This window comes from Salvelinus alpinus, chromosome 35 (genome assembly GCF_045679555.1).
Source record: "Salvelinus alpinus chromosome 35, SLU_Salpinus.1, whole genome shotgun sequence".
Lineage (NCBI taxonomy): Eukaryota > Metazoa > Chordata > Actinopteri > Salmoniformes > Salmonidae > Salvelinus > Salvelinus alpinus.
The window spans coordinates 18958443-19030531 of record NC_092120.1 but is presented as its reverse complement, the minus strand read 5'-3'; the positions used below and the strand labels follow the sequence as shown (position 1 = coordinate 19030531).

General features: G+C 45.5%; 1 protein-coding gene and 1 pseudogene across 1 annotated transcript; both read right to left on the bottom strand.

Moving 5' to 3' along the window:
• Nucleotides 1-1465: 1465 nt before the first annotated feature.
• Nucleotides 1466-8681, bottom strand: LOC139564132 (uncharacterized; annotated as a pseudogene).
• A 26869-nt stretch (nucleotides 8682-35550) lies between these two features.
• LOC139564370 (forkhead box protein O6-like) lies at nucleotides 35551-70701 on the bottom strand. The gene is made up of 2 exons (XM_071383847.1): nucleotides 69031-70701; nucleotides 35551-38426 (listed from the first exon to the last, which is right to left on the bottom strand). The coding sequence occupies exons 1-2, from the start codon at nucleotides 69523-69525 to the stop codon at nucleotides 36699-36701; spliced, it is 2223 nt and encodes a 740-aa protein (XP_071239948.1). The 5' UTR covers nucleotides 69526-70701; the 3' UTR covers nucleotides 35551-36698.
• Between the last annotated feature and the right edge of the window lie 1388 nt (nucleotides 70702-72089).

The following is a 72089-nucleotide window of genomic DNA, read 5'->3' as shown; positions in this document are numbered from 1 at the left end:
CTGTATTTGTTGTCAAGGTTTTGGCATCAAACTTGTGGCAGTTGTGAATAAAGTCAATAGTTGTACGAGTTGCAGATAAATAATACCATTGTTGATTAGATGCTGTTTTTTATTATTAATTAAGCTATTTTCTCTTGAACCATACGTGTGTGTGCACAAACGTACGCACGCATACATTTACATACACATACCTTTCTGATTACATCCATAGGGAGAGAAGCTACAGTATACTCTACAACCGAAACGCAGAACTAGAGAAGACTGGGAAGCCAAGTATCAAATCAAATCAAAATCAAATGTATCTATATAGCCCTTCTTACATCAGCTGATATCTCAAAGTGCTGTACAGAAACCCAGCCTAAAACCCCAAACAGCAAGCAATGCAGGTGTAGAAGCACGGTGGCTAGGAAAAACTAGGAAGAAAAACTCCCTAGAAAGGCCAAAACCTAGGAAGAAAACTAGAGAGGAACCAGGCTATGAGGGGTGGCCAGTCCTCTTCTGGCTGTGCCGGGTGGAGACTATAACAGAACATGGCCAAGATGTTCAAATGTTCAAAAATGACCAGCATGGTCAAATAATAATAATCACAGTAGTTGTCGAGGGTGCAGCAAGTCAGCACCTCAGGAGTAAATGTCAGTTGGCTTTTCATAGCCGATCATTAAGAGTATCTCTACCGCTCCTGCTGTCTCTAGAGAGTTGAAAACAGCAGGTCTGGGACAGGTAGCACGTCCGGTGAACAGGTCAGGGTTCCATAGCCGCAGAAAGAACAGTTGAAACTGGAGCAGCAGCACGGCCAGGTGGACTGGGGACAGCAAGGAGTCATCAGGCCAGGTAGTCCTGTGGCATGGTCCTTGGGCTCAGGTCCTCCGAGAGAGAGAAAGAGAGAGAGAAAGAGAGAATTAGAGAGAGCATACTTAAATTCACTCAGGACACCGGATAAGACAGGAGAAGTACTCCAGATATAACAAACTGACCCTAGCCCCCCGACACATAAACTACTGCAGCATAAATACTGGAGGCTGAGACAGGAGGGGTCAGGAGACACTGTGGCCCCATCCGATGATACCCCCGGACAGGGCCAAACAGGAAGGATATAACCCCACCCACTTTGCCAAAGCACAGCCCCCACACCACTAGAGTGATATCTTCAACCACCAACTTACCATCCAATGACAAGGCCGAGTATAGCCCACAAAGATCTCCGCCACGGCACAACCCAAGGGGGGGCGCCAACCCAGACAGGAAGATCACGTCAGTGACTCAACCCACTCAAGTGACGCACCCCTCCTAGGAACGGCATGAAAGAGCACCAGTAAGCCAGTGACTCCTGTAATAGGGTTAGAGGTAGAGAATCCCAGTGGAGAGAGGGGTACCGGCCAGGCAGAGACAGCAAGGGCGGTTCGTTGCCCCAGAGCCTTTCCGTTCACCTTCACACTCCTGGGCCAGACTACACTCAATCATAGGACCGACTGAAGAGATGAGTCTACAGTAAAGACTTAAAGGTTGAGACAGAGTCTGCGTCTCTCACATGGGTAGGCAGACCATTCCATAAAAATTGAGATCTATAGGAGAAAGCCCTGCCTCCAGCTGTTTGCTTAGAAATTCTAGGGACAATTAGGAGGCCTGCGTCTTGTGACCGTAGCGTACGTGTAGGTATGTACGGCAGGACCAGATCGGAAAGATAGGTAGGAGCAAGCCCATGTAATGCTTTGTAGGTTAGCAGTAAAACCTTGAAATCAGCCCTTGCCTTAACAGGAAGCCAGTGTAGGGAGGCTAGCACTGGAGTAATATGATAAAAAATGTTGGTTCTAGTCAGGATTCTAGCAGCTGTATTTGCACTAACTGAAGTTTATTTAGTGCTTTATCCGGGTAGCCGGAAAGTAGAGCTTTGCAGTAGTCTAACCTAGAAGTAACAAAAGCATGGATTAATTTTTCTGCATCATTTTTGGACAGAAAGTTTCTGATTTTTGCAATGTTACGTAGATGGAAAAAAGCTGTCCTTGAAACAGTCTTGATATGTTCGTCAAAAGAGAGATCAGGGTCCAGAGTAACGCCGAGGTCCTTCACAGTTTTATTTGAGACGACTTTACAACCATCAAGATTAATTGTCAGATTCAACAGAAGATCTCTTTGTTTAGAACAAGCATCTCTGTTTTGTCCGAGTTTAAAAGTAGAAAGTTTGCAGCCATCCACTTCCTTATGTCTGAAACACAGGCTTCTAGCGAGGGCAATTTTGGGGCTTCACCATGTTTCATTGAAATGTGCAGCTGTGTGTCATCCGCATAGCAGTGAAAGTTAACATTATGTTTTCGAATGACATCCCCAAGAGGTAGAAATATATAGTGAAAACAATAGTGGTCCTAAAACGGAACCTTGAGGAACACCGAAATGTACAGTTGATTTGTCAGAGGACAAACCATTCACAGAGACAAACTGATATCTTTCCGACAGATAAGATCTAAACCAGGCCAGAACTTGTCCGTGTAGACCAATTTGGGTTTCCAATCTCTCCAAAAGAATGTGGTGATCGATGGTATCAAAGGCAGCACTAAGGTCTAGGAGCACGAGGACAGATACAGAGCCTCGGTCTGACGCCATTAAAAGGTAATTTACCACTTTCACAAGTGCAGTCTCAGTGCTATAATGGGGTCTAAAACCAGACTGAAGCATTTCGTATACATTGTTTGTCTTCAGGAAGGCAGTGAGTTGCTGCACAACAGCTTTTTCCCAAAATATTTGAGAGGAATGGAAGATTCGATATAGGCCGATAGTTATTTATATTTTCTGGGTCAAGGTTTGGCTTTTTCAAGAGAGGCTTTATTACTGCCACTTTTAGTGAGTTTGGTACACATTCGGGGGATAGAGAGCCGTTTATTATGTTCAACATAGGAGGGCCAAGCACAGGAAGCAGCTCTTTCAGTAGTTTAGTTGGAATAGGGTCCAGTATGCAGTTTGAAGGTTTAGAGGCCATGATTATTTTCATCATTGTGTCAAGAGATATAGTACTAAACCACTTGAGTGTCTGTCTTGATCCTAGGTCCTGGCAGAGTTGTGCAGACTCAGGACAGCTGAGCTTTGGAGGAATACGCAGATTTCAAGAGGAGTCCGTAATTTGCTTTCTAATGATCATGATCTTTTCCTCAAAGAAGTTCATGAATTTATTACTGCTGAAGTGAAAGCCATCCTCACTTGGGGAATGCTGCTTTTTAGTTACCTTTGCGACGGTATCAAAAATCAATTTCGGATTGTTCTTATTTTCCACAATTAAGTTGGAAAAATAGGATGATTGAGCAGCAGTGAGGGCTCTTCGATACTGCACGGTACTGTCTTTCCAAGCTAGTCTGAAGACTTCCAGTTTGGTGTGGCGCCATTTCCGTTCCAGTTTTCTGGAAGCTTGCTTCAGAGCTCGGGTATTTTCTGTATACCAGGGAGCTAGTTTCTTATGACAAATGTTTTTTGTTTTTAGGGGTGCAACTGCATCTAGGGTATTGCACAAGGTTAAATTGAGTTCCTCAGTTAGGTGGTTAACTGATTTTTGTCCTCTGACGTCCTTGGGTAGGCAGAGGGAGTCTGGAAGGGCATCAAGGAATCTTTGTGTTGTCTGAGAATTTATTGCACGACTTTTGATGCTCCTTGGTTGGGGTCTGAGCAGATTATTTGTTGCGATTGCAAGCCGTGTGGCTCAGTTGGTAGAGCATGGCGCTTGCAACGCCAGGGTTGTGGGTTCAATTCCCACGGGGGGACCAGGATGAATATGTATGAACTTTCCAATGTGTAAGTCGCTCTGGATAAGAGCGTCTGCTAAATGACTTAAATGTAAATGTAAATGTAATAAAATGGTGGTCCGATAGTCCAGGATTATGAGGAAAAACATTAAGATCCACAACATTTATTCCATGGGACAAAACTAGGTCCAGAGTATGACTGTGACAGTGAGTAGGTCCAGAGACATGTTGGACAAAACCCACTGAGTCGATGATGGCTCCGAAAAGCCTTTTGGAGTGGGTCTGTGGACTTTTCCATGTGAATATTAAAATCACAAAAAAATTGAATATTATCTGCTATGACTACAAGGTCCGATAGGATTTCATGGAACTCAGTGAGGAGCGCTGTATATGGCCCAGGAGGCCTGTAAACAGTAGCTATAAAAAGTGATTGAGTAGGCTGCATAGATTTCATGACTAGAAGCTCAAAAGACGAAAACGTCATTTTTTTTTTTTGTAAATTGAAATTTGCTATCGTAAATGTTAGCAACACCTTCGCCTTTGCAGGATGCACGGGGGATATGGTCACTAGTGTAACCAGGAGGTGAGGCCTCATTTAACACAGTAAATTCATCAGGCTTAAGCCATGTTTCAGTCAGGACAATCACATCAAGATTATGATCAGTGATTAGTTCATTGACTATAACTGCCTTTGAAGTGAGGGATCTAACATTCAGTAGCCCTATTTTGAGATGTGCGGTATCACAATCTCTTTCAATAATGGCAGGAATGGAGGAGGTCTTTATCCTAGTGAGATTGCTAAGGCGAACACCGCCATGTTTAGTTTTGCCCAACCTAGGTCGAGGCACAGACACGGTCTCAATGGGGATAGCTGAGCTGACTACACTGACTGTGCTAGTGGCAGACTCCACTAAGCTGGCAGGCTGGCTAACAGCCTGCTGCCTGGCCTACACCCTATTTCATTGTGGAGCTAGAGGAGTTAGAGCCCTGTCTATGTTGGTAGATAAGATGAGAGCATCCCTCCAGCTAGGATGGAGTCCGTCACTCCTCAGCAGGCCAGGCTTGGTCCTGTTTGTGGGTGAGTCCCAGAAAAAGGGCCAATTATCTACAAATTCTATCTTTTGGGAGGGGCAGAAAACAGTTTTCAACCAGCGATTGAGTTGTGAGACTGCTGTAGAGCTCATCACTCCCCCTAACTGGGAGGGGGCCAGCTGATGTATGAGTTTCTTTATGGGTTCGTGTGAGACTTTGACCACGTGACACAAATTTCCATCTCAAGACATGTCTAGAGATATTTTTACCAACGACCTGCCACTGGCATTAAGCAAACCCTGTGTGTCCATGCATGCTGATGATACAACCCTGTATGTGTCAGGAACCACAGCTAATTAAGTCACTGAAACCCTTAACAAAGAGTTTTGGAATGGGTGACCAGTAATAAACTGGTCCTGAACATCTCTAAAACTAAGAGCATTGTATTTGGTACAAATCATTCCCTAAGTTTTAGCTGAATCACGTAAATGAATGGTGTGGCTGATGAACAAAATGAGGAGACTTAATTACTTGGTGTTACCTAAGACAGCAAACTGTCATGGACAAAACATATAGGTTCAATGGTTGTAAAGATGGGGAGAGGTATGTCTGTGACAAAGTGATGCTCTGCTTTTTTGACACCACACTTCAGAAAGCAAGTCCTGCAGTCCGTAGTTGTATCTTATCGCGATTATTGTCCCGTCATGTGGTCAAGTGTTGCAAAGAAAGACCTAGTTAAGCTACAGCTGGCCCAGAAGATAGTGGCACGTCTTGCTCTTCATTGTAATCAGAGGGCTAATATCAACACCGTGCATGTAAGTCTCTCTTGGCTAAGAGTTGAGGAGAGACTGACTGCATCACTTCTTGTTTTTATAGGAAACATTCATGTGTTAGAAATGCCAAATTGTTTGCATAGTCAACTCACGCACAGCTCTGACACACACACACTTACCCCACCAGACATGCCACCAGGGGTCTTTTCACATTCCCTAGGTCCAGAACAAATTCAAGGAAACGTACAGTATACAGAGCCATGATTGCATGGAACTCCCATCACATATGCTGTAGCTCAACTGAACAGCAAACCTGGTTTAAAAAAACAAATAAAGCAACACCTCACGGCAAAACACCTCTCCCCCATGTGACCTACTTGTTGTGTATATGTACTGACATGTACGTGTAACTGATAGACGCACACACACGCACACTACCTGTTCATGTTTTTAAATGTATTTCAATTGTACATTGTCTTTTGTCTATAATGTATTTTTCATTATGTGTCGGACCCCAGTAAGACTAGCTATCGCAATTGGCTAATGGGGATCCTAATAGCATTTTATATATATATATATATATATATATATATATATATATATATATATATATATATATATAAATGTATAGATAGAGATGCTACTCATGCATCCTATATCTTTCAGTGATTTGAGATTCTGCCTAGTGTTCTCTCCCCATCACACTCCCTCACTCCATCTCCCTCCCTTCCTCTGCTTTCCTCTCTCCACCTCCCTCCCATCCTTTTACTTCTCTCTTTCTATCTCCCTTTTTCTCCCTCCCATCCCCTTGTGTTTCCCAATTAAATGTACTCAGTTCATTGCAGTTGCGCTCCTCTGCAGATGGAGGGACTCTTTCAAACCCTAAAATGTGGGCCTCCGCCATAGGGACAGAGAATCTTTCATAAAGCCTGTAGGGGACCCTTTTTACACAAACACCACACACACACTTAGAACAGTAGATGAAGTCTCTGTCATACAGGGTGTGAAAAAAAAGGGAGGAATGGGGAGGACCTATTTAATGTAACACCACCATACACTTAGAACAGTTCAGTCTCTGTAATACACTACATGACCAAAAATATGTAGACACCTGCTCGTCGAACATCGCATTAATATAGAGTTGCTCCCCCCTTTGCTTCTATAACAGCCTCCACTCCTCTGGGAAGGTTTTCCACTTGATGTTGGAACATTGCTGCTTTCCTCTTGCTTCCATTCAGCTACAAGAGCATTAGTGAGGTCGGGCACTGATGTTGGGCGATTAGGGATTGCTTGTAGTCGACGTTCCAATCCATCCCAAAGGTGTTCGATGGGGTTGTGGTCAAGGCTCTTGGCAGGCCTGTCAAGTTCTTCCACACCGATCTTGACAAACCATTTCTGTATGGACCTCGCTTTGTGCACAGGTTGCATTGTCATGCTGAAAGTGGAAAGGGCCTTCCCCAAACTGCTGCCACAAAGTTGGATGCACAGAATCGTCTAGAATGTCATTGTCACCCAAATTCATGTCATAATCACCCAGATTTGTCCGTCGGACTGCCAGATGGTGATATGTGATTCATCACATTCAGAGAACACATTTCCACTGCTCCAGAGTTCAATGGCTTCGCGCTTTACACCACTCCAGCCAACGCTTGGCATGGTGAACTTAGGCTTGTGTGCGGCTGCTCAGCCATGAAAACACATTTCATGAAGCTCCCGACAAACAGTTATTGTGCTGACGTGGCATCCAGAGGCAGTTTGGAACTCAGTAGTGAGTGTTGCAACTGAGGAGAGATGATTTCTATGTGCTACGCGCTTCAGCACTCGGCGGTCCCATTCGTTGAGATTGTGTGGCCTACCACTTCGCAGCTGAGCCGTTGTTGCTCCTAGATGTTTCCACTTCACAATAACCGCACTTACAGTTGGGTGTGGCTGGAATAGCCGAATACACAAATTTTGTATATATAGTGTATCTTGATCAGCATGGGGGGACCCTATTTACTATAACACCACACACACTTAGTAAGTCTCTGTTATACAGCTTATATCCCATTCAAATTACATATCATGCAGCAGACAATGTGGGTGGTACTCTGACTTGACATCTGCTTGTTTAAGTCTCGCATTGATGTCAATTAATGATTTACACAAAAGTCTGAGTTGTGTTTATTTCAACTCTGAATCATGTCCATTATGTTATTACTATGGAATTATGTCCGTCCATGCTTAGCCTACTGCAGAGTATGTCCAGTTTAGGTTTCAGTATGGCATTATTGGCTCAAGCAGTGGGATCTAATCCAAAATGAAGTAATTACGTTACTTAGCTAACCATCCATTTACAGCAATACTAGTCAAGAAAAAAAGTGAACAGCTCCATACATGAATGTTTATACTGTAACCACAGCCAAGTGTCTCTTCTAGTGCACCCATGAATGCTTCATGTCATTCTCCACTGTGGTGATACTTGGTAGTGATTTTGAGAATCAAATCAGAGAGGGATAAAGAGGGAAAGATGAGGAGGTGGGTTGAATGGGGGATGGAGAGGGGGATGAAGTAGAGGGGGATGAGGAGGGAAATTAATTAGAGAGGTGGATGATGAGGTCTTCAGTAGTCCTAAAGGGGTTGACCGGGCTGGCTAAGGGGGTTTACCGCGAGTTCTCTGATAGTCTAGGTATGGCTGCTTCAGTTGTCTTTGATTGGATAATACTGATGTTTCCAGTGGAGGCTGGTGGAGGGAGAAATCGGAAGATGAGCTCAAGGGGAATTAATGGAAAGGTACCAACCATTAATTCAATTCAAACCATTACAATAAGCCTGTCCTCTGACTTCAAGTGACACCAGTCTACACTGGACGACTTACTCAGCCACCCGCCACCGCCATCACACATTACCCAGCATGCCCCTCTCCCATCTCCAGGGCTCTAAGTGTCGACCATTTTGGTCGCATATGCTCCCTAATATTTTGCTGTGTGAACTGGATTTTGGGAGCACCCAGATAATCATTTTTGTAATGATTAGGCTTCGCTTTACCTCAGCCTCCGAGTGCCATAGAGTCCTCTTTCTGCCTGCTTGCTTACAGTTCCCGGGCCACACACAACAAGACCTGCCCCCTGTCACTCAAGCAGGCAGCAGACAGTTCCTCCATGCTATTCATTCTCTCGGCATGCTGCCAATTCATGCACTCAACACAGATTCTTCCAAAACAAGAACAATTCTGCTTTCCACATTGCTTCTAAATATGAATCCAGAGGTTTTCTCTACTATACTGTCCGTTTCTGTATCTTGCTCTCTGCAAAACCCAAGTTAACGGTAGCTTTAATACATGTTGCTACCAGGTATGCTGCAAATCAGCATGTTTGTTTGTGCAACTACATGTTCTGAATCAGAACGTTGGTTCCAGCCCTGTCATAACTCCTACCTGCCTTTTTTATTTGTTACCTGGCATTTACCTGGCTTTTTTATCATGCCAAACAACACTAACTATATAATTAGAGTAATTATTCTATTTCTATGGTTGCAACAGTTCACCCAAGTGTTTTGATCTATATTGCAAGTAAAATCACAATATTTGGTTGAAAAATCACAATTACCAATGAAAACTGTTCATTTAGAGCCCTGTCCATCCCATGAGTCACTCTGATGTGTCAGATCAGACGTCATGTTGTGTCATAACGATTTTAATATCCTTGCTTTATGGTGATCATTTTATTGGCTTTTACTATGATTTGGTCGACTCCCCATGCTTTTTGCCTAAATAGAGTACTATAAAATGATGCAAGTTGAAGAATTTGTATGTAAAAGCAATGCATTTTCCAATTTCCCATTCACTATATGAGTGTTTTCTCTCTCTCCTTCATTTTGTGTATACCAGTACTGTACCTCTCTCCTGCGTTCTGTCAATATCTTTCATTCTCCCATACCAATTATATGCATGTGTGTGTGTCACATTGGTTCCGTCTGTACTCGTGTGTGTGTGTGTGTGTGTGTGTGTGTGTGTGTGTGTGTGTGTGTGTGTGTGTGTGTGTGTGTGTGTGTGTGTGTGTGTGTGTGTGTGTGTGTGTGTGTGTGTGTGTGTGTGTGTGTGTGTGTGTGTGTGTGTGTGTGTGTGTGTGTGTGTGTGTGCGTGTGTACGTGCGTGTGTACGTGTGTGTGTTGTATATGCCTCATTCTCTGCCTCTCTGTTTCCCCTCCGGATCTCATGTATAATTAATGTTGTCGCTCATGAATATGCTAATTTTGGCAATGTGCAGGGAGAGGTGAGAGGGCTTCCCCTGTTCTATTCTTACATCCGTCTGATGAGAGAGAATGAGAGGGAGGAAAAGAGATGGAGGGAACTGGAGAGTGAGAGAAAGAAGAGAAGGGCAGAGAGGGAAATGGTGGATGGAGGAGTGTGGAGATGTGAAATTTCCTAGCATTCAACAAATAAGCATTGTGTAAGTGTGACACACAGACACAGAACAGATGAGTATAAGATGGAGGTGGAGAACATGGTTGCCATTGTTATAGACTCTAGAGACTAAATGAGTCACCCATGCTGTGGGACAGAGAGAGGTGAGATTGAAACAGGTGAGTGAGAAAGACAGAGAGGGAGGAGGATAATTATTGTTCTGCTCTTTCACACGAGTTTCAAGAATAGGCAGGCATAGTCATTGTTGAATACTCGTTTCTGATTGGCTAGAAGGGCATGCTAGAATGGACATTAAAACCAGATAATGGGACCGTTGGAAAAGTTATTGGGACACCTTACAATCAGCACATATGCATAGTCACTTTACTTCTACCTACATGTACATATTACCTCAATATGAGGTACTAACCGGTGCCCCCGCACATTGACTCTGTACTGGTACCCCCTGTATATAGCCTCGCTACTGTTATTTTATTTTTTCTCCTTATTATTTGTAATTTTTTATAATTTTTTTTATTTTAGTAAATACTTTCTTAACATTTTTCTTAAAACTGCATTGTTGGTTAAGGGCTTGTAAATAAGCATTTCACTGTATGGTCTACACCTGTTGTATTCGGCGCATGTGACAAATATAATTTGATTTGATTTGCTAAACCAACATCCACACAAACCTAAACTGGATGCATTGAAAACACAGGCCCAATGAAGACAAATGTAGCTACAGTGGGGCAAAAAAGTATTTAGTCAGCCACCAATTGTGCAAGTTCTCCCACTTAAAAAGATGAGAGAGGCCTGTAATTTTCATCACAGGTACACTTCAACTATGACAGACAAAATGAGGGAAAAAATCCAGAAAATCACATTGTAGGATTTTTAATGAATTTATTTGCAAATTATGGTGGAAAATAAGTATTTGGTCACCTACAAACAAGCAAGATTTCTGGCTCTCACAGACCTGTAACTTCTTCTTTAAGAGGCTCCTCTGTCCTCCACTCGTTACCTGTATTAATGGCACCTGTTTGAACTTGTTATCAGTGTGGCACCTGTTTGAACTTGTTATTTGCTTTGTTAAAATCCCCAACTACAATAAATGCGGCCTCAGGATATACAGTTTCCAGTTTGCATAAAGTCCAGTGTAGATCTTTGAGGGCTGTCGTGGTATCAGCTTGAGGGGGAATATACACGGCTGTAACTATAACCAAAGATAATTATCTTGTGAGGTAATACAGTCGGCATTTGATTGTGAGGTATTCTAGGTCGTGTGAACAAAAGGACTTGAGTTTCTGTATGTTATCGCAATCACACTATGAGTACTTAATCATGAAACATACCCCCCCGCCATTCTTCTTCTCAGAGAGTACTTTATTCCTGTCTGTGTGATGTACTGAGAACCCAGCTGGCTGTATGGATGGGACAGTATCCAGAGAGAGCCATGTATCCGTGAAGCAGATTGTTACAATCCCTGATGTCTCTCTGGAAGGAGATCCTCGCTCTGAGCTCGTCTACTTTATTGTCCAGAGACTGAACATTCACAAGAGCGGTGGATGGTGTGCACACCTCCTGAGTTGGACTAGAAGTCCTAGGAGCAGCCTCTGGAATAAGTTAAATTGCCCTGGTGGTACGAACCAAGGATCCAATTTGGGAAAGTCGTATTCCTGGTCGTAATGCTGGTGAGCTACCACCGCTCTGATATCCAAAAGTTATTTCCGGCAGTATGTAATAACACCAAAACATTTCTGGGTTAACACACAACATAACAAAATACTGCAAAGATGTTTAGGAGCTAGAAGCAGAGCTGCCATATCTGTCGGCGCCATCTAAAATACACTGCTCAAAAAAATAAAGGGAACACTTAAACAACACAATGTAACTTCAAGTCAATCACACTTCTGTGAAATCAAACTGTCCACTTAGGAAGCAACACTGATTGACAATAAATTTCACATGCTGTTGTGCAAATGGAATAGACAAAAGGTGGAAATTATAGGCAATTAGCAAGACACCCCCCAATAAAGGACTGGTTCTGCAGGTGGTGACCACAGACCACTTCTCAGTTCCTATGCTTCCTGGCTGATGTTTTGGTCACTTTTGAATGCTGGCGGTGCTTTCACTCTAGTGGTAGCATGAGACGGAGTCTACAACCCACACAAGTGGCTCAGGTAGTGCAGCTCATCCAGGATGGCACATCAATGCGAGCTGTGGCAAGAAGGTTTGCTGTGTCTGTCAGCGTAGTGTCCAGAGCATGGAGGCGCTACCAGGAGACAGGCCAGTACATCAGGAGACGTGGAGGAGGCCGTAGGAGGGCAACAACCCAGCAGCAGGACCGCTACCTCCGCCTTTGTGCAAGGAGGGGCACTGCCAGAGCCCTGCAAAATGACCTACAGCAGGCCACAAAAACGAGTTTTAATGACTCCAACCTAAGTGTATGTAAACGTCCTACTTCAACTGTAGAAATACTGTGGTGTAAGTGGGAGAAACGGCTTCGCCTCATTACATCTCATCACGCTGCGTCGTCCATTATTTCCTAAGTAATGTACAGAGCGTCTGCGTTTATCCCTTACTTAGAGATTACCATTATTTCAGCGTTAATTGTAACCATTATTTCAAACACCTGAAACAGTTTTTTTCTGCAATCTGCAGCCATAATCGTTATGCCTAATTCTGTCAAAAATATGTAAAAACTCTTTACCTGTTCAATTGTCATTTTAATGAATAATGCACATTGATTTTATGCCTTATTAGTTTTGTACCGCTGCCACACTGGTCTGTAGTATAGTATTACCCAATATTTAAAGAAATCTTGGTCCTTTCTAAGTCTAGCAACTTTGCCAACAGGCATGCCAGCTAAAATAGTTAGATAAGCTACTCCAACTTGACTGATTGCGTGAAATGGATTGGTAGCTAGTTATGAGGTTGGGAGTAGGTGGCTAGCTATCTACAGTAGGTGGCTAGCTATCTACAGTAGGTGGCTAGCTAAAGCCAACTTCATATCATTGCTAGGTGGCTAGTATTACAGAAAAAAAATGTAATAATTGGTTTTATATATTCATCAAGAAATCAATAGTCTACATAGCCAGCAACATCACGAGCAGCTAAAATCAAATCAAACCCTTGTGGCCCCTACGAGCATGACACCTCTGTTAGTTGTTAGAATTATTTCCGTAACCGTTGTTAACCTTTCAGTATTAGTGGTTACCATTATTTCAATATAAGTGGTCACCATTATGTTGGTATTAGTTGTCACCATTATTTTGGTCTTGTTACCATTACTTCAGAATGAGTTGTAACTCCTCTAAGAGATGATAGGTGCCAGGCCTTCAAGTTGACCATAAAAGAGAGAGATGCCCCTTTGCCCTTTACGTCTCCAAAGTGCCCTATTGGGTGGTGGTATAATTTTCCCCAAAATATATTTTTTTTATACATTTTTTGTCATTGTTGTTCGGAACCTCCTGCCTGCTTGCCATCCGTTGGTTACGCCTGTTGATCTTCCCTGTACCGAGTGTGTGCTCCCGGTATTCAAACATTCATGACTTGAGAGATGGGGTCACATGTCGAGTGTGTGTAGCTACCTAGTTTAAATATCAGCAGTACTGCCACAGCAGCACAACATTTGATAAACACCTGATTTAGCCTATATCATCATTAATATTCGGTCTGGTTGGCTGATATGCGCAGCAGAGAATAAACTAAATTGAGCTCGCTAACTAGCAGATTTAAATCAACCATCACCTGATAACCTCTTTTCCCGATGTTAGTCAGGTCTTTAGGAGGCACTGTAACTAGTTTGCTTTTCATTTGTGATGATGAGTGAGTGTGTTGTTGCAGAAATGAATAGGCTTGTGCTCTGCTCGTTACAGAGGCATTTGGTATTATATGAATTTCGAGATATGTATTATGAAAGTTTTTTGGAAGCAGGGGGAGGGGTGCCCTTTTTTTCCCATTTTGAGCACATGCCCCCTGAAAGGTCTGTTCACAGCCCTGAGAGAGAGAGAGAGAGAGAGAGAGAGAGAGAGAGAGAGAGAGAGAGAGAGAGAGAGAGAGAGAGAGAGAGAGAGAGAGAGAGAGAGAGAGAGAGAGAGAGAGAGAGAGAGAGAGAGAGAGAGAGAGAGAGAGCATATTTCTTTCCCAAAATTATAATTCAATACAAAGAATTTGAAACTATAAAAGATGAAGAAAAATTCAAATATTTATTGGGTGAAAAGCCAAAATGTGCAGTTTTGGCAGCCAAATATGTGTCCTCCTGCCACAGCCTGAGGGACAGCCAGTGAAAAATGCAAAGTAATGTTGATAATATTTCCCATTTAGCTTAGTTTTGTTTTGTCTTTCGTACCAGGTCATGTGTCTTCTCAGTCATGTTGACACTGGTCTACTACTGTTGCTTTAATGTATTGTTGTTCTGATTAATATTGTTGTTGTAGCTGTTATTAATGGTAATCCCATGTCCACTACTACTATTATTATTGCTGTTAATCCCACCATTTATTTATATATAAATATATATATATTTTGTGTATATATATACATATATATTTTATTTAAATTTTTCGATATGTATACTTTGACAATGTAAGTAATAATAACTTGCCATGTCAATAAAGTCAATTGAATTGAATTGAATTGAATTGAGAGAGAGAGAGACCAGGAAGATGGCAGAGTGACCTTCAGCAGTGGGCAACTGAAGGGGGTATCAACCTCGAGGAGACATGTGAGTCTTGGCAAAGTCACTCTCCGACAGCATGGGCACACACACAAACACTGACGCACCGTTGGTGGACACTCGCGCACACACACACACATGCCCTCTACACTACACATTTCAAATCAAACCACAACAGAACTGAGGGCTGTACAGTATGTGGTCAGCAGGAGTGACATCACACCCTGTGTGATGGGCTGAGGTCAAATGTCACCTGCATATATCTATTGTATCTATACAGCATCTACAGAATCAGCATGACATAGCTCCAATTCACACAACTCTTAATTTAGTGGTTAGGGCAACGAGGGGGAGGGGGGCTGGAATGGAGGAGAGGAGGCGGCGAGAGAGAAATGTGTCGCTTCGTCTTGCTGATCCCCATGCTAAGAGGGATTTGCATACATGTTTAATCAAAGCAAATTAGATTATAACCAAATGAAATCCCACTTCCTGCACTCCCCTCCTGCTCCATCCATCCACCCATTCCTCGCCGTTAAATGAAAGACTCTAATAGATAATAAGCACGCAGAAAAAGATGACATTAACGTGTGTGAAGAAGATCGACCTTAGAAAACTATGTAAAATGATGCTTTTATAGTCTAAGTGAGAATAATGTCGCTGTAACATCTCAAGGAAATGCTGGATGGCGTTAAGGTTTGAGACAAATTGAAAAGTGAAAAATCATTTACTTTATGATGTAGACTGACAACCACATTGACATATATTGCAAACATGTACAAATATGGGGATGCGCCGTCATTATTTATAGACGGACGGACGGACGGACAGACTCCACTATACAGTGCCTTGCAAAAGTATTCACCCCCTTGGCATTTTTCCTATTTTGATGCATTACAACCTGTAATTTAAATATATTTTTATTTGGATTTCATGTAATGACAAAACACAAAATAGTCCAAATTGGTGAAACAAAAAAAAAAAAAAATGTAAAAAAAAAAAAAAAAAAAAAATTAAATACGGAAAGTGGTGCGTGCATTTGTATTCCCCCCTTTGCTATGAAACCCCTAAATAAGATCTGGTGCAACCAATTACCTTCAGGAGTCACATAATTAGTTAAATAAAGTCCACCTGTGTGCAATCTAAGTGTCACATGATCTGTCACATGATCTCAGTATATACACACCTGTTCTGAAAGGCCCCAACACCACTAAGCAAGGGGCACCACCAAGCAAGTGGCACCATGAAGACCAAGGAGCTCTCCAAACAGGTCAGGGACAAAGTTGTGGAGAAGTACAGATCAGGGTTGGGTTATAAAAAAAGATCAGAAACTTTGAACATCACACGGAGCACCATTAAATCCATTATTACAAAATGAAAGAATGTGGCACGACAACAAACCTGCCAAGAGAGGGCCGCCCACCAAAACCCACAGACCAGGCAAGGAGGGCTTTAATCAGAGAGGCAACAAAGAGACCAAAGATAACCTGGAAGGACCTGCAAAGCTCCACAATGGGATGATTGGGGTATCTGTCCATAGGACCACTTTAAGCCGTACACTCCACAGAGCTGGGCTTTACGGAAGAGTGGCCAGAAAAAAAGCAATTGCTTAAAGAAAAAAATAAGCAAACACGTTTTGTGTTCGTCAAAAGGCATGTGGGAGACTCCCCAAACATTTGGAAGAAGGTAGTTTGGTTAGATCAGGCTAAAATTGAGCTTTTTGGCCATCAAGGAAAATACTATGTCTGGCGCAAACCCAACACCTCTCTTCACCCCAAGAACACCATCCCCACAGTGAGGCATGGTGGTGACAGCATCATGTTGTGGGTATGTTTTTAATCGGCAGGGACTGGGAAACTGGTCAGAATTGAAGGAATGATGGATGGCGCTAAATACAGGGAAATTCTTGAGGGAAATCTATTTCAGACTTCCAGAGATTTGAGACTGAGACGGAGGTTCACCTTCCAGCAGGACAATGAACCTAAGCATACTGCTAAAGCAACACTCGAGTAGTTTAAGGGGAAACATTTAAATGTCTCGGAATGGCCTAGTCAAAGCCCAGACCTTAATCCAATTGAGAATCTGTGGTATGACTTAAAGATTGCTGTACACCAGCGGAACCCATTCAACTTGAAGGAGCTGGAGCAGTTTTGCCTTGAAGAATGGGCAAAAATCCCAGTGGTTAGATGTGCCAAGCTTATAGAGACATACCCAAAGATACTTACAGCTGTAATGGCGGCAAAATGTTGCTCTACAAATTATTGACTTTAGGGGGGTGAATAGTTATGCACACTTAAGTTTTCTGTTTTTTGTGTTATTTCTTGTTCACAATAAAAAATATTTTGCATCTTCAAAGTGGTAGGCATGTTGTGTAAATCAAATGATACAAACCCCACCCAAAAATCTATTTTAATTCCAGGTTGTAAAGCAATAGTAAAACTGCTAAGGGGGATGAATACTTTCGCAATACTTTCACCATATATTGCTTTACATGTTGATATCAACCTTATAGCTTGCATTCCCCATTACTCACTCTTAGGCCTACAGGCATATCATACCAGTCCCACACATATTCCTCTTCCTCACCCATATATTCTCAACCCTTCACACCCCCACACATGCACACCCCCACATCTTCCAACAAATACACACCATGACATCCCCATACCGCGCACACACACATACGCAGAGAGAGAGAGAGACACACAAAGTCGCCTGCAGGCTTATTTGAGATGCAGACTCCTGTGTCACAGTAAATGATATTAAAAGTGATATCATGAATAAATCAACAGATGGGGTTCTGATGTCTCCTTCATGACACATCCACACACAGCAGCAGGGGAATCAAGAGAGAGACAGGGACACAGAAAGAGAGAGAGCTTTAGACCTTCAGCATGGATGTTTGTTGCACATACATGGGCGGACTGGGACCAAAAATCGACCTTGGCATTTCTAAGACACAGGCCCATTTTTTCCCTTCAGGCCCCAACAAAGGCCCATTTTTTCCCCCTAGAGGCCCCAATAAAGGCCCTTTTTTTATTTATTTTTATTTGAGGCCCCCATTATTAGCCAGTTAATTAAAATCTTCCTAGAAGTGGAAGGTCTATACTAAAGGGACTCTTACGGATATTGGCAATGAGGCCCTTAATTTTCTTCCCAAGAGTCAGATGAATTTGTTGATACCATTTTATGCCTCTGTGCCCATCATAAAGGTCCTCTGCCAAATTCCAGAAGAATCCCTTTAATATAGACCCTCCACTTCTAGGAAGATTTTAACCCACTTAATTCAAAACTTTCTCCAAGTTTCACCATAATTGTAAAGCCCTAGTTATTTTGTTGCTTTGACAAAGTTATTTCTGAGGATTATTATTTATTTCATGTGATAAGTGATTCATTTACGTCTGCCCCTCATTTTAAGGTCAACCCTTTTATGTGAACTGAACTCCAGTTTTAAAATGGTGAAACTGCTCGTTTGAATATTTTTTTCAAAAGAAACATTGAACATCTAACAGTCAAATTATAGTGTAAAAACAGGTGAGCTGGTTCTACTCTTTTGGGCCATTTTCTGGTGTTTTGTGGTGGAAAACCAAGAAGGTTGAGCATAACATGTCAACCCTGTTACCCATAGAGAGACAGGCTAGAAATGGTATAGCAATTACAATTGCCACTCCCTGTTGCACACAACAAAAATCCATTCCCCTTGTCACAAGGGGATTTATGTCTGATTTAAGATGAAATTGTCAACCCTATTACGGTCAACCCTGTTACTTTATTTGGCAGTTCATAGGCCCTATAGTCTTTTATTTGTATTCATTTTTTCTATTGAGATGGGAAGTTGAACATGTGCTCTTTATGACAATGTTAAAATTAGGCGAAATCAGAAGTTTGTTTGCTCAAGTTAGACTTCTCAAAAGACACGGAATTGGTGGAACGACCCAAAGCGTTCCTTGTGTATTATGGTAATGGCATTCTTTGTTTATGGTCTGTTGAATTCCTTGAGTATTGCACTACTGTTCCTATTGAGCTAAAGAGCTATGGCCAATTGACGGCCAACAAGGTAATTCTGGTTGTCTCTTGATATGTGTTGCTCTATGTGGCTGCAGTATGTCGCTGACTTTACTCTACAGAGAGTTATCCATTGTGCAGACAGAGGGCTGTTTGGCAAAAGAGAGAGAGAGAGAGAGAGAGAGAGAGAGAGAGAGAGAGAGAGAGAGAGAGAGAGAGAGAGAGAGAGACAGAAAAAAAGAGAAAGGGAGAGACAGAAAAAAAGAGAAAGGGAGAGACTGTGTGTGTGTGTGTTTCTGTGTGTGTGCGTGTGCATGTATGTGTGTGTGAGAGAGAGAGAGAGAGAGAGAGAGAGAGAGAGAGCTGGCTGATGGGCAAAGGCATGCTCAGCCTGCAGGTTAAATCTGCCCGTGAGCCACGCATCAAACTTTCACATCCCTGCCATCAATTATTCACTGGGCTATGCTGTCAGGAGTTAGCACGACACAGTGGCAGACACGACAACCAGGAAGGAGGGTGAGTGAGAGGGGGGAGTGAGTGTGCGACAGAGAAAGAAAAAGACAGAGAGAGGGGGGAGAGGAGGCGAGGGGGTAGGAGAGCAATAACAGATAACATCTACTCAGACTGTACATTCACAGTACATGCAGGTCAGTGGCGGTCGGTGCCGTTATAGATTAGGGAGGAGAATATTTTTTTATGCGCATGGAATTAATGAGCATGGCCTTATTTCAGTTACAGCATATTGGATGACTGTCATTCCTTTTCCATTCACTCAGCTCAATGTAACATCATTTGTAAATCGGGAGGTGCCGGAACAAAAAGTGTATGAGGAGGGTGACCTGGGGAGCTCTGAGGCACCGGGAGGCATGAGGGAAAAAAATCACCTTCAAAATAAAGCATTGCATATCATTGCATTTGCATAGAGCAGTAGAGCAGAGGCACTTACATGGGGAACATTTTTAGTAGCCTTAGGGTCTGGGAAAAATGTGGTCATTTCTAAACGCATTTCATGCAACTCTACGTCAGGAGCATTAACAAAAAGGCAACTTGAATGAACTTTGATCTCTTTTATTGAAATGTATGTGTACAATCAATAAATGAGCTGCATTAACTAAGTAAGTGAAAGGTAAACAAACAACGAGGAGGACGGAAACTAGCTGTCCTCCAGATACACCCTGGTGCTACCCTAGAGGGTGCTGTTGAGGCTACTGTAGACCTTCATTGCAAAACAGTGTGTTTTAATCAGTTACAGTGGGGCAAAACAGTATTTAGTCAGCCACCAATTGTGCAAGTTCTCCCACTTAAAAAGATGAGAGGCCTGTAATTTTCATCATAGGTACACTTCAACTATGACAGACAAAATTAGAAGAAAAAAATCCAGAAAATCACATTGTAGGATTTTTAATGAATTTATTTGCAAATTATGGTGGAAAATAAGTATTTGGTCACCTACAAACAAGCAAGATTTCTGGCTCTCACAGACCTGTAACTTCTTCTTTAAGAGACTCCTCTGTCCTCCACTCGTTACCTGTATTGATGGCACCTGTTTGAACTTGTTATCAGTATAAAAGACACCTGTCCACAACCTCAAACAGTCACACTCCAAACTCCACTATGGCCAAGACCAAAGAGCTGTCAAAGGACACCAGAAACAAAAATTGTAGACCTGCACAAGGCTGGGAAGACTGAATCTGCAATAGGTAAGCAGCTTGGTTTGAAGAAATCAACTGTGGGAGCAATTATTAGGAAATGGAAGACATACAAGACCACTGATAATCTCCCTCGATCTGGGGCTCCACGCAAGATCTCACCCCGTGGGGTCAAAATGATCCCAAGAACGGTGAGCAAAAATCCCAGAACCACACGGGGGGACCTAGTGAATGACCTGCAGAGAGCTGGGACCAAAGTAACAAAGCCTACCATCAGTAACACACTACGCTGCCAGGGACTCAAATCCTGCAGTGCCAGACGTGTCCCCCTGCTTAAGCCAGTACATGTCCAGGCCCGTCTGAAGTTTCCTCCTTCCATCAGCAAGGGCATTGAAGATGAAACGTGGCTGGGTCTTTCAGCATGACAATGATCCCAAACACACCGCCCGGGCAACGAAGGAGTGGCTTCGTAAGAAGCATTTCAAGGCCCTGTATTGGCCTAGCCAGTCTCCAGATCTCAACCCCATAGAAAATCTTTTGAAGGAGTTGAAAGTCCGTGTTGCCCAGCAACAGCCCTAAAACATCACTGCTCTAGAGGAGATCTGCATGGAGGAATGGGCCAAAATACCAGCAACAGTGTGTGAAAACCTTGTGAAGACTTACAGAAAACGTTTGACCTCTGTCATTGCCAACAAAGGGTATATAACAAAGTATTGAGATAAACTTTTGTTATTGACCAAATACTTATTTTCCACCATAATTTGCAAATAAATTCATAAAAAATCCTACAATGTGATTTTCTGGATTTTTTTTCTCATTTTGTCTGTCATAGTTGAAGTGTACCTATGATGAAAATTACAGGCCTCTCTCATCTTTTTAAGTGGGAGAACTTGCACAATTGGTGGCTGACTAAATACTTTTTTGCCCCACTGTATTTGGTGACATGGGAATATATCTAGTGTAGTTTAATCTAAAAAGGATCGCTTTTTTAATGTTTCATGAAATTATGATATTCACTGAGTAGGATGGTCCTGATGTAACTTTACACAATGCATAGAGGCGTACAAAAATACTACTTTCTACAACTAGGAAGGGGGAGAGAGAGAGAGAGTGCAAGAGAGAGAGAGAGTGCAAGAGAGCGAGAGAGAAGGACATAGAGTGTAACACCAGCCACTTAGACTTGTACATTCACACTACATGCATACATACACAAACGCATGGGCGCACAAATAACCCTTTTTTCTCCTCTCACTCCCTTATCTTTCTCTCTTTCTCTGTATAGTCATCTGAAGAAAGGTAAGAAAGAGTTGTGGAGAAGGACACGCTTGGATTTTGTCCATGTGACACTTGTGAGACAATGTATTGCGGAGGCAGTTGATACAGATAATACGATTCAAAAGTCTCTGTAGAAAAATAGAATGGACTAACAGTTATAGGCTCTAGCTTTTTTTTGTTGGACACTCTTTTATAAACGATTAATTTATCACCTTGAAAAGGACTAAGAATCCATGGATGACCTTTCAATGTACAGGAAATAAAAACACCAACAGTATGGGCCTCAATTTGAGCCGTGCAAAACTCTCAATTCTACTGTACACACACAAGTACACCCTCACACACACTTGTGATTTCCCACTTGAGTGCGAGCCAATGGAGAAAACAAGCAAACAAGTGACAGCCAAGCCAAATTACTGATGGTAAGCACCTGGGATCTAGAAAGACACGAATGAGACAGGGAGGGAGAGAGATAGAGGGTGAAGGGTGATGGAGATGGGGACAGAGAGAGAGAGAAATATTCCCCAGAGACATAGTGATGGTAGTATGCCTCTGAAGACACATGCCTCTAGCTATGCTACAAGGCTGCTTTGCTAGCGCTGACTGGATTATGTTCTGGGACACCGCCGATAGCATCGACGAGCTAACCACCTTTTATGCACGCTTCGGGAAAAAAACAACACTGAGCCGTGCACGAGGGCCCTCGTTGACACAGGGGACTGGGTGATCTCGCTCTCCGAGGCCGACGTGGGTTTATAATCAGGTCATCACTCGTAAAGCCGCAGGGCCTGACGGTACTCCAGGGCGCATTCTCAGAGCATGCACAGAATAGCTGGCAGGCATATTTACAGTCTTGTTCAACCTCTCAGTCTGTAATCCCCCCATTTCTCAAACTGACCACCATCATTCCTGTTCCCAAGAACTCTAAGGCTGACTACCGCCTTGTAGCATTCGCATCTGTAACCATGAAGGGCTTTGAAGGCTGCTTATCGCACACATCAACTCCATCATCCCAGACACCGTAGACCCACTCCAATTTGCATACCACCCCAACAGATCCATAGACGATGCAACCTCAATTGCACTCCACACGGCCCTCAACCACCGAAGAGGAACAGCTATGTGAGAATGCTGTTCATTGACTACAGCTCAGCGTTCAACACAATAGTCCCCCTCCCCCAAGCTCGTCACTGAACACCTCCCTCCGCAACTGGATCCTGGACTTCCTGACGAGCTGACCCCAGGTGGTGATGGTAGGCAACATTACCTCCGCCACGCTGACCTTCAACACGGGGGCCCCTCAGGGGATTGTGCGTAGTCCCCTCCTGTACTCCCTGTTCACCAACGACTGCATGGCCGCGCATGACTCCAACACCTTCATCATGTTTTCTGACGACACGACAGTCGTAGGCCTGATCACCGGCAATGATGAGACAGCCTACAGGGAGGAGGTCAGTGACCTGGCAGTGGTGCCAGGACAACAACCTCTCCCTCAACGTCAGTAAGACCAAGGAGCTGATTGTGGACTACAGGAATCCACATCGACGGGGCTGGAGTGGAGCGGGTCGAGAGCTTCATGTTCCTCGTGTCCAAATCACTAAAGGCTTAAAACGGTCCACAAATACGCAAACAGTCGTGAAGGCGGCACGACAGAAACGATTTGGCACGGGCCCTCAAATCCTCAAAAAGTTCTACAGCTGCACCATTGAGAGCATCTTGACTTGCTGCATCACTGCTTGGTATGGCAACTGCACCACCTCTGATCACAAGACGCTACAGAGGGTGGTGCGTCACTGGAGCCGAGCTCCCTGACACCCAGGATCTCTATATCATAGATCTCTAAGCCATAGACTGTTCTCTCTGCTTCCACACGGCAAGCGGTACCGGAGCATCAAGTCTGACACCAACAGATTCATGAACAGCTTCAATCTCCAAGCCATAAGACTGCTAAATAGCTGACATAATGGCCACCCAGACTATCTGCATTGACCCTTCAATTGTATTTTCATTTTTGCCTCTATGCACACTGACACAATCACACTATGCACATTCTACACATTCACTCATACACACTCACACTGACACTCCAACACACACACACTTCATTTGCTCATACACACTTAATTTGCTCACACACATAACTCTCTCCTTGACTCTCTATCTCTCTCTCTCTCTGTGACCAGCTACACCTTTGCCCCCCCACCCCCGGCCCCCAAACATCTCTGTCTGACCCTCTCTGATACCCATAACCCCCAACTGGAGGTCCATAGTGCACTGCAGTATACATGTGCATGCCAACGCTGTGTCTGCTGTCTGATCGAGTCAATGAAGCAGGCAGAGTAAGGGCGGGACCAAGAGAGGGATGTAATAGTGTAAGAAGGAGAGAGATAGAGAGAGAGATGGAGAGATGAAGAGAGAGAGAGAGAGAGAGCACGCTGCATGGGCCACCACAGAATTCATCTATAATTCATGGCCCCTCAATTAGTGTCAGTGATCGCAGGGGGCTGAGGAGAAAGCTGGCTGGCTTGGGCTGGCTGTCTCCTCCTGGGCTGGGCTCTCCCCACACAACCCCCCTTGGTCCTCACAGGCTCACACTGGTTCCCCCCTGGTCCAACAACACAAGAACCAGGGATCCCAGCCTGGATGGATAGACCACCCTGGGCCCTGCCTCCAAAAGCCACCCACCTCAACCACCCACAACCTTAACCCTGTTACCAGATCAGTTTGTGCTGTGTAGCCAACTCCAATGGTAGTTGTCATGTTTGGCATGACAATGAACCTGGAGGAACGAGGAGATGGCGAGACAGCATAAACAGATCTGGGATCAGGCTTCCTCATGGTAGATGTTGTCATTAACCACTTATCTAGGGTAAGATTACCTTTAACCTTAACCAATTTGTGGTCGGTAGATGAAGAAATATCTTACCCTGTGTCAGTCAGTGGTTAGGGGCCATTGTTAGAGGCCGTCTTCTACTTACTCCATACTTTCCACCCCTGCCTTGACTACAGATCTAGGAATCAGATTTCCTCTAATCTTAACCATTAGGTGGTCTGTGGGTGTAGACATATCTGACCCTGTATCAGTAGTTAGGGTGCTGGTACACTACTGTACATCTCCAGAGCTGTCTCCAGCCCCAGCTGGACAGATGGTGGTGGGGCACCTAAGGAGAGAGCCTCCCAGCTGGGAAACACAGCTGCTTAGGTATGGGACTGCCTCTCCCTGGAGGCTTGTTTGGGAAGGAGAAGAGAGACTACACTGTACTGTATGAGGGAGGGAGGGAGGGGGGGGGGGGGGGGGTGTATGGAGAAGAGACGGGCTGTGGGCTGCAGCACTAATGAGTGAGAAATTAATTAAGAGTGAAACAGTGGTCAGAGAGAGAGAGACAGAGACAGAGAGAGAGACAGAGACAGAGACAGAGACAGAGACAGAGACAGAGACAGAGACAGAGACAGAGACAGAGACAGAGAGAGAGAGAGACAGAGAGAGAGAGAGAGACAGAGACAGAGACAGAGACAGAGACAGAGACAGAGACAGAGACAGAGACAGAGAGAGAGAGAGAGAGAGACAGAGACAGAGACAGAGACAGAGACAGAGACAGAGACAGAGACAGAGACAGAGACAGAGACAGAGACAGAGACAGAGACAGAGAGAGAGAGAGAGAGAGAGAGAGAGAGAGAGAGAGAGAGAGAGAGAGAGAGAGAGAGAGAGAGAGAGAGAGAGAGAGAGAGAGAGAGAGACAGTCGCTCAATCATTACTGGTAGTCCCCACAAGGACATAGTGTATTCACACCCCTTGACTTTTTCCACATTTTGTTGTGTTACAACCTGAATTTAAAGTGGATTCAAGAAGGATTTGTTCCTTCTTGAACTTTGAACGTTTCTTCAAGTGGAATCACAAAAACCATCAAGCGCTATGATGAAACTGACTCTCATGAGGACCGCCACAGGAATGGAAGACCCAGAGTTACCTCTGCTGCAGAAGATAAGTTCATTAGAGTTACCAGCCTCAGAAATTGCACCCCAAATAAATGCTTCACAGAGTTCAAGTAACAGACACATCTCAACATCAACTGTTCAGAGGCAACTGCGTGAGTCAGGCCTTCATGGTCAAATTGCTGCAAAGAAATCACTACTAAAGGTCACCAATAAGAAGAAGAGACTTGCTTGGGCCAAGAAACACGAGCAATGGACATTAGTCCTTTGGTCTGGAGTCCAAATTGGAGATTTTTGGTATCCAACCACCGTGTCTTTGTGAGACACTGTGTGGGTGAACAGATGATCTCCGCATGTGTATTTCCCACCGTAAAGCATGGAGGAGAAGGTGTTATGGTGTTTGCTGGTGACACTGTCTGCGATTTATTTAGATTTCAAGGCACACTTAACCAGCATGGCTACCACAGCACTCTGCAGCGATACGCCATCCCATCTGGTTTGGGCTAGTTAGACTATCATTTGTTTTTCAACAGGACAATGACCCAACACTCCTCCAGGCTGTGTAAGGGCTATTTTATCAAGAAGAAGAGTGATGGAGTGCTGCATCAGATGACCTGGCCTCCACAATCCCCTGACCTCAACCCAATTGAGATGGTTTGGGATGAGTCGGACCGCAGAGTGAAGGAAAAGCAGCCAACAAGTGCTCAGCATATGTGGGAACTCCTTCAAGAGTGTTGGAAAACCATTCCAGGTGTAGCTGGTTGAGAGAATGCCAAGAGTGTGCAAAGCTGTCATCAATGCAAAGGGTGGCTATTTGAAGAATCTCAAATATAAAATATATTTTGATTTGTTTAACACTTTTTTGTGATTCCATATGTGTTATTTCATAGTTTTGATGTCTTCACTATTATTCTACAATGTAGAAAATAGTAAAAATAAAGAAAAACCCTTTAATGAGTAGGTGTTCTAAAACTTTTGACCGGTAGTGTAAGTTATTCATTTTTTTTATATATTTTTTTTACACATTAACCCCCTAGAGCCTATTGACTCACTGCTGCGTCAATCTAAGGACATCAAAATCCGTCAGTTTAAGCTAGAGATATCTATTTTTTCATGGGCTGGGTCTCAATCCACTGCATCAACCTATGTCACCCTTCCAAATCTGTGGTGAAAAGTGGCAGAGCTACAGCGCTGTTTGTCAGAATTGGAGACATCCCGAAAATTGGTCTTCTCGCGAAAACGTCTGTGGCAGATGACCACTCTATAGAAGGAAGAGACTCTCACAAACACAATGGTGTTTTCCATTTTGCTCTATGACCCCCACAGGTGCGGGACTCGTCTAAATGTAACCCATACAAATTAATGGAAGTATGGAGGTAGTTTTGTGCCAACAAAAATAAAGGGTTAAATGTGTATAATTTTTGTTTATATATACTGTATATATATATGTATATATATATTAATTTTTTTACACATATTTAACCCTTTATGTTATTTTTGTATATGTGTATATATATATGTATATTTCCTGAGCTTTTTTACAGTATATATCCTAGATATAGGACAGACACTTCAAAACCTTATTCCTCATGATTAACTTTTTTGCCATTTGTGAATGTGTTATTTAATGTGTTTCTATGGACTATAGTAGTAAATACCAAATTAAATATTATATCAAATAATTTTTTAATGTTTTTGGGGATACCTAAAGGGGTAGCAATGATCAACAACCAATTTGACACAGCTTGAAGAATTTTGAAAATAATAATGGGCAAATGTTGCACAATCCAGGTGTGGAAAGGTTTTAGAGTCTTCCCAGAAAGACTCACAGCTGTAATCACTGCCAAAGGATAGGGAAAGGGGGATACCTAGTCAGTTGTACAACTGAATGCATTCAACTGAAATGTGTCTTCCGCATTTAGCCCAACCTCTCTGAATCAGAGAGGTGCGGGGGGCTGCCATAATCAACATCCACGGCGCCCGGGCAACTGTGGGTTAACTGCCTTGTTCAGGGGCAGAATGACAGATTTTTACCTTGTCAGCTCGGGGATTCGATCCAGCAACGCTCTAACCACTAGAGGTGCTTCTACAAAGTATTGACTCAGGAGTGTGAATAGTTATGTAAATGTTAACTTATGTAAATGAGATTACATTTTCAATACATTTTCAAAATGTTTTAAAAACATGTTTTCACTTTGTCACCATAAGTTTTTTTTTTAAATTTCATCCATTTTGAATTCAGGCTGTAACACAACAAAATGTCAAATAAGTCAAGGTGTATGATTACTTGTCACTGAGAATGGATGGGATAGAGAGAGAGCTACGACAGGCTAACCAATAACCATTCAGTACAGAATGTGGCGTTAGAGGTTAGGCCCAGAGGGATCCCGTGATTGGTTCTCCAGAGAGAGGGTCACCACACCACAACATCTGGCAGTGAGTCCATCTCGTCTCTCCTCAGACACTCATCTTCTCCACACACACACACACACACACACACACACACACACACACACACACACACACACACACACACACACACACACACACACACACACACACACACACACACACACACACACACACGGCGAGATGACCTTGAGAGTGGCTGCCGGATTTTCTCTTTTCTCTCACTGAGCAATTACCACTAAAGGGAGAGAGCGAGAGTGCTCTGGGGGGTTCTTGGTGAGAGAGAGAGGTAGAGAGAGTGAGGGTCCGAAGTCAGAGAGAGAGAGAGAGAGAGGCTGGCTGGCTCTAACCTACAGGGTCAAGGCCTCACACAGACAGCACTACTCCTTTAGCAGAGCACTCGGGGGCTAGCCTGGGGCTAGGATTACTAACTCACGGCTTGGGCTTGGGGAGAGAGAGAGGGTCAGAGGGGTAAGTGTGAGGGAGGGACACTGTGTGCGCGCGGGTGCTGATATAAGCAAAGTGTAAATGGCCTTGGCCGGGAAAGGAGAGGGAGAAGGGATTCTGATCTGAGGACAAGGGTGGTACATGCACACACTTAGAAAAAGGGTTCTCAAATGGTTCTTTGTAGAGATTTAGGGTTCTACATTGGGACCTTTTTCATCTGATGAGCCCTTTCTGCTTCTATGTAGCACGTTTTTTTAAATAAGGGCTCTATTTTAACAAAACTAACGCAATGGTAAATCTTAGCGCTAGTGGTACCATTATAGGTTCAAGGGTGTGTCAGAAATATTGGTGCTATTTTCACAATTGGAATTATTGGTGCAGTAGTTGGCGGTGTCGCCATTTATTTGATGAATAAACAAGTTGTGGGCGTCGAGGCATGGCCCCTCATTAGCCAATCAGAATGTGCTCCATGGCTAAATATGTAGTTTTTTTTCAAGTCGTGTATTTATGGTCTTTTATGTATTGCATTGTCATCAACTCCAATTCGAATGTTAGTCCGTTATAGCCTAGTTCGTTAAATAGCCTGCCCGATATTTACTAAATATGTTGAACATGTTTGCAGTCCACATTGTTGTAGTTGCATTGCTTTAATATGGAAAATGCCCGTGCGCCAGTTTTTACATGACCAAATTGCAAACTAACATGCGTGACTCTTGCACCTCCTTAGAGCCAGATGAAAATAGAGCCCTAAGAGTGCAGAGATTGAATTCCTAAAGGCCTGTACAGTCTTATACAGTAACAGACTAAAAGGTATATGGCAAGAGATCTAAGAACAGTTGATACAGGCACATATTAAATACCCTGGCAGTGAGAGACACGAGAAACAGATCTGAGGCCAATCTCAGAAGGAGGTGGAGAGGAGAAGAGACGGGCTGTGGGCTGCAGCACTAACGAGTTCGGAATTCATTAAGAGTGAAACAGTGGTGAGTGTGAGTGTGTGTGTGTGTGTGTGTGTGTGTGTGTGTGTGTGTGTGTGAGTGTGTGAGTGTGTGAGTGTGTGAGTGTGTGAGTGAGTGAGTGAGTGAGTGAGTGAGTGAGAGCTGTTCGCCTGTGGGAGGATCAAGACTATTATTGCTATTATTGCCATTATCATTGTCTCATTTTCTCTCTCCGTCTCTCCGTCTCTCCCTCTCTCTCTTTCTTGCATGTACGCACGCACGCACGCACACACACACACACACAGAACACACACACACTCTCTCCTGGCAGTAAGAGGGAAGACAGACTGCTAGCCGGTGGATCTGTAGGAGATTCTAATGAGATGTCTATCGCCTCAGTCTAGACTCTCTCTCCTCTCAGCGAAGACGAACCGACGCCACAGCCACCTGCGAGGGGGAATTGCAAGAGCCTGCGTGAGACGAGATATAGCAGGGTGTGTGTGTGTGCGTCAGTGAGTTTGAGTGTGTCCAATGCTGCATCATTGCCTCTCAATATTGTGATGGATGGCCTCACCAACACAACACCGCCCTCTTCCCCACCACCGATACCCCCAACACACACACACACACAAACCGCTGCCCACCCTACACACACACCACTGTGACTGCCTGTTAAGGTATTTTTATTTATTTTACCTTTATTTAACTAGGCAAGTCAGTTAAGAACAAATTCTTATTTTCAATGACGGCCTAGGAGGCTAAAAGGCTGACATACAAATCTGCCCTTCAAATTCCACCACCCTTTCTCCCTCTCCGTCTCCCTCCACCCCCACCCAAAACCCTGTACCCTACACTCCACCCTTTATTTCCGCCCCTGCCAGGCTGGTCCTCAGTCGGGCACTACCACCACAGAAACCTCACCAGTGGCAAAGTCATGACGACAGCTATAGATGCATCGGTTCCCGTGCTCACCCCTCTGCTCTGCCCTGATTCAGTATGAACACTGCCTCATATCAACACTCATTCACACAGAGAACCAAGGCCGCACGAACCACAGTTGTCTTCCACAGTTGTCGTCCAAGCCCTGGTCAAAAGTAGCGCACTACATAGGGAGCCATTTGGGACACATACCAAGTCTATTTCATCACACACCTATCTTTCATTTGAGTTCAACAACGGCACACTTCGTTTGTTGTTAACTTTGTTATTTTTAACAATCACTTGCTTACTATTACAGTGGTCCATGACTCCACATTGCATGTGGAAGCAGACTTGGTATCGTTTGTCGACTGGTTGTTGACGGCTTGTCCCCAGCTGGTCCTTGATAAGCTGGAGCTTCTCTCGTCAGAGGGAGGGATGAACTCTCTCTCTCTTCCTCTCTCCTGGGTTTTAATCAGTCACTTTCTTGCAAGGCGTCTTCTCTGGGAATCTGGACGCGGCTGTGTACACAAACTCTGTGGTGATTAAGGTAGCGGGAGAGGCTGAGAGAGAGAGATGCTGAGAGAGAGAGAGAGAGAGAGAGAGAAGGAGAAAGAGAAAGAGAAAGAGAAAGAGAAAGAGAAAGAGAAAGAGAAAGAGAGAGAGAAAGAGAGAGAGAGAGAGAGAGAGAGAGAGAGAGAGAGAGAGAGAGAGAGAGAGAGAGAGAGAGAGAGATGTTGAGAGAGAGCGAGACAGAAGGAGAAAGAGAGAGGGAGTAAGAGAGAGAGGGATGCTGTGAGAGAGAGAAGGAGAAAGAGAGAGAGGGATGCTGTGAGAGAGAGAGAGAGAGAGAAGGAGAAAGAGAGAGTGAGTAAGAGAGAGAGAGAACGCTTGTTAGCAGCCAGATTGAAGTGCTGCTCCAGTTACTTGGAGTGAGAGGCGCAGTTTTTTTCACTTTCACTCTGTCTCTCACTCTCTCTTTCGTGTCTATCTCTCTGAGGTCCATTGGTTCCAGGTGATGCTTACTGAGGGTCAGGGTAGACTGAACACTGGGTAACGCAACACACACACACACAGAGGGCTCTCCTCTGCAGGCCTATTAACTACACTACGGCTGCCCTCGATTCTGAGCCTCTGTCTAACACACACACACACGCACACGCACACGCACACACACGCACGCACGCGCACACACACATGCACACACACACTCTCTATTCCTCTCATTTTCTCAATTCAGTTCATTCAATTCAATTATCTCTCTGTTAGTCTCTCTCTCTCTCTTTCACCAATGATGCATGAACTACCAACCACCGCCACAGCCTACAGCTGACCCCTCTCTCTGAGCTCCGCAGTGCCCAAGCCCCAATCCAATCCTCCCCTACAGCAACCACATAACCCAGTATTTAAGCACCAGAACCATCTCTGATTCAGAACCTGTGTGTCAGAACCTGTGTGTCTGCTCTTGCCCATGGGAGGCTAGTCGAAGCGTCGTTATCTCCTAGCGATCAACCCTAACGTTCCAAAGCTGCCGCCATTAACCACACTCGCTAATTACTCTCTCAGTATCAGCCCGTAATTATAGACGCCAGTCGGCCCTGTTCCCCGTACGCCAGTGCTGCGCTAGCTGAATCAGGCTACGACGCTTAATGCTTAGCCCCCCATGTGGGATTAGGCCATGTGTGATAGAGCGGTGGGCGGGGGGCTGAGGGGGGATACAGATTTGAGAAGGGGGCTCAGGGGTATTCATTTGACATTAATTGTGTCATCACCTCTCTAGCACCCCCCCCCCCCACCTTCCCCCTCCAGCCCCCACCTCCTCTGGATGTCTGACTTGCGATCTGCAGTAGTATTAGTGGGCTACAGGGAATAGCTGCTTTTCATCTATATTCACCCTTTAAACCGGGGTGGACTAAGGACAGCGGGTCAGCACGGACCTAAGTCGATAGGGCAATTTATGACAGACCAGGACCGTGATTCCATCTGAACGGCAGCATAATGTGCGCCGATGACAGTTATATTAGCATCATCATTGAGAATGAAATGAAGCTCGATTCTAAGTAGAAACGCATGTGGTCAGCATTGAATCAAATGGATCCGTCTTCAGTATTACAGTCTAGTGTTATATTAACCTATAGGTCTTGGTTGGCAGTGCCCACCCCGGACAGCCTTCCGCCCTGTGAGTTTTTTCTATGCTAAACCATCACCAGGCTGAGTGTAGCAGACCTGCGCTGAGCTGTTTGAGGGTGAGAATAATGGCACCGGAATGTATAGCCTCTCTCTCTCCGATAATGAGGCAACAGAAGACTGGTCCATCCCTGAGGCGCAGCACCTGGACTGAGCTGTCTGCTTTTTCTTCTCTCCTCTGTCTTTCTTTCGGTGTCTCTCTCTCTCTCTCTCGGTCGGTCTCTCTCCATCTCTCTCTAGCTCTTTCTCTCCCTCTCTCTCTAGAGGTGGGGACGGCAGAATGGAGGGATGGGGATAACAGCTAGACTTGTAGAGCAATGCCTTCTTCCATTCCCTTTTCCTGCTTAATCACTCGGGCTAGCGTACGATGCAGAGAAACGGAACTACGCAGACATCATGTAGAGTATATGTATAATGGCTTGTTTGAATTATTCAGTACAGCGATAACTGTTATGTATTGAGAATTGGGTCTTTTTTAAATGGTGTTTCTCTCTCTGGTTCTCTCCTCTCTGGCTTTTCCCTCCGTATGGTCCACCACCTCCCTCTTTTTCTCGCTCTCCCTCCCTCCCGAGAGTCTCTGCCGAGTGGAGTCAATTAAAAGCGAACATTTCAGTGGGAGGAGTGTTTGTGCGCTCCTGTGTGTATCCGTGTCCATGTGTGTGTGTATGCGCGCCTGTCTGTCTGTCTGTGTGTGTGTGTGTGTGTGTGTGTGTGTGTGTGTGTGTGTGTGTGTGTGTGTCCGTGTCCATGTGTGTGTGTGTGTGTGTGTGTGTGTAAGGAGGAGGAGACTCCCCTGCGGCCTGGCAGTATTGCGCTGCAGCGCAGCACTCTCCTCCTGTGACAACGCCTCCGACGGGACTGGGACAGCTGTGACCAACCTACAGCGGCGATGACAAGCCTTATTAGACACTCACCCCCCCCCCCCCCCATCTCTCTCTCACACACAGACACACACATGTTTTTGCTTTCGCACATACAAAAGGAGACACACTAACATACAAGAACACGCATACACACCCAAGGGCACACATACACACACAGAGACGCACAAACACACTCACCATTTCCCTTACGCACATACAAACGGACACCCATCAACATATGCGTACACTCTTTCAAAGAAAAAAGAAAAACCTACTCGTTCACAAACACACACTTTGGAAGCAAAGTGAGTCTGAGTGTGCCGTATGTACAAAAAGAGAAGCTTGTTGGACAGATTATCCTTGGGTAATATCAACTTAAAGAGCAAATGCATACGCAACACAACACACGCAGTCGCTCACACAGGTATACGAAAGAACAAGGACTCAAGAACACACCAGCACAAGACAACTCACGAATCAGGGGATTACAATGGAAATGTCATCACACAATGGTGACAAATCCTCGCGCGGAACCACACAAGCGTAGAAAGAGCAAGAAAACAGATGCTTTCTTTTCATGTCATTTATTTAACAGTCACCAGATAAGATACATTCTCTTAAAAAAAAGAAAGACAACAAAATTAATCATTTCTTTTTGAGTTTAAAAACTATTATACAATATCCTCAATATATAGATTTTTGTACAAAATAAAATCCTTACAACTATAAAGAAAGTGTGACGCGGAAACAAAGACCAAAAAAATGGGAGGGAAATTGGAGTTGGCTCACAAACTACCACACTCGGGGGTGACAAAGACCCACCTCTTTCATAAATAAATATGTGTATAATAAAATGTTATATTATATATAGCTCTATTTTCCCAATATCGGGGCGTCACTAAACCTTTTTAGCACAGGCTATAACATTTGGCCAAGACTTTCCACACATACTTCACAGACTGAGATTGAACAAGAGACGACATCCTAGAATAAGGATGTTGATCTCGAGGATAGGGCCTGATAGTCCGTGCCATAATTGACCTCTGGCTGTAATGATATGCCCCTTGTACGGTGTACATGTTAGGAAATCCCCGGTACGGTGTACATTTTAGGACATTCCTGTTAGAAGTACTCAGTACAGTCCACAGCAGAGCGTGTCTACTGAGGGAGACAGGAGAGCTGGTTCATGTTCTTCAGGCATCAAACGAACAAAAACTGACTGAATCGGAGCGGGACAACCTGGACTTTGTCCAATAACAAACACTCATTTTCGGGTTTCCGTTGCAAAGCGCTTTAAAACAGTTCGCAACGGTGTGCTGCGTGTGCCCCAATGAACATGACCCATGGCTCTCTCCTGTCCCGAGGCTTTGTGTGGAACTAGAGTGTGGTGGCTACAGTAAATAGACACCGTGGTCCAATTCATGGGGACGGGTGTAGCCTAGAGTATAGGGTGTGGAGGGGGCGGGGGTCACAATCCCGATATCTGCCTTCACACATTACCATGCCGTATCCACCCTGTCCCTGTATGTCCCTTCAGAACGTCAACATTACAACGACAACAAGAGAGAACGACGACAAAAAGGGAAACACGCTGAATGTGGAGATGAGGGGAAGGAAGGTAGGAAGGAACAACAACCCTGTCTGACAGAGATTAATGCCAATCTGATTGGCTGATTGTTTTCGTAGTCTTTTCTACCCCTCTCCGCCTATATGTACAGTACCTTATACCAGAGAACCAGTCAAAACTCAAACTCCCACCAGGCCCAAAACACAGGCGAAAACACGACCTCATAACATGTGCAAGGGAACAGAAAATACAGATGATGAGGACGAAGCCGATGACTTACGACACAAACACACTACCCATTTAAGACACACACACCCAAAAAAGGATGGGGAAAGGGACATGATCATGTGATTATCTCGTTTTTGACCTACTATCAACCTGTGTTTACTTATTTTGTGTGGGGTTCTTTTTCCCACCAGTGCCCTTTCCCGAACAGACAAACCGACAAAACGGACGGCGTTGTCTCCCTCAGGCCAGGACGACTAGGCGTTAATCACGGCTATCAGTCAGCACATTACGTTAGCGACAACTGCGGGGGTGAGAGAGAAAGGGATAGGAGAGAGAGAGAAAGAGAGGGATGGGAGGCTGTTGAGTTTAGATTCCCGATAATGATGCATGGCTGCAGCATCACTTTGGAGATTAAAAGCAAGATGCTGAATTTCAATCAAGCCCCAGTTTAATGGGTCGGTCTGAGGGATGATCACTCTGTCTTCGTTGGCAGAGGGGAGGGAGGGAGGGAGGGAGGGAGGGAGGGAGGGAGGGAGGGAGGGAGGGAGGGAGGGAGGGAGAGAGAGAGAGAAAAGTTAAAGAAAAAAAGCTGGCACCACAAAGAAAAAATAAACCCTGGTTGAGGCAAGGTGATACGCCATTTCGAATTTTGTCTTCTGAATATTCCAAAGATGAATTCAATTGACATAATGACAGAATGCAACCGACTAATATAACATACATTTTGACTTGCACGGTAAAGTAAAGCACCAGATTATAGTTTTCAATTAGGTCAGTGAGGAGGCACAGGTCGTTGTAAGGGTCTTTCCCAAAATGTATCATTTGATTTGACCTAATACGAGCCAACGACAAAGAGATCAAATAAGCAATCAATCAGAAATCTTTGATGACATTTTGCCTGCTTCCCACTGGCAGTAAATGTAGCAGCATAGCAACCCCCATTATAAATCTATGCCACGAATGTATCTACAGATCCTGATTCTTGCACTTTCTTTATTTGTTCAGCAAAATGATATGTCAAATACCGTACCCGCCTTGCAAACAGCCAAACTCTGCATGAATTTGCCTGCTACATGAGCAGACCTGGGTCCAAATACCATTTGAGATATTTAAAATCCATTTAGCGTTTGCGTCTGCCTGGAGATAGGCGTGGTTTGCACTTTTGCGACAATTCTATTGGTTCCATTGCACCAGGCAAACTCAATCAATCCCAGATAAAGTGATGGAAAGGATTTTGAATAGTATTTGAACCAAGGTCTGCATGTGAGTGAGCTGTGGAGTCTGACCCACTTGTTTTAAAGTGCTTGGTGAGTTCAGGTCCCATGATAGTAGATGAGAAAGGGTCAATGTTGGGGAACAACACAGTTGAGATTGTCATCACAGTATACAGCTGATGTGAGAAAAAACCAATGTGACATGAGCTACCATCTCCAGAGGGAGTCCGGGCAGGGGGGGATAGGACGGGGGCATTTTATAACACAACATAGAAAGGTATGGGGAGTGAGTGACAGTGTTTGTCCCATCTCCTCTGTTTTCAGTCCAGGAATGACACAGTTAAGCACAGTGCTTCCCAACATGTTAGTGGGGAGGGGGTGGAGTCTGTCTATCTGACGGGCGGTGAGGGCTGGCCTGCAGCACTCTGGGTAGTGGAGTCTTTTGAGGCCTGCCCTGAAGCACTCTGCGAAACGTCTCAGCCGGGCACCCAGCTCTGGTTGTTGTGGGCTTGCTGAGGGCCTGCCAGTCCACTCATGCCCACCCCCACCCCCACCCCCACCCCCATGCCCATCCCGACCCCCACCCCCTGGGCCAAGGAGCTGTCAAAGTTGAAGTCCATTTCCTCTCCGGAGTCCATGATATCGTGGAGGAGGATGGACTCGACGTCGCAGTCCAAGCTCCCGTGGAAGATATCCAGGTCCAGATCAGCTGGTAGTCTCTCGTGGGGGTGAGGCTGGTGGTAGGAGCTACCATGGTAGCTGCCTCCTGTGCAGCCTCCCACCATGCCCCGTTGGTGGTGGTACAGTCCACTGCCCATTCCTTGGTGTTGGGGGCTGGGGTAAGTGTTGTGACAGGGGTGCGAGGGGTGGGGGGCGGTGGCCAGGTGGCAGGAGTCCTGAGGCATCCCCAGCATGCCGGCCGGGTTGGGTGGCAGGGTGGTGGAAGCGGGGAGGTGGGCGTGGGACGGGGGGCTGTACAGATAGGGGGCTTTGTGGCTGTAGGGCTGGAGGTGGCCACTGCTGATGCGTGGGGCCAGGGCTGGGGCTGGGGCTTGAGTCGGTGTGTGTGTTGTGTGGTTGCTGTGGTTCTGACTGAGGTTGTGGCCAAGATGAGGAGAGTTGTGGTTGTGGTTGTTGGTCACAGGGTTGAGGTTACGACTCTGAGGACCGTTGTGGCCGTTGTGGCTGTGAGCCGAGTTGTGGTTTGTGTGGCTGCCATTGTGACTGTGTGCTGCATGTCCGTTGTGTCCGGAGTGATGGCTGTGATGGGTGGAGCTCACTCCGTTCGTGGAGGGCCCCATCATGGGGTGGGCATCTCTCTCCTGGCCCAGTATTATGTCCTTGGCACAGTACTGCTGTGGCCCTCCGGGGCCTCCTGTCAGCAGGCTCTGCAGGGCGTTGGTCCCTGAGTAGGCCCGCATGGTGCCGCCGAAGCTAGCAGGCTTATTCTCCTGGATGGTCTGCATGGGTGAGTGGTGGCGCAGCATGCCCATCCCAGCCTGGCTGTAGACCGCGCCGCAGTACGACCCCTGACCTTTAACCCCAGGGTTGTAATGATAGACCGGGGGAAGTTTGTGGTCTGCCGCCGGGTGAGGATGATGATGGTGGTAGCCTTCCTCCAGGAGCCTCTCCTCCAGGCAGATCGCCCCCGTGAGATTAGCCAGCTGGGGCAGCTGCTCCACGGGTGGACAGTGGCCTCCCGCAGCCCCCATGGCCGGGGAGCGGGCGCTGGAGGAGGGGGAGGGGTAGAGGTGGGGCGAGGCCGAGCAGGAGAGCCCGCCTTCCTCTGACTCCTCCAGCTCGCCCTCGGCCAGGATGGGCGAGAGGCGCCCGCTCAGGGTCGAAGTGGACGAACTAGCCCGGGAGTGGAGCTCCGTCCAGGCGTCAAACTCTCCTTCCACACCCCCAGCTCCCCCTATGTTGCCTGGGAGAACCTTCCCCGTTGGGCTACCCTGCTCAGGGGAAGCCTGGAGCCCCACTTGAGCCCCAGAACCAATCCCCGGCCTGCCCACCCTCTTGCGGCTGACCCGGCCTTTGCTCTTCAGGTACTTGGTGCTGTTGTCCATGGAGACGGTTCGCCGGCGAGGGGCCTTGCCCATCTTGCCCCCCTCAGGGTTGAGCATCCACCAGGAGGACTTACCCGTGCCTTCGTTCTGCACCCGGATGAAGCGCGTGTGGAGGGACAGGTTGTGTCGGATGGAGTTCTGCAGACATAGATAGATATATATATATATAGAGAAAGAGAGAGAGAGAGGGGGCGAGAGAGAGAGGGGGTGCGAGAGAGGGGGCGAGAGAGAGAGAGAGCGAGAGAGGGGGCGAGAGAGAGAGAGAGATTGATTTAGAGTGCACGTTACATTGCTCATCATATTATGTACACAGTAAGCATTTTCACTGTTTAACACACTGGATCCCACCGCTGCCACCAAACGTCACACTTTAGCTATGGGTGAGGATAGCGTGTGACTTTCAGGCAATGAGTACTGGTCGCCTTTGTGCGTGTCCCAGTGCATCAGAACTCCTCATCTGTAGACATCAGCTGAATCAAGTATGCATATTACCTTTTGCATATGAAACAACTGTCTGTCGGAGAGGAAACTACAGGTTCAGCGACTTTGACGACGTGCAACCTTCCAATCTGATCCCGAGTCTGCTACACCGTATTGATGACTGTTTAAAGGTTTATCTCACACACATTGATGCCACTGGGGAGTGTGTGGATTCCCCTTCCAAGAAGAGCTTCACTGGTCAATATGTACCAGACAGTTTGTGTTTATGCGTATAGAGCCGCTATACACTCACCATCCTGGGGCTACAAAAGACTTGCTAGTACCTTGTCTGCCTACTAAACTGTAGACGCCAGGGCACAGTTTCTCCTGAAGTTATCTATCCGAATTTCAACTATCGGACATGATTAAATGCGTAGAAATAGGATGAATAGAATGGTGTGTCCCCATTCAAGTCAATTAATAGTCCATTCTATTTTTATACATGTAATCCTATCCGATAGGCGAAATCCAGATAGATAACTTTAGAAAAAAATGGGCCCATTAATCAATTGCCAGGTAGGTAGTCCACATGGGTATACTACAAAGCAGGATAAATGAGTTAGCCAGCTAACTTTGATTAAAAAAAACAAAATAACTACCAATTTCTGCATCATTAAGACATTGAAACTAAATTATGTGTTTCTGGTTGTTGAGTCAACTAGACCATGTCCATTTCAAGGTTATCTTTCAAAAAAATATATATGTTTTTTCAGAATATTTAGGTTAGCTGGCTAACTCATTGATCATGCTTTGTGGTATACCCCTCAGTAGTCTACAAAGTGACCCAGTCTCTCTGTAACTCTCCTGCCTATTCACCATCATGGGTCTACAAACTAGCTACGTGTGCCTTTACCAAACAGTAGGACTCATGAAAATCTATTCTCCGCTCTGTAGTCTAAACTGGAGTGAGCCAGACTCTTTGTACAATCTATCAGGTGAGAGTGCCAAAGATTGTCTGAACTGAAGACACTCGGTCCACTTTATCTCTGTGAAGTGGAGGATATTCCTCCCTCCTTCTCCTTCCCTCGGTCTCTTTCCTCTCCACTTCTTCTCCTCTGCCTGGTAGATGTAAACTAATCCCTGGTTCAATGTGCCTGGCTGGGGATAGTGTTTGATGTGGCTGCCACTCTGGCCCAGCACCAGCCATGTGGAGATGGATGGGAAGATTGAGCTAGGAGCTACCAGGGATAACGGACGGAGCCCACCAACCGCCTCCTACCTACAAAGACTCTCTCTATGGCCTTATTCTCATTCTGTCTCTCTATAACCCTGTCTCTTTCTCTCCACCTTCTCCCCTCTCTCTCTCTCTCTCTCTCTCCTTTTATCTGTCTCTCTTTTATCACCGTTCTCTCCCTTTATAGCCTTCTCTACTCTAAGCGGTCTGCAACTTGTTGCTCCTCTCTTTTCTTTTCATCCTCTTTCCTCCCTCTCTCTCCGTGTCTCTTGTGTTTGTTAATATACCGTAATCATTATTTACCGCTGAGAGAAAGATTTCAAATTTTTTGTCAATTTCTTTCCCACTTTTTTTTTTAGAACACTCATATTCAGTGATAAACTCTCAATAGATGACTCTGTTCATTCAATTTCTCATTCCAAAAACAATTTGTAGGTGTATTAGACTTTTTCGTGAAGGCCAAGTGAACACTGAGAAATATTGATTGACAATAGCTGTTCTGTTCTGCTTTTGCTGTAGGCGTTATTCTGAAACTTGAACGGCAAAATGAAACCAAAGCACCTAGTGTGGCTAAGCCTTACATTGGTACTATAGTACTATATTCCATTGTTTCAGATTGAGGTACACGTGGTGTAATTTAAGCGTTCGTACTTTCAATGGCACCATTGTGTCGTACATCATTTGTATTCACGGGCGAAAGGCACAGTCTGAGTACACACAAATCAAATTGTGGAGCACCAACTGAAAAGCGGCGACTGACTGAATTCAGGTGATCTGTGAATGCCTCCCTTCGGTTGTCTCGCTGTGACACCTCGAGCATTGGGTAACCATGGCAACTGTTGGTAAACGTGCAGGAGAGGGAGTATATGATATTGTGGTGGGTAGAGCAGGGAGGCAGAGTAAGGCTAGCGGGGGGATGGGGAGAGACGTTGGTTGTTTGATGCTGCAGCTCTCTCTCTAACTCTAAACAGTCTTTCTTTCATCTGGGCCATGCCAGTCCGTCGGGGACGCCCGGTCGGCGGTTAGGGGCGGGCAACTACGTGCCTGCGCCGACTACTACCCTTTTCACACTATCGTGCCAACCGGAACTGTACTGTGTTGGCTCACATATTTTCTTTTCACCTTGATCTAGTCAGCACAGTTCAAGCAACTATGGTGGATACCCAGCCAGCTCAAACAGCTTGGCTCAGCAAAGTTCAGTCCGGCTTGCTAGTGTAAAAAAGGTATACCTGTCTCTCCCATACCAGAACTTTATCTTATCAGATCATGATAAATGTTGTCCATCAGGTTAGATGACAGATTGATTAAAGGCCGAATGAAAAGGAACCTCCTTTAATGGGACCAGACCGGTTGAAGCCGCTACCGCATATGATGTCTGATCTGTTCCAAACGTAGCATGGATGATCAAAAAAGTCCCCCGCTATAGACTTGGGAGAGGGATTTGAACATCATCCACAAGCCCTCTTTATCTGATGAATCCTGAATCCACCTGCTTAAGAGAGATTTAAGGGATTGGCTGTGTCCCAACTGGCTCCCTATGCTCTATATAATGCACTACTTTTGACCAGGCGCCATAGGGCTCTGTTCAAAAGTGGAGCACTATATAGGGAATGCGGTGCCATTTGGGACACAGCCATTGCGTGGGTAAGTTGGCCATGATGGCGTAGTCAGCTAGCTGTTTGCTTCCTGTCTGCCGGCCTTTCTGTTTTGTTTTCAAACCCGGGGTTTCTTAGTAGTAGTCATCCTGTTTGGGTGTGGATTTAGGGACTAAGAATAGCCCTGCCAGGTTACAGGTTTCCCTCCCTGTGTTGGTGTAGCCTAGCCCTGGCCTCTCGCCCAATCTCGGCCTGAGTCAGGGCAAATATGGCCGGCCCATGCCCCACTCACTCACGCCCCCAAAACAGGCAGTCGCAGGCAGCCGGTGCTAATCCCGCTCCATCCCGAGTAATCCCAGACAATCCCGAGCTAATCCTGGAGTTGATTCGGGGGCACTCCCAGCTGGACGTCTCACACAGTCCACTGCCAGGTCATCGTGTGCACCGCGGGCAGTCCAGATACGGTATGATCCAATGGGAGGAGGAAGATGAGGGGGCAGACTAAGGAGATTCCTTTGTTAAGCAACCTGTCCATGTAAGACAATGAGAGGAAAGGCCATGTAATACAACCACCCTTTCAATTTCCTATCTGACAGAGCTAAGCGGAATGCCTCACTCTGAGTTTGGCCTTGAGGGTGGCTTTTTCCATACTTCTCCCCACAGGCTTACAACAGAATAGAATTGAAAACATTATTGTCTATTAAATATTCATAAAATGTTTCTTCAGCCCCCTGGCTTTCAGGACCAGACAAATGAAGGGAAGCACACAGAAACATACAATGACACGGAACACACATTCCAACCCTGGGTCCGGCAGCTATCTCCTATTGAAATCAGGCCCATGAGACAATACACATTGTGGAAGGCCGAAATAATAGCGTGAAATAGAAAGCTAAGACACAAATGTATTCCCTGATCCCATCCGCCTTAAGTAAACAGACGTGCTGTATATCAAAAGTTGTCAAATCAAACTTCTATGGAAATGTATATATCACAGAGTGGGTTTTTAAACAACAACAACCAGTTTGCAGTAGCCTTGCACTGTTATTTGTGAAAAGGGCATCTGTCCGATTTTTAGAACAACTGTAGCCAGTGGAAGACTGTGTAGCACATAGAAATATGATTACTAGAATGGTAAAGCCCCTCAGACCACATCAAGTTCACAGAACACTCATGGCTACATTCAATATGGCAGCCGGTTCACCCATCACATACGTAACATTGACTTGAATGGGAATGTCCTTTCTAGTAATTCTATTTCTATAGTGTGGCACCCCGGTGGCCCCAGAGAGACAATCGGCTTGAGATCAACTCTCATTAGAGCCCACGATCCTGATACCTGACTTACGTCTTCTTTATTCGCTCTGTACCAAGCCACTCTACCACAGCCCTCTTTGCCCGCAGATTAAGTTTAAGACCCATTAACCCGCTCAAATCTGACACGTTCACACTCTTTCCGACACAGGTGGCCTCAGAGCAGCAGAAAGGGATTTTTCCTTTTTCCAAGACCGGGTACTTGTTCAAAGTCAATCGAATAGGGACTACAAGACTTCCTGTTCTGGATCGATCGAGCTCCGTTCATGTTCCGAGAATGAACAAAAACAAAACAGGCCCTGGTCATGGTAAATAATTCTCTTTTAAACCCTTTAATTTGCCCCTCAGCCTTCTGGCCATTCACATTGATTCCTGCTCAGTCCTCCCTCCTCACACCCACTGAGTTTGATTTTTGGATCTGGAGTAGGCAGTTCAACTTGGAGAATCGATTCAACTTAATAGCCTTCAATGCTAAGGCTTGGCATTAGACACATCAATGTCTGACTGTCTGTAGGAAGATATTCTATTGGACTAGCTTTGTGAAGGCGATATGGCTCCCTTTCCAATGCCCTTGCTCGAGGGTACCCCCGGCATTGCGTGAGTAGGGTGACCGCGCCCAGTTGCCCAGCCTGGCTCAATGCCAATGTGTGTCCCCTCTGCCGCCACTCCCAGGGTAACAATCTGCCATTAAGACTCTGGTGAGCGGGGTGGTGGGGCAACAGACCGTCTGGGTTGGCTTGACTGGCAAGGCGGGCAGCTGGGATAGAGGGGGGTAAGGGGGTGAGAATGTAGAGGTATAGCATCCGAGCCACACAATGGGCTGCCCTCAAAATGGGGCCCCTCTACCCCCCACATACTCACAAGAGGGGATAGACGAAACAGGTCAAACTGTACAGGGCCCGTCTTGTGGAGAGAGGTTGTACTCATTCAAATAGAACCGAGTGACGAGCCCAAAGACAAGAGGGCTCGCATGGGAACGCCAAAAGAAACCACTCACCCGGTTCAAATAACTTAAAGGGTTGGATGACTGGCATGTTCGTTCTGCAAAGACGAGCATCTGTCTGGAAGCTGTTTACCGCCATTCGCCATGTACTCATTCGGTGTTTACCAATCCCATTTCACACAGAAAGCAGCCATTATGCTCCTCTGCTGTCTATGGGTATCTCTTCATAGCACACCATTCATTAGATAAGCACAAATCATGGGGGACCAGGAGAGGCTCTGGCTGTGTTTATTGTGATGCCTGTTTGTGGGGGGGGGGGGGGCTCAAACACAAGCAGTTTTGTTCAGGCAAAGGAATGAGTTTTGTCAGCTAAGCCTGTCTCCAGGCTATTGATGGAAATTAGCACTGGCTAAATATTCGCTTCCCGTGATTGATGTCACAGCTCGGCTTGTCCCCCTTTGAAGGGAAATAAAGAATTTAGAGGCGCATAGATTAATGGGAATCGGGGGGTTGGTGCATTCAGCATTCTCTGTCTGCAGGGGTGGGGTGGAGTGGAGGGATGGGAGGGCTTCAAGGGGACTGAAGGGCCTAATGGTAGATAAAATATGGCTCCATGCGGAATAAAGCAGATACAGCACGCTATCCCAAGTGGCGCAGGTACAGACAGGAACACAGATCTCGTTGGCTGCGAAGGAAGCCCAAAGTCAGACGATAATTCAAATCCCTTTAGAGGAGGAGAGCCTACTTTAAGGAGAGACAGATGGGCAGATGGACGAGCCTGATTTCTGGACTGCGCCCAAATTGAAAAGATTCAAAAAAGAAGACCTCTTATTAGGAGTTGAGAAACTAACTTAAGCCGCCACATGCCACAGGGGAGGCTGGTAGCCATACGGTTAAGAGCGTTGGGCCAGTAACCGAAAGGACTAGGTGAAAAATCTGGTGATGTGCCCTTGAGCAAGGCACTTAACCCTAATTGCTCTGGAGAAGATCATCTGCTGAATGACAAAAAAAGTTATCATTTTATAATGCCATCGTCATTGCCATGGTCCAATGTATGTCCATAGTCACGGAACTATCAAGTAGGTCTAGTTGTGTAGTCACGGCAAGCCTTGTCAGAAACCTAGGCTAGGAACCAGGCTGAGCTATCGTACAGACCATTGGCTACTATCTGTACCTAAGACATAGTCTGGAGAACCTTTGCCATTAGAGCCTTACTAAGGCAAGTTCCCCCTCTTACGACAATGCAAATCAATTACAGAATTGCTATATCATCCCACACACCACTCAGTGCCATTCCAAAGGGGGAAAGAGGGAAAGTCAATTGAGAGTTTGAGCTGCCATGTGCCGTGGTGCCCACAGTCAGGAAGTCTGTGGGGAGAGGGTGTAATGGAATTGGTAGGGGATTCCTGCTTGGCTGTGTTCTAATTGCAGCCAGTCCCTGGCAAATCGCTGCCTGTATACTTCTATAAGCACCAAGGGGGATGGTTAGCGGTCGGGTGTGGAACTGTGGATCAAGGGCTGCACGAGCTTTGGCGGCTAAAAATAGCTGCTAACAGATTAGCAGACCATCTGAGACCGGGATAGGGGATCGGGAAAAAATCCACCACGGAATGCCAGGGCGGTTTTGGCGGCTTTCCAGTTGGTCGGCGTGAGGGGGACACGACATCTATGACACCCACGCGACGAAAGCCTCCGCCTAGGGCTCGTAATCACATCTGACGCCCACGCCAAACGTGGGAAAGACCTGTGCCAGGGAGGGAACAAGGCGGGCACGTGCAAGAGGGTATGGTTTTCCACAGGGGCTATGGGAGTTAGGCTTCACTTTCCCCTGTGAGGACTCACAAACAGGTGTAGTGGTTGGTCCACCTGTGGGGCCTGCTCACAGCTCACACTTCGACTAAAGTCTGGGGATCCATCAGACTCACATTTTCCACTGGGCCTGCCATCATGCTGTCATAAAGTCATGCACGTTTCTGGAGAGAGGCTTTTACAGCTTTTTGTTTGTATGTGTGTGTGTGTGTGTGTGTGTATACTCGTGTGTGTGTGTGCTTGTCTATTTGTGTGTGCTTGAGTCAGGTCTTTTAACGGCCCACAGGCGGAGTGTGGATTTGATTATATTGAAACCACTCTCTGCCACAAAGAAACAGACGATGCAACAATGGAATCAATGCCGATGCGAATTTTCTCCTCCTCTCACTCCACAACATAATCTCGTTCATAATAATAACAATCTCATTTCCCGCATTCTAAAGGTCAGCACACACCTCTGATCAGACTTTAATAAACATCATTTCTCAGGGTTTCATTTCATATCAGCAGAGCAGGAAACTCATTCGGCAGCGGTTGCCTTATGGCATGCAAGAATTCATAGAATAGTCCCCTTTTAATTGCTTGCAATTTCATAGCGCAGAGACTAATGATCATCGCAATCAGATGGAAGCGTCCAAAGATTCAGAAGGACACGCACGCAGACATGCACGAATGCATCTTAAGCAGGCAGGCACGCACACACGCACACACAGTAGGGTATCCATCATGACTTGTGAGGTGCAGATGATGTGAAGACCGAAACTCAGGCATGTCTACACGTATATCACATGTATCAGTCCCGCAATAACACACAGCTTCTCCCTCACACGTTCATCTTCTCACATATACTGGCAAACAAAATATACACATAGGCCTCTTCACACACTCTCTCTCTCTCTCTCTCTCTCTCACTCACACACACACACAAAGAGCCTGGCACAGTGGGCACGCTCATTACCGCAATGCCAAGCTACTAGTTGCTAAGGAGACCTGTGGGAGAGGGAGGCTCCTTGTTGCCATAGCAGCCGGCCTGCTCCCTGCCAACTATCCCCCGAGGGAAAGGCAGCTAAGGAGAGAGGTGGGGGGGGGGGTGAAGTAGGGAGAGGTAGAGGGCACCCGTCTAATAGGGGAGAGGTGCTGGGGAACTTCATTAAACGCCCTGTGTACCACACCAACCACTGCTCCTCAACAATATACACCACATGCTATACACTCACACTCAAGTCTACTTATTCAGAGATGCAGAGAGCTACACCCACCTATGGTGTACGCCTACATACGACAGTGAAAAAGGTAAGTGTATATGCGGAATCTTAGGTCAAGGAAAGGCAGCAATAGAAGGAACGAGGGAAAAGAGAACAAAGGAGGATCAAAGAGGGTGTTGAATTTTGGTGTGAATGGAGAACGTTGGGGGGGTCTTAACTATGGAGGCGTCTGTTAACCGTCTCTTTGAGCCAATATGGCCATCCAGTGATAGCCGCCGGGTGATTGGTTGAGCCTTCTGTGTGACATCACTCCGAGCCCATACCGAAACACAAAACAATGACGGCCAATTTCTCTCCCCTCGAATCTAAAACCAGTAGTAACCACCAACTTCACTGACCGTTATATCTAATATTCCCACACCCCCAAAAACATTGCCGCCAAGGAGGGCTCGTTAGCTAGTCACCTCAGCCGTTTTCTTATGAAACAGCTCAGCTATCAATGCTAGCTAACTAGCTAACATTAGCTAGACTGCATCCAGACTCGGGAGTCTGGACGCATAGACAGGTCACATAGGCTTCAGGAGACAGCTGGTTAGATATGCTTCCACCATGGGCAACAACAACTGGCTACTCGTTCGTTTTCACTTAAATATGTTCAACTCATAGTTAGTTTATCCACTGACCACTGCATTTAGGAGGATAGCTAAATTACTGAAATGTAGCTAGCTAGCTAGCTAGCTCACCAACTAATCGTGGATTTCCTATTCTTTGATAGATTTGGGTTAACTTGCTCATATCAAGCAACAGACAGTTTGTGTAAAGGTAAAAATAACTATTAGTGGACTCGTTTTTATGAATGACCGGACAATGAAACTAAAATAGATTGGTGAGTCTTCAATTGATTTTTCATTCAGTGCTTACTGCTTATGCCGGTGACCAAGCTAAACAGACAGCTCTGCAGGGCATCTGTGTGACATCACACACCCAAGAAGGCTCAACCAATCACCCAACGTAACGCATGAATATTAATGACTTTGCCTCCGGCTATCCCACGAAAGGAAATGTCCAGTGAGCCCATTCCATCCACTTCCTGGAAATACAGTCTTTGAGAATGAACAAACAATGAATGACTTCAACTTCACATACAGCTATGCTGTATATCCAAACATACAGTACAACGGCTCAATGGGAACCTACTACACAACATACTCAAGGAAACATACTATAGCAGCATTCCTTCACAAAACAAAAGCCCACACTGAAGAGTAAGAGAGTGCTCATTCGGGACTTACTCATCCCGCAAGAGAGGCCTCCGAGATTGCTTAAACAGAGTACAGATAGTGATACAGCGAAGTGATAATGCTGAGTTCATAGGTCAAGGTTTGCCTTTTACATTGAAGTGCATACACATACAGTAAGAGGGCCTTTTCGTAGTGGGAAATGTATGAACCATGTTGCTTCCATGGAAATTAAATGGATTCTATTTCTATGGTTGCTTGACCCTCAAGATTGGAAGTGCCAACCTACTGTATGAATGAGTAGCTTTATTGCCTAGTTTGATTCTCAATGGGGGGTGGCGGTGGTGAAGGGCACAGAACACCCTGTCTGCTGGGGTAACTTGTCTCACTGTCTAGACTAATGAGAGAAGGAGAGATGCCCCTCTGAGTTTGGAGGAAAAGTGGAATGGGGGGGATTTCACCCCTCCTCCTCTGCCTTCCCCCTCCATTTCCCGAAACAAAAAGAGCCCAATTAAGTCAGTTTGAGTTAGGGTCTGGTGGTGTGTGTCTGTACATTTGTCTGTGTGTGTATGAGAGGAAAACAAGGAGGGGGGGGGGTCGTTCTCTCAATCGCTTACTCGCGTGGGAGAGAGAAGGGGAGAGCAGCCAACCACAGAGAGAGAGAGAGAAACGCACTACTCTACAACATAAGCGGGGCAAAACTTGCTCTCAGCTCCTCGACGGGAGACGCTGAAATATTAATCAGTATGCTCTGGTCACAGGCTCCTCTCCTCTGAATGCAATTGCTTCAAACCCCTTCCCTCCCTAATGAGTGGCTATGAGTGGGTTCATGAATGGCTAATGGACACAGATGGGGGGGGGGGCTGATGGCGGGATAGATAGCAATGGGGGGGAGTGAGGTATTGGGGGGGGGGGGGGGGGTTGGGGAGGGGGATGTAGAGAAATGGCGTGACCTTTTAAGAGGCTACTGAAAACTTCATTACGACTATCCCCACTATTCCTCTTCTCGTTCCCTCAATCTTTCTTTCTCCCACTCCATTTCTCATTCTCTGTCTCTCCCTCTGTTCCCTTCCTCTCTCTGTCTCTCCCTGTTTCCTTCCTCTCTCTGTCTCTCCATCGCTCTCTCATCCATCTACCTTGTGCTCTCCTGTTGGTGCGTGCTGACTGATAACCCTCTTACCCACACAACCCCTCAGAGCTATACTGTACACTGAAGTTTCAGTTCTAGGGCTATTTAAGGGCACTTCACCAAACTACACACTTATGCTTTAATGAATACACACAGCGTTCATGTCAAAATGAACATACTGTACATGCAGGCAAACGTATAAATAACTTACCAACATTAAAACTGCAATAGTCTGAATGTTATCTCCAAAACCCTTACATAGAAATGCCTCATATAGAATGTAAACATAGAAATGTCTCATATAGAATGTAATCAGCTGTAGGGCTGTAGAGAAATCCACACAGGCCAGACAGTAGTAGCCCGAGAGTATCTGAAAGTGATGCAGTGTTACTTGAAGAGAGTCTCAGTAGAAAACCGATGCACTATTTCGGCCTTGTTGATTGGATTCGTAAAGCCAAATGGGTAATAGATTTGGGATATACCCCCACATTGAAGAAAGCTTTATGCTGAGAAGTTTATGCACAATCCCCGATTCATTGAGAAGAGACAAAATAAATGGAAAAGGGAAAGCAGAAGGGAAAACATTTAAATTCAGTTGATTTTCGAGACTACTTATTGACTGTGAACCGTGCAGGAACGTTTTAAAAGTAGGACCACTTCAACTACTATTGGAACCCTAACTCCCCCTAGCATTCTCCTCAACTCAAAGTGTACGAGACACAATCAGCAGCGCCTTGAATGTATCACATTTTTTTTTTTGTGAAGTCGGGAGGGGATTAGTGAGCAGAAGAATGAGAAATGTGGGTTACTTCGTCTTCCCAGGACCCTCCGTTACCATAGAGGCCGTGTCTGGATTAGGAGCGGCTGGAGCTGCCAGCGTGCTGACGCAGATGCACACACTCCCCTGCTTAATCCACTCGCTAATTGGAGGAGTGGGCTCCTATTGGGCCTATGACCTAATTCTTGACCTAACCCCTCCCTCTCGGCAGCAGTCATGGCTGGGCGGGCCACCGGATTACAGTTTGCGCGGGGAAATGAGACCTGGTTCATAAGGAGTGTATAGGTCTATGTCAGAATGTATGGGGCTGTAGGAGACTGCACGGATGAATGGGGTCATGCTGCACGGGGACGTATGCTCCACGGGGACGTACGGTCTATCTATGGGTCTGGGTAAGGATGTATGGGATTGCACGAGGCAGGCCGGATTAGGGCAGGAAAATGAGACCTGGTTCACAGGGGGTGTTCAGGCCTGTATGGGCTTATGCTGCACTGAGACATATGTATGGGGCTGTGCAGGGTTGTAAGGGGATGTAGTAGGATGTATGGGGTTGTACTGCCCGAGGGCATACGGGGCTGTGTAGGGGAGTGTGGCGGGGTGGCCGCATAGGCCAATGGGGATTATAGAGTCAGACTACAGTCATACACGGGTCGCTATAAGGCATACAGGATATATATTGTATCGCCTCCTCTACAGAGGGATGAAAGCCCCATTATGTCTATCAGTACTGTTGAATGTGATTGTGTGTGTGTGTGTGTGTGTGTGTGTGTGTGTGTGTGTGTGTGTGTGTGTGTGTGTGTGTGTGTGTGTGTGTGTGTGTGTGTGTGTGTGTGTGTGTGTGTGTGTGTGTGTGAGAGAGTTTCCGCCTGAGTGGTACTGTCAGTGGGTATCACTCAGCCCGGCTGCGTGGCAAGACGCGTGGATCATTAGCAGAGATGGAGAGAGAGAGGAGGAGCGGAACGGAGGAGAGAATGAAGGGAGAGAGAGACTGAGTCGGGCAGCGCGTCTTAATGTCCGTCTTGAGAGCATTATACATGGCGCTGCACTCTCCTCTCAGTCACGCAATCACCCCACCGTAAAAGCAGACTGAGCCCCCCCTTTTCTCCTCTGTCACTCTCTCTCTCTCTCTACCCCTCCACCCCCCCCTTGCCCAGTCTCTTATTCACTCTCTCCAAATCTCTTCCCTCCTCGTTCACACCGTTCATTCACTTCATCTTCATTATCGCTTTTCATCTCTCCCTTGCTCCAAATCTATCGCTCCCACTTTCTCTCGATTGCTGGCACGTCATTTCTTCTCTCCCCTCGTTCCAATCTCCCCATGTTCTCCAACTCCGTAGCCTTACGCGTTCATTTCCTCTCTTTCCCTCTCTCCATCAGTGTCACTTGCCTGCACTCTGGTCCACGGCGCTACGTAGCTACTGCTCTATGTCTTCAGACACATGCTTAGACACAGACCGACACACACACACACACACACGTGTCTCTGCTACGCACTCTTTCATTCATCATCTGTTTTCCCAATGTTCTCCTTCCTTCGCTCTGGGGCTATGCCCAGTGCAGAGATGCCCGACGCTAAATGTTGAAAACAACATGGATGACATTTACTAGGATAATGGTAAACATTTGCCTGTATCCTTCTACATAGCTGCGTCATGTTCATTAGGTACCAAAAGGAAGAAAATAGACTGAAACAGGGAAAGGAGTTCTACAACAAGAAACACTCATTTATGTTTTCTGTTGCAAAATGTTTGGAAACATTTTCCGTAGCGTGTCATAATGAACACTACCCGAGATTCATACAAGCACGGCACCAATTGTCCCCCATGCAATGGTGGCTTGCTTGCTTAGTGGGTTAGGGGGTTGAATAATTTCTTAGCGTACATCTGTTGGTGGTAGCGTTAGCATTTTAACACCCAAACAGATGATGGGTTGCTGCATTTGTCCCTATGAAACATTTGTGAGACCGGCACAGAGCTGCCTAGCGTAGCCCAGCGTTAGCCCCGCTAACACGGAACCATAGTGAGGCTAAGTGATGCAATCTGGCCTGATGCCAACAGCGCTCTGAAACAGACTCAAGCCTCAGATGATATGCAGACAGAAAATGAGACGCATGTACGCCCACTCGCTGCTTGGGGACCACGTGACTGCACAGGTGCAAATGGGGCTGGGTGGATAGAGGACAGAGAGTTTCGGCAAGTAGGCTACAAGACTGAACAGTGTATTTGAGGGATGACTGAGACAAAGATGGAATGATAAGAGTGGCTGGCGACGGAGTGTGAAAAGGTGGCTAGATGAAGCAGCCTAGACGCCTCATGTACAAAAGACAGGCAATCACATTGAGACTGCACACACTCACCTCCAAACACACACACACACACACACACACACACACACACACACACACACACACACACACACACACACACACACACACACACACACACACACACACACACCTCTGTCAACCCTGCAAGCTCTCAACCATGTTTCAGCTGTCAATCCCCCCCCTCACTTCCCCTCTCTTGCCCCATTCTCTTGTCAGCGTGTCACTCAGGCCTTCCAGGTCCCACCTTCCCACCTACGAGTTCATCCCACCAGCCACCATCCTAGCCTGCTCTCCCGATCAACACACACGAGTAACACAACCAAACAACCTCTCCCTTATGACAGAAATACATTAATCACACACACACGAGTAACACAACCAAACAATCTCTCCCTTATGACAATCATAGATTCATAACATTCAGACACACACACACACACACACACACACACACACACACACACACACACACACCTCTCTTCTACACCACTGATTTATTTGCCTCCCCAGTTGCTCTGTCTGCATGGATCACTTGTAAGGATTTGAGAAAATACTTTTTGCTAAGCTGATTGCTAAGGGGGGGACAAATTAACGTCAGCACAACTGCATAAAACCTTCTTGGGTCACGGTCTCCCTTATGTAATAGTGTGTGTCTGAGTTCCCGAAATACCACTCCCCCACACACACAGCCCCCGCCTCACCCCATTCACCCATTCTGTTCTAATTGAGGGATCTTTTTTCGGAAGCTGTTATTGCTCTCATTTAATTATTTATTTTGTCGGGAAGCACTGAGCAATCTGGTGGGATAAGAGAGCTGGTGTGTGTGTGTTGTTACAGTAACTGTAACATACAGTGACTGAGTCTAGACCAGTGAATCTAGACCAGAATAGAACTTGAGTGAAATTAGGTATATGTGAAGGGAAGGCGGGTTAGGTCTTTGTGTGCCTGTGTTTTTTTTATTTGCACGAAAGTAGGCTATATACTGTGTGAATTTTACAGTGAATATGTGAATTTGCGGATGTGTGTGTGTGTGTGTGTGTGTGTGTGTGTGTGTGTGTGTGTGTGTGTGTGTGTGTGTGTGTGTGTGTGTGCTTAACTATCCTTGTGGGTACCAGAAGTCCTCATAAGGATAGTAAAACAAGGACAATTCAGACAAGTGGGGACATTGTGTCGGTTAGGGTTAGAATTAGGGTTAGGGGTTTGGGGTAAAGGTTAGGCATAGGGTTAAGGTTAGACATAGGGTTAAGGTTAGGGTTATGGTTAGGTTAAGGTTTAAGGTTAGATTTAGGGTTAGGGAGAATAGGATTTTAGATGGGACGCAATTCTTTGGTCCCCACAAGGATAGCAATACAGAACTGTGTGTGTGTCTGACTGTATGCACTTCTGAGTGCAGCGGGAGTGCACTAATGGACGCACACTTGAGCTGAAGTGCGCAGAGTAGCTGAAGTGCAGCCAAGTCTGGCTTCCAGTCCTGCTTGGAAGCTCTAATCCACTCATCCTCATCTCCCTCTCCTTCTCTGTCTCTCCATCTGCGCTCTCTCTCGCTCTCACACACACACACGTCTGTTCTCTCTCTCTGTCTGTCTCTCTCTCCTGAATCCTCTCCCAAATGACAAAAGATCATGGATCCATATGCCAACCCTGACCTATCCCCTCTTTCCTGTCCTCTGCAAGGCGATGGAGAGAACAAGGGAAAGGAGGACAACACGGAACGACAAGCAGTGACCTTTACCATACTCTCACTGCCTCAGGACACAGCTAAGGAGAGGTTAGGTTAGCAACATGACTGAGCGTCTTGCCTCGGGGTGTATCTCAATACACTCAAGTAGCATTGTCTGACATACCGGGTATAATAGTCCGAATTAGCATCATCTCCTAGCCTTCTCTCCTTTTGTATGTACTGATGAAAAAAGAAAGGATAGGAGAGATCAAACCGTTTAAACCTGCTTTAATGTGTCCACCGAATGAAGGGGATGAGAGAAGGAGACAAACTATTGAGATGCACCCCATTGTCAAAGACCTTTATGGTAGGTGTAGCTGTCAAGTCCTGCCAAGACCTCAGTCTGGATCAATCCTTGAAGCTCTCTGGTACACTCTTACTAAAAAGTTAGAACCGTAAAAGGTTATTCAGCTGTCTCTGTAGGAGAATCCTTTTGGGGTCCACGTAGAATCCTTTTTACCAAAGGTTCTCTTACAGGGACCGCCAAAGAACCCTTTATGGTTATTTCCTGGATACATCAGACTGGATACAGAGCTGTCCATCAATGATGGATACACCTGTGGTCACAGGCGACTATAGCAACTATAGGCCCCAAACTCACAATGGAAAACGTCAGTCGGATACAGTCAGAGACAACTCTAAGACTGGCATTTAACAGAGAAGAAAAGCGAGGCGTTTGTCATGTTAGTTTTAGTAATAAAAGAATGACTGAAGGAGAGAAAGAAGGAGAGATGAAACAGGACATCAAAAGAGGATGAAAGGAGAGGGAATAAATGAGCGAGGGATGGGGAAATGAGTGGTAAAAGGGGTACTTTGCGAGGAGGAATGAAAGTGACTGAAAGTGTGAAATAGAGCAAGAGAGGAGAGGAGTGAAGGGATTGAGTGACAGGAAGTGGGTGTGTGAGAGAAGGAAAGCCCAAATATACGAGGGAAAGGAAGTCAAAAGGAGAGAGCGGGAGAAGAAAGCTAGAGAGAGAAACACAGGGAGATGGAAACAGAGAGAGAAAAAAGCCCAAGATACAAAGAAAGAGCAAAAGAGAGAGAAAAAGAGTAAGAGAGACAGAAGCAGAGAGACGCATGTAGAGAGACTGAAACTGAGGGAGACATACGTGCTGGGTTCATTCCGGGCTATCTGCTGGCTCTGAGTTCAGCCCTCCTCACACGGTCAGAATACTAAACACGGGACCCCGCATCCTGACCTTACATTCATCCCCACTGACACACAAATCCAGTTAGGACAGTCAAATTTCAGCCCGATGGCCAGCCGGCCTGCTGGCCACGGCTAACCTCCCTCACCACCCCTACTGCTACAGTCCCTACTTGGGTTGGAAAATTCCCTAAAATGCACTGTTATTTTGTGAAGAATTCCAGGTTGGAGAATTCCCTCAGAGTTCATTCCCTCCTTCAAAGAGGATTTCTAAAAAAACAGTGAACTTTGAAAACATTTGGGGATTTTTGCAACTATACCTCTACCCCCAGTGAACAGAGCCCCCAATGTAGTACCGTAGGCGGAAGTTGGGCTTAGATAACTGATCCAAGATCCAATTTGTGCCCTTCCCCCCAGGTACATAAAGTTGGGATTTAGGGAAGGGTAAGCTGATCCTAGACCTGTTTCTGAAAGCAACTTGTACCTGGAGTGACCCAGCTGACCACCAACAGCCAAATCCATCAACTGCATGGGCGGAAGTGGGCTACATACAGGTGTACATGAATAGCCAGTAACCATTAGCATAACAAGCAGACACTTTAACTGTTCTCAGCCCCGGTCTCCTCCTCACTCCCATATCAACCAGACAACGATATGTCAAGGTTCTGTCAACGGTAACTACATTTCCCTTTGTGATCCAGCCCTCTTCATCCCCTTTAGGGTGGTTACCCGTCGAGCCATGTGGCTGCGGGAACCTTAGATACACCGATAGAAGGCCCAGACACACACTCTCTCACGTACACACACACACTGATAGTTGGCCCAGACACACACTCTCACGGACACACACACACTGATAGATGGCCCAGATATACACGCATGCGCATGAGCGCACGCACACACACACACACACACACACACCCTGACAGACAGGCTGAGAGGGGTGGGACAGACGGGGACACGCCACCTCAAACTGGCCAAAGATAGAGTGTCACCCACCCAGCCTCTATACTCTCCCCTCTCTCCCCTCCTCGCTCTTCCACTTTCCTCACCCTGTCTCCCTCTCGTCTTCTCGCCCTCATCAATCGCTGCATATTGTGTTATGATATATGAAATATGAGCACCTAGATTTTCTGTGATGACATTTTTTTGTGGCGCTGAGAGAAATATGGCTTCCAGTGTACAGTATCTCCGTATGAAGAGAGAATCATACGTTGTTCAAGTAACATGCTTTTCATACTTTAATTCAAAAAATAAAAGATATATATATATTTTTTAAATGGATAAAGTAACACCATGCTCATGTCAGCAAATGGCTGATTATTTATTTGCAAATATGACAGGTTCCCAACCACTATTCTGTGTTCTCAACGGGGATTCCGCACCACACGGTCATTAAGAAGGACAATTGACGGAACGGAAAACCATCAGTGAGTACATTATGTACACGATGGTGTTGCATTACAGAAAACACCCATTTCATCACACTGTACAATGAATATCAAGATAGTTTGATCATAACAACAATAAAGACTGGAAAAAGCCTAAGCCGGAACTCACATGGTCGAGTTGCCTTACATAAAACAACGTCAGCGTTCTAAACATCAACACACCGTAGGCCTTTATCACTATAGCAACCATAACAATACATGACATTCCACAAACATTGCTGTAGCAAGATACTAGGCCTACTGTAGCAACTGCTCATCTGATCGGTAAGTAAGTACAAATAGTATGTTTGTGACATTCCGTGCACAGTACGGGGAGGTGTACAGTGCAATACAGAAGGCAACATTGCTGTGGACGTATGAAGGAAGGAGCAGAACAGGAGAGAACTGGGGTGAATACTGGAGGCAGAGAGTCAAACCTGGGTTCAAAAATCATTTCAAATACTTTAGCTGGGCTTGATTGAGCTTGCCTGACACAATGGAACCAATAGAATAGTATCAGAACTTCAAAACCCCAAACATCGACCCTCTGGCACTCAAGACAGACTAGCTCAAACTAGCTTGAAAGATTTCAAATACTATTTAAACCCAGGTCTACTGAAGGCAGAGTGAATATGAGGGCTGTGCTAGGACTGGGATTGCTGCCTTGCCTGAGTGGAGCAGGCTGCCTGCAATTAAGGTGAAATCAGGGAGAAATCTGCACTGCCTTGATAATGAGCCTCGTCTGAATTATTAATGAGAAGCCGTTCCCCCGGGAACCAAACTCCCACTGAGCTCATCAGCCGCGCAGACGCATGCGAGCACTCTCTCTCTCTCTCACACACACACACACACACACACACACACACACACACACACACACACACACACACACAAAGGTATACAGTATGTGCACACACATATACATAATACACAGGAGGTTGGTGGCACCTTAATTGGGGAGGACAGGCTCGTGGTAACGCCTGGAGCGGAATAAGTGGAAAGATATCAAAACACATGGTTTCTATGTGTTGGATGCCATTCCATTTGTGCCGTTCCAGCAATTACTAAGAGCCATCCTCCCTTCAGCAGCCATCCACTGCATAATACACATTGACATGCACCCAAACAGACACACATGTACAGAGCCACACATGTATTCACAGACTCACGCTCACCGACTCACTCATAGACAGACCAAGTTACTCCCAAGCACCGGCAACCTTTCATTGAACACAGTAGCAATATGTTACCAGCTGCTTCATGAGCCTTTGTGATTTATCCATGTCATGAAAAGGGCTCTACAAATAAAATGTATTAATTTTCATGGTCAAGAAAGAATGGGAACAGACAGGCTTCACTATGTACCTATCCAAATGAACAGCTCCCAGACCAACCCACGCGCAAGCAAAAGGGATTGTACGTAAGCATTTCACGGTAAAGTCTACACCAGTTGTATTCTGCGCATGTGACAAATCAAATTTGATTTCAGCAGAAGCGAGCCTTGATGTGGAGCTTGAAATCGACTTGAAGGGACATCGTTGCTAATATCTGAGTCACTCCCATAGAGACTCATCTCCTACAGACAAACAAGATGGCTACCAATGTGCATACATTTTCTGAACCACATACAACAGAACAATAACCACAAATAAACGGCAAAAAAATGAAATTAGACAGGACTCCGTATATCAGCCCGATGAGTTGTCTTACCGCCTTCACATTCACGTACACACACACACGCGCACACACACACACATCTACATTCACCAAAACAAAAGCCTTTTGGTGAGCGAACACAAGCCAAGAGGAAGGATAAACATTTGGTTTGGGATGAAAATAAAGCCCTTTACCATGGGTACCAACCACATCAACTTCCAGCTTTTATTGGGCACAATACAATTCCACCGAAAGGACTAGCACTCTCAGTGTCTCGTTTTACTTTTTGCTACGTTGGAATATAGGCCTAGTTGTGGATGGCTGGCTTTTAACTCATTGTGCACCCAGTCAGTTAGCTGGATAGTTGTTGCTCTATAGAGAGAGCAACAGAAGCAGGCCTCCTACTCTTCCCTCTTTACTTCCCCATCTGCTCCCCCTCCTTCTGCTTTTGGCACCCCCCATCCAACCCTGGCAGGGTAGAAAGAGATGTGCTTTCTCAGAGGATCCAACGTTGAGAACAGAAACCCCCCCCCCCCCATCCTCCCTTCCTTCCCTTGACTGTGGACGTTCCAAACTCGTAAAGTGCCTCGGCACACCAAGTCCCAAGCTGTAAAAGGCGTCACCAAAAGCATTTGACTCTTACCCAAACAACGCCACACCTCCCCAAAGAGCCAATCCGCCCCAAGTCCAGCGAGTTTCAAAACAAAAGGCACGACCACATTTACATGACTTTCCCCTCTCATCATACCCCCACCCCGCGGGCCTCACCACCAAGAACACAGTGTTCCTCCCTGGGTGGTGCTCCAAGGCAAAGGGATAGTGTGTGTGTGGTATGGTAGGAGCCAGCCCAGTCACAGGGTGATGATGCGACGCTGCGGGAATGACGACCCACTTTTCCATATTTTGTATTTATTTTTAAAAAGAGCAGAGGCCACGTCCTAAAGGCCTAGCCTCACTCACAACACTGCCTTTACAAACCTCTGCCTGAGAAAATTTGAGAAAAGGTTGTTTCGTGTGGTAAGTCACTAGAGCTGCGTCCCAAATGGCATCCTATGCCCGACACAGTGTACTACTTTTGATCAGATCTCTATGGTACCGGGTCAAAAGTAGTGCACTAAATAGGGAACAAAGTGCCATTTCCAACATATTTCAAATGATACAGATACAGCTGGAGGGGGGAAATCCATGCAGTGTCATTATTGGTGAGATAAGGCCTGTGAGAGATGTGATGGCTGTAAGGAAACGCATGCTGCTTATGGCACTCTGGGTAACTGGCAGAGGCAGGAGACTCCTAACGAGTAAGACATTTAACCTGAATTGGCCCGCGCTAGGATAAACCTGAGGGGAGACGTAGAGAAGGAACGAGAGAACATATTGAAATCGGACAATAAAGACAGTGTGGTATTATATCTGTGAGATAGAGACAGTGGGAATATAATTGTGTAATTTCAAAGGGAAAACGCTATCACTTCACTTAGAACTGCTGCGCTGACTGCCTGAAGGTTGGTGGGAAGAGAGGGAGTCATCATCGCACCCTTAAGGTTAGGGATTAAGGTTTGGGATTAAGGTTAAAGGTTAGGTTTAGCTGTGTGTGTGTGTGTGTGTGTGTGTGTGTGTGTGTGTGTGTGTGTGTGTGTGTGTGTGTGTGTGTGTGTGTGTGTGTGTGTGTGTGTGTGTGTGTGTGTGTGTGTGTGTGAGACACAGTTTGTCTTCAGTATTCAACGTTTGTCCTGGGGGGGGATAAATGTCAAATTTCGACGGTTAAGTTTAGGCATTAAGGGGCCTCCCGAGTGGCGCAGCAGTCTAAGGCACCGCATCGCAGTGCTAGCTGCGTCACTACAGATCCTGGTTCGATACCGGACTGTGTCGCAGCCGGGAGCGACCGGGAGACCCATGATGCGGCGCACAATTGACCCAGCGTCGTTCGCGTTAGGGGAGTTGTAGCGATGGGACTGTAACTACCAATTGGATATCACGAAAATGGGGAGAAAAAATGTGTACGAATCTTTTTTTTAAATTATTGTCATTATTTCCAAATGGTTAAGGTAAGAGTTAAGGTTTGGGATATTGTTTCAAATGAGTGCCTAGTACTGTGATTGAACACGCGGCCCTCGGCGCTCGCTAGCAAGCCGCAAGCCTACTTGATGGTGATAGCGCTCACCATGGTTTTGAAGGCATCTCCCGACATCCTGGGGACCTGGGCGAATGTCAAATATCGCCTTGGATCTGGAGTGACCTGGCTGGAGTGTGCATGCATGTACATAACAGAGAGTGTGTGACAAGAGAGAGATACTGTATAAGGTGTTCATAATCAGACATCATAAATCTCTCCAGCTTGTATCATCTGTGCTCTCATTGTGTGCGTCTCTCTCAAATTACACCATTCCCCTGGGCCAAAAGAGAGGATAAAATATGAATCAGCTGATGGTTTCCAGTCTTGCACCCTCAGACTACCCACCCTCAGCACGCACGCATGCACACACACACACACACACAGAGACACAGAGACAGCCACATATCCCTCTTATTTCCCAACTGGAGTGTTTATCTCCTATGTTCTGCTAAGGCCTGTGTGTCCCAACAGTACTATGAGTGTCTGTGCATCTCTCCACAGAGGTTGGCACACATGTCAGTGTCACGTTTGTAGAAATCAATAACTAAACAGATATGATCCAATTGACTTCATCCCCTTCATGAGTAATGCCTGTATTGTAACACTGTAATAAGATTGTGTGATTGTCAGCGGAGACCTGGGTCGTGTTCATTGGGGCAGGCAACGGAAAATGTTCTACAACATTTTGCAACAGAATACAAAAATGAGTCCCTCCCTGTTTCAGTCCATTTTCTTTCATTTGATGCCTAAAGAACACAACCCTGTCATTACAAAATGTCCCCCCCCCCCCCCCCCATCCTCCTGACGCTTTCCATTTTGGCTGATTTCTGTCAGGCAGCTAGCTGCTGACCCTATCTATGCCTTCTTGGCCTGGACCGCCCGTTACCTAAAGACACGTTATAAATAACAGTCTCGTCACTTCAGATTAGAGCGTCTGTCTGACGCACCCGCTCCAACCTGACGCCAATCCCCTGGCATCTGACTGCCTGCAGCTCACACACACACACACACACACACACAAACATATACCCTAAGTAGCACAGAGAACCACACACATTCAGAGACCAGACCCCCCCTCTCACTCACACACACACACACACACAAACACACACAGAGGTCATTAAGAAATACTCATTCTCCTCCAAACAAAGGGGAAAAAACTAATTCCACATGCAGGCAACACACACACACAATCAACATCTTCATTAGCCCCTAACACAGGAGATTCCCTTGAACCAAATGAAGTTACTAGCCCCTGCAGGCATTACACACACAAGCACCGTTAAAACACACCGTTATAGACATTAGGAAGTCAGCGCCAAGGCTGTGCACCATTCTCTGCAGTGACACGCTGTCACACTAATCAGAGGGGCCCAAGACAACCCCTCCCCCTGCACTATCCCCCACAAAGACACCCCACCACCACTCACTGTTGACCCTTTGTTGTGTGTTGTCAGCATCATGTGTGTGTATGTTCTGTGTGTGCTTGCCCTCATACGTGTGTGTTCGTTTTTCTATGCCTGTGTGTTTGAGCACATGCATGTGCGTGTGGGCGCAGCCAACACCACAAAGCACCACAAAGCCCACGCACTACAGTAGCCTCTTTAAGGAGATGATTAAGTTCAGGCCAGGGCCTCAGATTCCAGCCTTCCTAGAAGTTAGAAGAGCCGGTATTTATAGTCAGCTGTTGGTTGTTGTCAGTACTGTCTAGGACCAAGAGGTAATCCAGTGTCCATTCCAGACCAAGAGAGAGAGAGGAACTGGAAGCTGAAAAGACAACCTGCTTTTGGACCAGATTAGAACTACTACATACAAACCCCTTTCGATAGCCGTCTGCCTGTGCCTCTCCTTTCAGCCGACCCCTCCCCCTCTCATCCTCCTCCGCAAACCATACCATTTCAGTTCGTTTCATCAGAGGCGTACCAATATTTTCGTCTTTTATCTTTTTTTTCTTCTCCCGCCAAAAAAAAAAAAATGTTCCCACATCAAACGCGTTTGCCTATTGATTGAAATGGGAATGTAGCGTATGATGCGGGCAATCTTATCCAACTCTCACACACACTCGCACGCACATTACGAATAATTAGGGTGCCTGATATGATTGTGTAAGTATGGGAATGTGTATGGGGAGGGAGATAGCATCTACAAACAACTAACTCATAATTTGGACTGTGCTGCGAGTCTGCGACAGTATTTGCATTAAAGCAGTTGGTCAACAACTGGATGTTAAACCCCTGCACAGTCCATCATTTAAAAGTGATCATCGACTATACCATACGTTATTTATTACCTACAAATGGCTGCTGTACGGACGATGGGTTTGTGTCGCATTAAACACTGTCTCCTCAGGCCTGGGTATGCGAGTGCTTCCTCTAAGTGTATATTTACATTACCTACCACGTCTCTCAATGAAACCAGGCCAGGGCTATTACTGCAATTACGCCTTGCTTTAAAACAACTTTCCTAAACACCTTCATTACCTGGGATGGACCGCGCCTCTCGCCTCGCACCGTTCATAATAACCCTGGGTTCATAATAACCCTGGCCCTCAGACTTCCTCAATCTTCCATGGAGTCAAACCCCCTAATTTGCCTGTTTCGTAACTGTCGGGCTCGCTGACTGGGTGACACTAGTGCTAAAGATAGAGCTGGGCTGTCGCTTAGCGGTTAGAGTCTGTTAGCATGGTTAGCGTCTGTTAGCGGTGCCACTGCCGTCGAGGTACAGGGCAGGGATAACAAGGCCTAAGCCACCTGCAGACACACCTTAGCAGCGCTCACTTAAATGGGATGGACTTAAGAGTTAAGAGTCAGTCAGGCGCTTGGTGATTAAGGCTAAGCAGGCTAAAGGACTGAACTCGAACATACTCCTCAACTTGTGACTACCTAAGTGCACCCTACTCCCTATATAGTGCACTACTTTTGACCAGGGCCCTTATGGGATTGGGCGCCATTTGGGACACACCCAAGGTCTCTTTTAGAAACATAGACTACAACAGGTGTTTATGTGAAGACGACCGAACTCCACACAGGGAGACATACAGATCATGAAGACAGAGTCGCGTTTAAATGGAAAAGAAACACTTAAAACCCCAGGCCTCCAAGCATTTCTCACATGTACACCAATAAAGTGTTAGTTTCATTACTATGAGCCTGGTTGTGAAAGACTAAACTGACACTTGCCAAGCATGGAATACCTGGTAGGCGATGAACTAACGTGTGATTTTCACTCTTTTATGGGGTGGTATTAGTGCAGTTCTGAATCGTCTGTCTATGTGTTCTGGTGTTGATTACTAACTGTGGTCCTTCCAAAGCTGCTTTTTGGGCCGTGTTCCAATGTTAGCTTTGTTGAACATTGCAATGTCATGAATAGAGCCCACATTATTACTGATTCTACATGTCAGAGAGGCATGTTTGTTCTACGTAACACCTGAACGCTCCACAACGTTGTGCCCTGGTAAACATGCTCCCTGTGATACCCTGTACTAACCATGTCTATTCACAGTAAGTAGTGAGCAATCAAACTAGCCCTGACGATTTTCTCATGTTTTGGAGGATCTCACCGTTAAATTGTGAGGGTAAAACCATCACAACATAGCCTACATGTACAGTGGATGTGTTCATGTGTAAACTCAGCAAAAAAAGAAACGTCCTCTCACTGTCAACGTGAGGTCGACCGATTAATCGGCATGGCCGATTAATTAGGGCTGATTTCAAGTTTTCATAACAATCGGTAATTGGCATTTTTGGACGCCAATTATGGCCGATTACATTGCAATTCACAAGGAGACTGCGTGGCAGGCTGACCACCTGTTACGCAAATGCAGCAAGGAGCCAAGGTTAGTTGCTAGCTAGCATTAAACTTATCTTATAAAAAACAATCAATCTTAACATAATCACAAGTTAACTACACATGGTTGATGATATTACTAGTTTAACTAGCTTGTCCTGTGTTCCATATAATCAATGCGGTGCCTGTTAATTTATCATCGAATCACAGCCTACTTCGCCAAACGGGTGATGATTTAACAAAAGCACATTCGCAAAAAAAGCACAATCGTAGCACCAATGTACCTAACCATGAACATCAATGCCTTTCTTAAAATCAATACACAAGTATATTTTTCAAACCTGCATATTTAGTTAAAAGAAATTCATAATAGCAGGCAAGGGAAATTAACTAGGGAAATTGTGTCACTTCTCTTGCGTTCAGTGTAAGCAGAGGCAGGGTATATTTTGTAAGTCGCTCTGGATAAGAGCGTCTGCTAAATGACTTAAATGTAAATGTAATGTATATGCAGCAGTTTGGGCCGCCTGGCTTGTTGCGAACTGTTTCTCTTGCGAACCATTTCTTCCTAACAAAGACCGTAATTAATTTGCCAGAATTTTACATAATTATGACATAACATTGAAGGTTGTGCAATGTAACAGCAAAATTTAGACGTAGGGTTGCCACCTGTTCGATAAAATACGGAACGGTTCCGTATTTCACTGAAAGAATAAACGTTTTGTTTTCGAAATGATAGTTTCCGGATTTTACCATATTAATGACCTAAGGCTCGTATTTCTGTGTGTTTATTATATTATAATTAAGTCTATGATTTGATATTTGATAGAACAGTCTGACTGAGCGGTGGTAGGCAGCATCAGGCTCGTAAGCATTCATTCAAACAGCACTCTCCTGAGTTTGCCAGCAGCTCTTCGCAATGCTTGAAGCACAGCGCTGTTTATGACTTCAAGCCTATCATCTCCCAAGATTAGGCTGACAATACAATAGTGCCTATAAAAACATCCAATAGTCAAAGGTATATGAAATACAAATGGTATAGAGAGAAATAGTCCTAATAAATTCCTATAATAACTACAACCTAAAACTTCTTAACTGGGAATATTGAAGACTCATGTTAAAAGGAACCACCAGCTTTAATATGTTCTCATGTTCTGAGCAAAGAACTTAAACGTTAGCTTTTTTACATGGCACATATTGCACTTTTACTTTCTTCTCCAACACTGTGTTTTTGCATTATTTAAACCAAATTGAACATGTTCCATTATTTATTTGAGACTAAATTGATTTTATTTATGTATTATATTAAGTTAAAATAAAAGTGTTCATTCAGAATTGTTGTAATTGTCATTATTACAAATATATATATAAAAATCGTCCAATTAATCGGTATCAGCTTTTTTTGGTCCTCCAATAATCGGTATCGGCATTGAAAAATCATAATCGGTCAACCTCTACTGTCAACTGCGTTTATTTTCAGCAAACTTTACATGTGTAAATATTTGTATGAACATATTAAGATTCAACAACTGACATAAACTGAACACGTTCCACAGACATGTGACTAACAGAAATTGAATAATGTGTCCCTGAACAAGGGGGGGTCAAAATCAAAAGTAACAGTCAGTATCTGGTGTGGCCACCAGCTGCATTAAGTACTGCAGTGCAACTCCTCCTCATGGACTGCACCAGATTTGCCAGTTCTTGCTGTGAGACGTTACCCATCTCTTCCACCAAGGCACCTGCAAGTTCCCAGACATTTCTGGGGGGAATGGCCCTAGCCCTCACCCTCTGATCCAACAGGTCCCAGACGTGCTCAATGGGATTGAGATCCGGGCTCTTCGCTGGCCATGGCAGAACACTGACATTCCTATCTTGCAGGAAATCACGCACAGTACGAGCAGTATGGCTGGTGGCATTGTCATGCTGGAGGGTCATGTCAGGATGAGCCTGCAGGAAGGGTACACATGAGGTAGGAGGATGTCTTCCCAGTAAAGCACAGTGTTGCGATTGCCTACAATGACAACAAGCTCAGTCCAATGATGCTGTGACACAACGCCCCAGACCATGACGGACCCTCCACCTCCAAATCGATCCCGCTCCAGAGTACAGGCCTCGGTGTAACACTCATTCCTTCAACGATAAACGCGAATCCGACCATCACCCCTGGTGAGACAAAACCGCAACTTGTCAGTGAAGAGCACTTTTTGCCAGTCCTGTCTGGTCCAGCGACGGTGGGTTTGTGCCCATAGGTGACGTTGTTGCTGGTAATGTCTGGTGAGGACCTGCCTTACAACGGGCCTACTAGCCCTCAGTCCAGCCTCTCTCAGCCTATTGCGGACAGTCTGAGCACTGATGGAGGGATTGTGCGTTCCTGGTGTAACTCGGGCAGTTGTTGTTGCCATCCTGTACCTGTCCCGCAGGTGTGATGTTCGGATGTACCGATCCTGTGCAGGTGTTGTTACATGTGGTGTGCCATTGCGAGTACGATCAGCTGTCCGTCCTGTCTCCCTGTAGCGCTGTCTTAGGCGTCTCACAGTACAGACATTGCAATTTATTACCCTGGCCACATCTGCAGTCCTCATGCCTCCTTGCAGCATGCCTAAGGCACGTTCACGCAGATGAGCAGGGACCATGGGCATCTTTCTTTTGGTGTTTTTCAGAGTCCGTAGAAAGGCCTCTTTAGTGTCCTAAGTTTCCATAACTGTGACCTTAATTGCCTACCGTCTGTAAGCTGTTAGTGTCTTAACAACCTTCCCACAGGTGCATGTTCATTAATTGTTTATGGCTCATTGAACAAGCATGGTAAACAGTTTTTAAAACCTTCACAATGAAAATCTGTGAAGTTGTTTGGATTTTTACAAATTATCTTTGAAAGACAGGGTTCTGAAAAAGGGGCGTTTCTTTTTTTGCTGAGTTTATATACTGTATACACCTTTTCTATTCATATACTGTTCATAATGTCTATACACACCATCATATACATGTACACTGAGTGGACAAACCATTAGGAACACCATCCTAATATTGATTGCACCCTCTTTTGCCCTCATAACAGCCTCAATTCGTCAGGTCATGGACTCTACAAGGTGTCGAAAGTGTTCCACAGGGATGCAGGCCCATGTTGACTCCAATGCTTCCCACAGTTGTGTGAAGTTGGCTGCATGTCACTTGGGTGGTGGACCATTCTTGATACACACAGGAAACTGTTCAGTGTGAAAAACCCAGTAGCGTTGCAGTTCTTGACACACTCAAACCGGTGCTACCATAACTACTACCATACCCCGTTCAAAGGCTCTTAAATCTTTTGTCTTGCCCATTCACCCTCTGAATGGCACACATACACAATCCATGTCTCAATTGTCACAAGGCTTAAAAATCTCTGACATTGCTCGTCCTGATATTTCTTCATGTTTTGGGTCTGTATTGTTTTGTTAGGTATAACTTCACTGTCGGAGTTGGAAACACAAGCATTTCACTGCATCCGCAAAACATGTGTACGCGACCAATCAAATTTGATTTGATGCGATCACACAGACAGAAAAAGAGACCACGACAGTAGCTTTCAAAACAGCCTCTTGAGAGGGGAACCAACAGGAACGACTGACAGCAGATTGACAGCAAACCTGAGGGGATACTATAGTCAATCCCACTGCACGCACGACACATGGTTCAAACTGCTATGGATATCACAAAGGTTCTAAAAGGGTTCTTCTGATCTACAGGGACAAGGGTTCTCTACATGAAACCCTTTTCATACAAAATGGTTCCTTTGGAACCGTGCCTCAACGAAAGAAAGGATTCCAAAAGTGTTCTCCGTCGGGTGAAAAGGTTCTACCTGGAACCATAAAGGGTTCTTCTACAGGGACAAGTGGCATGGCGTGGGTTTATAACGCTCCCACCTGTGACCTCATCATGTCTGGCCCTCAAGATCTCCTCTCTGAGAGGTACAATATCAAGAGCCACACTTGTGCCTCTGACTGTCCTTGTTACTTTGGGATTTCATTTTTATGTTCTTAACATTAGCTTGTATTAATGAAGAACAGCGATATGAGTGAGACGGTATAATAATGAGGCTGATACAGTAAAACGGGCAGACATCCAGGAGAGGCAGCTCTAGGCTGCTGGCGAGACAGGCGGTAGCCTCTGCGTGCGTGCGTGTGTGTGTGTGCGTATGTGCGTGTCTGTAGAAAAGCACCTTTTGAATAGCCTAACCCCTGGGCACAGACGTCAATTCAACATCTATTCCATGTCGGTTCTATGTCATTTCATTGAAATGACGTGGAAACAACATTGATTCAACCAGTGTGTGCCCAGTGGCTATTTACACGATGGACAGCTGACCGGCTACAACTACAAGTGTCTCTCAAGTGACACCTTAAAAAAGAGAGTATAGAGTAGGTGTACAACAAATATTTGTAGTGAAAATTGATTTTTATTGGCTATATGCCTCTGTCTAGGGCCTATTTCTCCGTCTCACACACATAGAGATAGTGTGAGAGAGAGAGAGGCGAGAAACCAAAGGAACCAATATAAAAATGCTTGCCATGTGTGCATTTTCATGATCATAGGCTTTGAAAAGGGGGCGGTTACTCATTTACCGTATACATGTAGCCAAACTAAAGATGGAATTATGAAGGTATGCACAGTGCTTTTCCAGCCTCTACCCAGCTCCATTCCATTTAGCTGTCAATGGTAGGCTACAGTAATATATCGATCGGTGCCATTGACGAGAGGGATAATTACATGGCACCATTCATGCGTAACGACCCTAAAGTGTGACATGTGGCAATGTAATACACAGTATATAGCCTACCCAATGTTGTCTTGATTGAGACTTCTGGTGTGTTGAATATCGACATAAAGTATTTCCTATTATAACATTTGTAGACATGCGCTTACCTTCCACCCAGCTGAACTATTACTGTCGCCCTTATCCTTGAAATAGGGAACATAGCGGACCATCCAATCATAGACCTGTGAAAGCGTGAGTCTTTTTTCAGGGGTGCTTTCAATGGCTCGTGTGATAAGGTCCGCGTACGACTGGTTACCCCATGCGTTCCGCCGCGAGGATTTGGCTTTGCGCAATTGTCCAGTCACGTCAAGTGCCGCGCCGGCCAAGCATGGGTGCGTCGCGCCGATGGGAGCAGGGGCGACTGCTGGATGCTTCAGCTCCGTCGGCGTGCCACCCATTCTCCCCGCTCTGCACGCTGAAACGGCTAGATTGTCATCTGGTTCCACCTTGATGGTGGTCAGTGGAAGACCCCCATTGACCTCCAGTACTTCGGGGAAATCCTCCGGACAAGGCAGTGGCCAAGTGCACGAGCGAGGCCGGTTTTGCGGCTCGAAATCCGAATCAACCTGATGAGCCAATTCGTCGTCCCCCATCATCAACATTTATCCTCAGTTGTGAAGGAATAACCGGGTTAGAAAGAAATACAATACCTCCACAATTCCCGTATTGTCTCCAATACTAGACCTACTTCAAGCCGAAATCCGTCTCGTGACGGGGATATTACAGTCTGATTCAACAAAGTAACGATCAAATCTCAGAGAAGCCGGCTGCTGTGGAGATGGACGATTTTGAATGGCTCGTCTGCAGTAGGCTATCACAACCCGCATGTAACGATAAGAGTAGCAATAATAGTAACAATAATCGTTCTCCCATTTTACCTGAAATAAAACATGTTCAATTGCGGAAATTATGAATTGCTGATTGCCTACATCTCCAGCAGCTAGAGTCAATCCAAACGCATGACAATGTCAGTTAATCCGGCTGCAGCAACAGATGATACCTCATATAACGAGAATGGAGATGCAGAGAGCCGTCGAAAGAATCCGCCAAAACATAGACAGGAATAATGTTTAAATCAACAGGATTGTCCAGACAGCACAGAAAAGCGATGATGTGTGATCATCGTACATTAAATATTCAAGTCTTCACGGAATAGGCTGGCAAATGCAAATCCATCCACAGTCACACACAAACGATTGCGAATTCAATTGCAATGATACTTTTTTTTTTTTAATCGAGTCGCGTGTGTCTTTTAAAAAGCGACACACTTCCAGACAGTGCACAGTCCAGCATCAGTCTGTTCTTGTCCACTTGATCAAATGATTTATCACACGTCTTGCTCGCCTCTAGTATTTCTAACATGTAGCCTATCTAATCTCCAATCTGTTTTTCTTACTCTCAGATCCCCTCACATATCCTCATTTAATACAAACTCGTTTCGTAGATGTGAACTGATGACGTGCTGACGCTGTTGTGTGGAATAGATGCTGCCATTGGATGGCGCGCACATTACTCCCAGAGCACACTTACAACACCCCGGCCCGAACTCTCTCACATATAATATCAACCCCATCATAAAACGGTAGAAAAATATCCATGGCAAATAAATGTTTCAACATGAAAAATATGCTAAATGTCCATAATCTCTGGAAAAGCAGCTGCTGCGCGTTTTAATGCGACCTTTGGTCTCCAGATTCCAATCAGCCTTAATTTCACTCTTAAAAGAATTTGGTGCAGATATACTCTCTTAATGTCCTTATGATCAGTTTTGGAGAATCAGTTGATAATTTCCTTTTGGCAGCACGGTGTCCAAAAAGACCAACTGATGCGCAAAGCGTCTCTGATGGTGCACCAGAACAGCGGGAGTGTAGTTTTCTACCACAATTAGATAGATTTAGTTCAGATTACCAGAGATTAGGTAACCTCAGATTATAATCCGATATGAGTTGGGGAAAAATGCAATAGCTACATGCTGTTCAATTATCTCTGCTCTATTCCCCTCATCACCGGATTTTTTTTTAGGTTTAACACAATTTAGCACATAATTTTCTAAAATCGCATTTGCCAAGCTTCGATGCGTTACAGCAGCCTATTTCTTTCGACACTGCAGGTATGACTGTTGAGGATTTCAGACTCCCAGTGGCAGCCCCTGTTTGACCCATGTGTGCATAACTACCAGATTGCTACATTGATTGAGGGGATTCCGACCACGCCTCACTGTATGGCGCCGCCTCCTCATGTATCAAATTGACAGCTGGGCGGGCGCATTGCTCAGTTGCTTAGATGCGATTGGCTACCGCGTTTCAGACCACGTTGTCCATTGGCTGAATTTATGGCATAAGGGGTTAATTCAGATGAACGCTGTAATTAATGTAGTATCCTTTATTTTGACTGATCATTTCGAATTGTATTGGTGGTGCGTCTGCGTCACACATTTGCCATTGACAGTAGTAGTCAAGGGTGAACAAAACCAAAGAGTCATCACAGACTTGGGGTATTTACATCATGAGTAATCCAGACTTACAAAATGTAACAGTCAGGGTAATAGAGAAATCAGACACCCTGGTGTTCATTCTCATTGTCTAACTCAAAACACATGGGTCAGGGGTTTTTGAAAAACAGACACTAGCCCTATAAACTACATAAAACCAGAAAAGTAAAAATAGACATAGGGGGCTGCCTAACCCATAATGCATTTCTTAACCACACAGGAATGGAAAACATATATCCAAACGCTGTGCAACATATCTGACCAATACTGTACTTTTCACCAAATAAATACAACTTGCTTTACAATTCTATTACAGTTATTACAAACATGGACACATCTAATTGACTGTACATGGGTTGCTCATTAATACAGTGTTCAATAGAATACAGGATAGATTCAGGATTAGGGCAGTGACTTTTACATTTCTGTTTTTTTAAATGTTTTTCATTCGTCAGGAATAAAATGTCATCGTCCATCTTGAAATTGTTTAGGGTGGACCTGTAGACTGCATGTTGGCTTGCCGCCCATTGTCTAGTAAAGTAACCAACCCAGGATCAGGTGAGTAGTTGGGCAATGTCGTGGCCATTACGGAATGTCTGCACGCACCAGTTATGAGATAGGTAGGCCTACACTACCAACCCACAGTCATTGCTACATACACACACACCTGTGAAT

Excerpts from the sequence above, each read along its gene's own strand:
- LOC139564370 (XM_071383847.1), bottom strand. The coding sequence starts at position 69,525 with ATGTTGATGATGGGGGACGACGAATTGGCTCATCAGGTTGATTCGGAT. Across the intron at positions 38,427-69,030 it reads ATAGTTCAGCTGGGTGGAAG|AACTCCATCCGACACAACCT; the intron begins GTAAGCGCATGT and ends CTATGTCTGCAG.